Source organism: Canis lupus, chromosome 25, assembly GCF_048164855.1.
Source record: "Canis lupus baileyi chromosome 25, mCanLup2.hap1, whole genome shotgun sequence".
NCBI classification, from domain to species: Eukaryota; Metazoa; Chordata; class Mammalia; order Carnivora; family Canidae; genus Canis; species Canis lupus.
Window position 1 is genome coordinate 5,824,687 of NC_132862.1, and position 70,928 is coordinate 5,895,614.

Below are 70,928 nucleotides of genomic sequence, written 5' to 3' on the forward strand. Positions count from 1 at the left end.
TTCTGTGTTGTGCTAGGTAATTGGTAGATGTGTGATGTGTTTACTAAATCTAGGCTTTCTATTTGTTTAGATTTTGTTTGGTGGAGTCTACTTTCCTTCCTGACCTTCCCAAAAGTTTATTTAGTTTGGATCTGTATCTTTGTGGAATCAATCACTGATATGATTATGAAAATGTCTTTTCCAGCATTCAGTTTTTCTCATCAAGTGTCACATTTTTTCTAATCATATGCACTCCTTCACCACAGAGGCAGACATACCCACTTGGCCTCAAGCAATTCTCCGTGGCATCTGTAGTTAGTTCCTTAGACCTCCTGTCTGTAGTGAACTAGACAGTGCTTACTAGAGCCTAAGAGCTGCTTTATGCTCTGCAGTCTGGCCTTTGCACTAGTAGTTCATTGCTGATGTAGGTCAATTTAAAGACTTCTATATTATTGCCTCCTGATACTGTTTTAAGATATTTACAGTGTCTCTTTTTAGATCTCTGTGTATGTCATGAACGTCCTGTGTGCTCTGCATGAAGCTGCTGCATTTGGGTTAGCAGATGTGCCTGTCAGCTAGCATGCCTATTGTTCAAATTACATAAACTTAGGCTTCAAAGGATTGTGTGGTTTCTAAACTCTGTGTTTTCTCTAAGCTCACACCTTCAAAGGGTGAGAAATGGGATTTATACATCCGAAGTTAGTCTAGTTAAACATGGCTTTTTTTCTCCTTTTAACCTAGACTATTAAGGATAAGTGGTGGTAAGCAGGCCTGGAGCCTCAAGTTCTGTAAATCTCATTACTAAAACCTTGCTTGACTCTTACGTTGGCAAAAACAAACACCTGTGGAATGTCCTGAAGGCTTTTAATCAGATACCTGTGTTGCTGTTGGCTGAACTCTAGTGAAGCATTAATTTAAAGCTAAATTGGTCTTCTGGAATATCAGTTATGCTTTTTGGGTTTAGAAAATATGTAGGAATTAGTCTAAGCTTCTCACTCATGAATCAATGTGTTTCCGAGACTCTCAGCTTCCTCTTTTTTTTTTCTTTAAATGATTTTTTTTGTGTTTTGATTCAATGTATCCTTTTTCATAGTTCTGTATTATTGGCTTCACCAGTGTTGATAGAAAAAGAAATCAAATCTTGAGTTGGAAACAGCAATGGATTAGGATATAGAAATAAAATCATGGTAACATCAGTGCTGGATTTCCTTAAGCTTCTGCTACCTAATTCCCCATGTTGAAAGTGCATACTCCTCATGTTTTGCTTCTGGACAAAGGCAATTAGAGGAGTCTTAGCCCAGTATGATAGGATTTTAAAGATCTTTCCCAACAGAAACACAGGAATTGCGGGAACATGGGGACAGATGAGTTTTTTTAAAGGATTGTTCTTTTGTCAATAAGTTATTTTGATACTAATGCTAGTAAAAGGGATATTCTAGAACATCTTGAAGTTGGAATACAAATGATATTCTCTTGGGTTTAGGAGAATTTAAGCAGTCTATGCAACCCTTCACATTGTGAGAAATAAGCCCTTCGCAGTCCCACTAAGCTTTCGGTGACTTCAATGCCTCCCCAGATTCCCTGTGTTGCTGCTTGTTGACACCCAGCTTTTAACTGAGTGTTTGCTCCTGATGGTTTAAGAGATGTTCATGTTGTATCACACTATCAAGTTTTATTTTGTCTTTTTATCCCTCTGTGGGTGTGTGTTTGAAACAAGCATGGTACTGTAATCCTACCTGATAGAGTGTTCTGGAATGAGAATTCTTTCCTAAGCGGGAGACCCTTCCATTTTAATGTTTCTAAAGTTTTTAATATGGACTTGGCATTGGAAAAGGGAGGGAAAGAAAATGTTTACTAAAAAGCAGTGTCTGATCTTCCCCTTTATGAGTGCATATTTATGGTCGAATGAAAAGAAGAGAAAGACTCTTGGGTTTTCCGTTGCCATGTTAAGTATGGAGAGGGATGCTTGACAGCATGCTAATTGAAGCCAGAACAAGTATGTCTCCATCAGGTTATCAGGAACTCTTCAGTTGAATGCTGAGGACCTAACTGGTTAGTGGTAGATCATATTGGAATTGGTTACAAGATAGAAGTGCTGTCTGGGTTAAGCACCCTAAGAAAAGAATGCAGCAGCCTAACATAGTGTTAAACTAGGTTTCTGGATTTGAAACTGATCCTTCCCTCGCCCCATTCCACACACCTGAAACTGTCCGTTTTCTTATCAGACCAAAGAGCAAAGAAGAAAAAAAAAGTAAAATACTTTACCAATCTATGTCACTCAGGTACAATTTTGTGGTAATATTTTTGTCTGTTTTCTTTGTATTGCTCTTAAGAGTCCTTTCTCAGCACACTCTTCTGCTGTTGCCTCTGTCCTCCTCGGGGCACCTCAGTTCTGGATGCTACCCCTGGGATCTCTACCGCTGTTATGTGACTGATAGGATGTAAGTGACCATTACAGTAAGGGCTCTTTGTAAAAAATTCAAAAAAACATTTTTAAAAAATTTAAAAAAGGATGTTGTATACATTTTATAGTCTGGCTATCAGTTTGATATCTTGCTGTCAAGTATGTTTCTCAATCTGTATTTATCCATCCCATCAATAAATGTTAATGATAAAACACTCATCTGATTGTTGTTTATGTGTCCTAAGTCTTTAAATTAGGCTTTAACTGCCGTTTACTCTTATGATTATAGTTTTTAGTTTTGGTAGTATATACTTTCTGACTACACAAGATCCTGGAGAATTCGAGTCCAGGAAAGACCTAAGATTTGGTTGTCACAGTGAACCTGGTAGTAGTATAAAGTATGATGTAGTCAGAGGGGGAAAAAAACCCACACTCAATATAGCATTCTTGGTGGTGCCTGGAAAAACTGATAGTGAATGCTCACTCTTTTCCTGATACATATAAAACCACACACACACGCACACACACACGGTAAATCTTATAAATTACACATTTAAAGGGAAAGAATACTTGTGCCAAAATATTTCAAAATTATAACAAAGCAGAAACTATGGCTTAAAAACTAAAAGGAAAAAAAGGTCAATTTGACAGAATGATGTACGCATCTGAAAAAAAAATCACTTGAGTTCTCGTCAACCTTCTATTTTCTAAAATAAGACAACTTAAGATTTTTGATTGCTGTATCTCTCCTGAAACTTTTGTGGAAGTTGCTGACATTTTAGACATTCTGGTCTGGTTTGAATGGAAGAAAAGCAAATGAAGAATGTAGGAATGGATGATATTACAAAATCCTAAGTTTTAGTGACTTGCCTTTGTTAAGAGAGTTAATATCAACTGTGTCATCCTTGGCAATAGATGAGGTACATAAATCACAGTATAAAGGTGGATCCCCATGAATAGGGCTTGTTAAACTAATTCATACAGTTAGGCTTCATCTTATGATCAATGCTTGCATGATCCTGGTCTCTATCATTCAATGTTCTGAGGAAAATTTGAAACCCTTTCTGTGTCTTCTGTGGATTTTATTGGCTTGATAGGATGCATGTATTTATTGCAGTCTGGCTCTGGGGCTTATTTCTGAACTGATTTCGTTTATGTCACATGTCTTAACTTGTGCTACCTTTTTTTGTACTGTGGCATATCCGCCCTTTTATTTCATAAACACTCAGGCAAAAACAAGTTAAAATTGAATATTAGGTAGACCTTTTCTGAAGAATAGTTTCAGGTACTTTCCTGCCTTAAATTTATTCATTCATTAGAAAATAGTACCTATCAAGTGCTGTGTACTGTTTACTGATGGAATATGGCAGTAAACGTAACAGACATCCTGCCCTCAAAGAACTTAACACATTTTAGTTGTAGTGGAGATAAGTAAAAGTTAGTATGTTAGATAATAAGTACTTTGGAGAATGTTAAGCGGAGAAAGAATAGAGATTTTTTGTGTGTCTGTGTTTAAGCTAAGTAGGGCTCTTGAAATTGGAAATAAGATGGCTAGGAAGGAAGAAGGCCCCATAAAATTACAATTCAGCAAAGATCTGAACGAGATGAGAGCAAGCCATAACAGTAGCTGGGGTAAGAACATTACAGGCTCTTTTAGGAAACAAGTACAAGGTTCTGAGGTGAGAATATGCTGGTATGTTTGAAAATTGCAGGGAGGCCAGTCTAGCTGGTATGGACACAAGATGAAGAGAGAGTAGTAGGATGTGTGATTAGAGAGGAAATGGAATGCTAGGTACTGTAGGGCCTTGTAAGCCACCATGTAAGATCGTGAAATGCATCAATGGAAAGCTTGGAGCAGAAAAGGGACGTGGTCTAGCTGAGGTTTTTTTTTTTTTGTAGCTGAGGTTTTAAAGTGTTCTTTTAGCCATCTGTATTTGAAATGGCTTTCGTAATAAGGTAAGAGATGAGAGTGGTTTGGGTCAGGTAATGAGAAGTTATATCTTGAATTTGGAGGCAGTAGGATCTGCTGTAAGTTTGGAAGAGAATAGTCATGGGTGATTCCCAGTGTTTGGCCTGACCAACTGGAAAGGTGGAGTTGTCATACTGAGACGGGGGTAACTACAAAAAGAGCAGGAGTTTGGCATCCATTCATATTCATTCTCTGTGTCATGTGCACACACACCCCTTTCTCTAGGATTGGCACTGAGAACTACAAATTCTCAAAAATTCTCTTTCCTTCGAAACTTCATCTTTGCCAATCTATTTACAAGCAGCCTCAGGTCCACTTGAACCTATTCATTAGCTAGCAGAGTGTTCAGTGGATTAAAGACAGATATCTTAAAAAAAAAAAAAAAAAACAAAGAAAACCCAGCCATCTTCTTTGTTAAACAGCACAAAGAATTTGCCAACATGTTGATCCTTTAATAATATCTTCCCTCTTTCCCACTTAAAGGTAGTGGTTGTAAATAGCAATTTTTTGCTTGTTTTAGCAGGTGGATTTTTTTTTTTTCCTGCCTGTGTGGCTCAGCGGTTGAGCGCCTGCTTTCTGCCCAGGGCATGATCCTGGAGTCCTAGGATCGAGTCCCACATCAGGCTTCCTGCACGCAGCCTGCTTCTCCCTCTGCCTATGTCTCTGCCTCTCTCTCTCTCTGTGTCTCATGAATAAATAAATGAAATCTTTAAAGAAAAAAATATTTTTTTCCCAACTAAGACCTATAGTTGACACTAAACAATGAAGGTCTGTTGCATCCCTAGCTAGTTCCTAATGCCTCTTTTCATTGTTCACTGTAGTAGAGTTTTGATATTACCACATCTGGTTTCAGATTCCTATTTTTTAATAAGATTTTATTTATTTATTTACAGAGACAGAGCACAAACGCGGGAGTGGGAGGGAGAGGGAGAAGCAGGCTCCCCGCATAACATCTCTGCTCCATTCTAGCACCCTGGGATCATGACCTGAGACAAAAACAGACAGTTAACCAACTGTACCATCCAGGCACCCCTCCTTTTTTTTTTTTTTAAGGTTTTATTTTTAAGTAATCTCTGCACTCAATATGGGGCTCCAGTTCACGCCACCAAGATCAAGAGTTGCATGCTCTAGCAATTGAGCCAGCCAGGCACCCCTGGTTGCAGATTCTGATTCCCATATTTTCCAGCTAGTTTTGAGTTGTAGAGAGTTTATAACAAATGTCTTCTTTGTATCCCTTCTGAGGGTTGGAGCGTTTGCTTATGTGTATATATCATCTTTTCTGTGGATACTATGTTTGTATTTGCATCCACAATCTGAAACTGCTCTAGAATGTTTACTCAAAAGAACAGGGTCATCTCTCTTGTTCTCTCTGTATCCCTAGTGCCTAGCACTTAGGTTCTCAAGTATTTGTTGAATGAATGAATGAATGTTCAGAAAAGGGCCTTCTGGGGACACCCTAATCTGGAAATGACATCTCTTCTACCTCCCCCTCTACCCCCCTCCTTTGTTTTAATCACTTCGTGTGCCTAAAGTGTAGTTGTCCAGCATTGTAGATTCTCTATGCACACTTGCAGTGTGAATCATACTCATCAGCTCATTGCTGCTGGAGAAACCTCTTAAATGAAACTGACACTAGATAAACGTTGTAAGGCTGGGATGCAGAAAAAAGGTCCAGAAGGGTTACAGGGAGAAATTGTTGGTTCCTTTCTACAACAGGTGGGGTGGAGATGAAAAAAAAGATACTTTTGCTGAAAAATCGTTAAAGTATGATAAGATTGGGATTGTCTGCTGTTTCTCTATACCTGCATTAGTTAGCATGAAATTGTAGAGAATTTTAGAGAAGTAGGGTCAAAACCAGAACTCCTATTTCCTTATTCTCAATCCAATGCTCTATGCTACATGAGAGGCAATTAAGGGATAAGGAATGAGAGCTGGGTTCAAATTCACCTCCCTTTTCCATTTACTAGATAGATAGAGAGGCCCATTCTGTTCCTCGGTTATCTTATCCGTAAGATGGAGATAACAACCTCGGCCTCTCAGGGTTTGCTCTGAAAATCAAGTGTTTAAATATGAAACTTCCCAGACTCCGTAAATACTCGTTTCAATAAATGACCTGCTCACTAAAGAAAATTACAGCCTTTTCCTGTATAAACAGTAGGAATCAACTGTACAGTGACCTTCCGGCCTCTGTATGTCTGAGTTTTTGCAGCCGCGGGGCCGGGGTGGTCGGGGGAGTAGCCGCCTCGGACCACGCAGCGGCCAAGCGCAGCCCGAAAACCAGCAACGCCGCGCTGGCGAGTCCCGCGGTGCGCGCGTGCGCGCACCGGGGGGGCGGAGTCACTGGCTGACGGACAGTTCGTTTTAGCCACCCCGGCCGCGCTGTCTCTAGCGCCCCGCCCCCTCAGGCGTGATAGGTAGCGGGCCTCGACCAATGGTGACGCACAGCCGTGGGCACCGTAACCAATCAGGGGTTGGGAGCCTGGAAAGGAGCGGGGCCGAGTTAGAAGCGGCTGGCGCGGCCAGAGGGCTGAGCGGCGCGGCGCGGCGCGGCGGCAGAGGTAAGATGGCGGCGGGGCTTCCTCTCGCTTCTGCAGTTAGGCAGCCGCTTCGCCCCTCGTGCTGTCTCCGAGCTGCTGCTTTGTTTCAGCCAGCGTCGAGGTTGCTCTCTTCCTATAGGCTCCCAGAAGCCAGATTCTCCCGTGCCTGGAGCCAGAGGACAAAATGGCGCTTGCACGGGCGGCCGGGGACGGGCAGGGCCCAGCCGTGAGCTCTGAGGCGGCCGGGACAAAGGCGGCGTGCGGGGAGGCGGAGGCCGGGCGCGGTGCTGCGGCGTGGCCGGCGCTCCCTCCTCGTGCGGCGGCCGTGCGAGACTGGGAGGCGCGCGACGCGCGGGTGGTCCGGGTGGGGGAGAAGTTGCCGTGAGACTAATGGCTGCGAGGAGGGGGCCGGGGGGCGGGGACCTACGGAGGGAGACTTGGGCCAGCCCTTTGGAAACTACCCGCGCGGGCAGCCCGGATGTTGTGCAGCAGGAATTTTCGGGAGGGCTAAGGGCTTTCTGATCTTTTGTGTGACCCTGCAGGTTTTGGTATGAATAGGATTCGGATCCACGTCTTGCCGACCAATCGGGGGAGGATCACCCCAGTGCCCAGGTCTCAGGAGCCCCTGTCTTGTTCATTCACTCATCGCCCATGCTCGCAGCCTCGTCTGGAAGGGCAGGAGTTTTGCATTAAGCATATCCTAGAAGACAAGAATGCACCCTTCAAGCAGTGCAGTTATATATCGACGAAGAATGGAAAAAGATGTCCCAGTGCTGCTCCAAAGCCCGAGAAGAAAGATGGGTATATATTTATATATATATATATATGTACAGATCATTTATGTCGTGTGTACTTTGAGTTTTAAAGGGAGGAGGGGGGTGGGTGGGATGAGGTATATCGTGAGGTTGTGAATAGCTGGAGTTTTATTTTTTTTTTATTTTTTATTTTTTAATTTTTTTTTAATTTTATTTATTTATGATAGTCACAGAGAGAGAGAGAGAGAGAGGCAGAGACATAGGCAGAGGGAGAAGCAGACTCCATGCACCGGGAGCCCGACGTGGGATTCGATCCCGGGTCTCCAGGATCGCGCCCTGGGCCAAAGGCAGGCGCTAAACCGCTGCACCACCCAGGGATCCCCATAGCTGGAGTTTTAATGTTGAAAACTGGAAAGAGGGCCACTGACTTCATACCTTTTAGACCTTTTCTTTTGTCTGTAAAATAAGGGGATATTCTAGATTATTCTTACCCACCCACCCCCCCCTCCCCCGGGGTCCCCTGGCTCTTTGGGTCATGACCCTGAGCCTCCTTAAGCTGTGTATACGTGTATTCTTCTGGGAGAGGCTTTGTGGCTTTCATCATAGAAGCAAAAGTATTCACGCAGAAACAGAATTTGGCTAGTTAACTCTGCATGTGTAGTTTGGTTTTGAAATTGTGCCCCACGTCTTATTACCCACAGTGGATTGATAGCTGAAGTAAAATACAGAGTTGCCAGAACCAGTTTTGAGAGATGAAAGTGGATCTCTTTGATTTGTTCTAAGATGATGTCAGCATTTTTTATAGTTGAAATGTTTGGTTTGATGAATGAAGCACCAGGTTATGCTGCCTGCATTTCTGCTTGGTAATATATAATGAGCTGACCTTGGGCCGGTTAAATTGCTCTGCCTCACTGGCCTTTTTAATTTATAAATGAAGGTAATGCTCATTTTAATTTTTTTTTAAAGATTTTCTTTATTCATGAGAGAGAGAGAGAGAGAGAGGCAGAGACACTGGCAGAGGGAGAAGCAGGCCCCATGGAGGGAGCCTGATGTGGGACTCAATCCTGGGACTTCAGGATCAGGCCCTGGGCTGAAGGCAGGCGCTAAACCACTGAGCCACCTGGGCTGCCCTCATTTTAATTTCCTAAGAATGATCTAAAGATTAGTGACTAAGAAAATGGTTGAACTCTTTGAAGAAGAAGGGACTGGAGTATAAATGTTAATATTTTTGTCTCCTTAGGGTGTCTTTCTGTGCTGAACATGCCCGTAGGAATGCCCTGGCACTTCATGCTCAAATGAAGAAGACCAATTCAGGGCCTATGGGTGAAACACTCTTGTGCCAGCTGAGTTCTTACGCTAAGACAGAGCTGGGGTCTCAGACTCCAGAAAGTAGCCGCAGTGAAGCCAGCCGAATTCTGGGTAAGGATCTTCTCCTAGAATGAAAAAGGAAAAAGTAAGTTAAAGAACTTGTTTTGGGTAGCACAGTGCCTTGTGAATATACATGGCATGTGATAATAATGTAATTCATTGACAGTTTGGTGAGAATTCCAGGATTGCTGTGTTCACCAGTTCTTTTCAGTTTGAAGTAGTGTGTGCTTGGGTTTATTTTTCTGAGTTTTTGATGATTTCCTTCATTGTTGTTTATGCTTGTCTTTGTGAGGCAAGGTAATTTCAGGAAGCAAGAATAATTTTGAGTTGACCTTTCTGCCCTTTTTGAGGGCAAGGTTACCTTATTTATGTTTTAAGTAATCTTACCTGGGTTGTATTTTTTCAAGCCAATTTTATTTGTCAGTGCCTTTGTACTAAGTTGTTGGGGCTTTTTTTGTTTGTTTTCTTAAACGTTAAGGTTTGGGTTGATGTGTTAAGTAATCTAGTTTTGTGTGGTGGAGTTACGGAGGTGGGAAGTCTTAATGGCTGCTCTCCCTTCCTTGCCTCAGATGAAGACAGCTGGAGTGATGGGGAGCAGGAACCCATTACTGTGGATCAGACATGGAGAGGTGACCCTGACAGTGAAGCTGATAGCATAGACAGTGATCAAGAAGATCCCCTAAAGTAAGTTGTAACTCCACATAAGGCTTTAAAATTTTTTTGTAGTTAGAATGTGGACTGTAGTAATGCATGCAATTAATAGATTAATAACCTAGGAGGGGTGAAGAGAGTTTAGCTATTTTGTGAGCAGTAATAGCTTCTGTATTTTAAAGTGTCCTGTCCTGGTTCACCACCATCTTGCTGCAGGGCAAGATTTTATTCTGTTTTGGAAGTCTTGTAATTTGGAAAAAATTTTGGATATCAAATTCTACACATGAAAAAGCCTAGGGGAGAAAATAGGAACTGTCTTGGACATAATGGGAGGTTGGTTGAGAAATGCTTAAATCAGTTGGAGAAGAGGAAATTGATATAAATGGATTCCTGGCTTAAGCCTCAGGAACAATAATGTGATTGTATTTGAATAACTACTTTTTTTTTTTTTTTTTTTGCAAAGTTACATTTTATGAGGGTTTTTTTTTTTCTAGTAGGAAAAAAAAAAGATGTTCAAGAGTTTCCTTGGTTTCATGCCTAAGAAAGAGAAACTGATTTAGAAACCCAGAAGTGACTAATCAGTCTAATTATATCTTAACTAAGATTCTGCTCTTCACTTAGTTCATGATCACCTTAAGAGTTGTAGAAAAAAAAAAAAAACCGTTGCTACTCACTGCCTTCTATTTCTGTCTCATGGTTTGGGTTTAGTTTAGTTTTTTCTTTTTTTGTTTTCTTCATTCTTTTTGACTACTGTCTTTTGAGAAACATTTCGCATTGACAGCATACAAGTATAGTAAATAGGTAATGAATTTCTAGTCTTTTTACAAAATCATTTAGGTTTACATTTGCTAAGTAGAATAATTTCATCTGTTTTTCTTGAGTAATGTCAGTTACTCAGTTCAAACAATGAATGTCAGTTCAAACAATCTTGTTTGGAAAGTTTCATCTAAGTAGTTTGAAAGTTCATTAACTGGCAGGATTCTTTCTCAGCAGTAATTTTATACCAGACATTCTTTTTTTTTTCCTCTCCCATTGTGGTTCTGAAAGAAAAAAAAAAGCCAGACTTGCTGCTTTGAAGAGGTGTATGCTCTTCAGTCACAAAGTGACTGTCCTTTGGTGTGGTAAATACTCAGCTTTGAAGGTCCAGAAACTTGATTTTTGTCAGTAGTAATCTACAGTGGATCAGTCTCTGGGGGACACATTTATGCTAGTGTAACTTAAAAATACCAGTTAATTTTATGAGATGTATAAATGTTAAAAGGACTAGATACTTGATGTCAGTGTCTCCTAAAAGGAACATTCAAAGGGGAAAATAAAATAGGCAACTAAATATAAGGCTTTCCTTAATTCCCCTATGAGATTATCCAAAAAAAATTTTGGCCTTCTAAAATATTTGCATTTTTAGGGATGTCAGTAGAGTTGTTAAATACCTTATAATACTAAAGTTTTTTTTTTTTTTTTTTTTTTTTTTAAGATTTTATTTATTCATGAGAGAGAGAGAGAGAGGCAGACATAGGCAGAGGGAAAAGCAGGCTCCATGCAGGGAGCCCGATGTGGGACTTGATCCCAGGACTCTGGGATCATGCCCTGAGCCAAAGGCAGATGCTCAACCGCTGAACCACCCAGGCGTCCCTGATACTAAATTTGTTAATATGTTTCCATATTGCTGATGTCTTAAATTTAATAAAAGTTTCTTTATTTAATGAAATTCTTTTAATTTCATTTCTGGTGCCAGTGTTTTGTCACTAGGACCATTTTTTTTGAATCATTAACAATTTAACAGCGTATGTTTTCTTTACTTGCTTGTTTCAGAAGGGTGCTTTTTGTATTATTTATGATGATGTCATTAGATTTTATCCTAACTAGAATTAGTATTAGTGTAGTTTCTTTCCCCTCTTGTAGGTATGTATATGTGATTTTCCTCAAAGTAACCATTTACTTAATTGTTTTTATTTGTTAAAGATTTTATTCATTCATTCATTCATTCATTCATTTATTCATGAGAGATACAGAGAAAGAGGCAGACACACAGGCAGAGGGAGAAGCAGGCTCCCTGCAGAGAGTCTGATGTGGGACTTGATCCTATGATCCCAGGATCATGACCTGAGCCACTCAAGCGTCCCAGAATGTATTTTAAATTAGAAACTGAAATCACTGTCTTTTGTACTTCAACTAAAATAGGTTAAGGTATAAATGCTACTAAGTTGAATACTTTTAAGCTGTTCTGATAGCTTTAATTTCTTCACAATTAAATTATGAAACTGGGATAAGATTGTAGATTAATAAAAACTTTGAGTGTTCCATGTCTTCACTTCTTAAACATAATGCAGGTAACTGGGGAAAATAATGAAACCTCTTGCCTTCATCATGTTGTGAGATCACAAATTAGTATCCATACTTGGGGATTTTATTATTTTGTTTTTTAATAACTTTGTTTTTTAATAACTTGAATGCTGTATGTAAAAACATTCCTATTTAATAAGGTGATGGTCTCTGTGCTGACTTACTGTTAAATAAGAAACTTAAGTCTCTTCTCTACCCTTTTCTGCGTTTAAGCTGGGGTTTTATTTTTGTGTTTTCTTATTTTTTTGCTTAACTCTGTTTTATTCCAGACATGCTGGTGTCTACACAGCAGAAGAAGTTGCCCTGATTATGCGTGAAAAGCTAATTCGTTTGCAGTCTTTGTACATTGATCAGTTTAAACGACTTCAGCATCTGCTCAAAGAGAAGAAGCGACGTTACTTACATAATCGCAAAGTGGAACATGAAGCTCTAGGCAAGTGTTCTTTTTTTAAAAAGATTTTATTTATTTATTCATGAGAGACACACAGAGAGAGAGAGAGAGGCAGAAACACAGGCAGAGGGAGAAGCAGGCTCCGTGCAGGGAGTCTGATGTGGGACTCGATTCTGGAACTCCAGGATCACGCCCTAGGCCGAAGGTAGGCACTAAACCACTGAGCCACCCAGGGATCCCATCTAGGCAAGTTTTAATGTTAGTCCCAACAAGCTGTTGTGGCTTCAAAATGTGTATTTGGTAGTAGTTAGATTTATTTCTGTCTTGGTACCTGGAGTGAAGGAGAATTTGCTTTTGAAAGTGGCTGTCTTATGGCCAGAGTTTCCTCTGTTTATTTCTTGTTAATTGGGGAAGCCATCCTTTATTGGTTGCTTGGCACGTAAATCTTGACTGTTGTGACTCACCAGGTAGTAGTCTCCTGACTGGCCCAGAGGGACTTTTGGCCAAAGAACGAGAGAACTTAAAGCGTCTAAAATGTCTTCGGCGGTATCGTCAGCGCTATGGAGTGGAAGCCTTATTACATAGGCAGCTGAAGGAGCGCAGAATGCTGGCTACAGATGGTGCTGCCCAACAGGTAATTTGTGTTTATATCTGTAAGGGGTATATATTTGCTTTGTTTACAAGTTAGAGTAATAGTCAAAACATTGTACAGTCTTGGATCGGAAATCTGACTTAATTGCACGTGGGGTAAATTGAAAAGAACACTTACGTGGAAGTCCAGAGACGTGAATTGTAGTCTTAGTTCTCTCTCTTTTTTTTTTTTTTAGTTCTCTTTTGACCAGTTCTGTGTCTGCACTGTTAACTTCTTTGGGCCTCTGTTCTCTGTAAATTTACAGGTTGCCATAGATTTCTAAGTTCTTTGGTTCAGAAATTCTTCAGTTCAGAAATAGGGACTGGTTAAAGCGTAAGTTGCTTGGGAAACCTGTTTTAGAAGATGAGAGGATAGGTAGAATAATAGGAGCAAAGAATGTCAGGAGCTAAGTTGATAGGAAGCAGAGGTGTTTTTGGTTGTTTTTTTTTTTAAGATTTTATTTATTTACTCATGAGAGAGAGAGTGAGGCAGAAACATAGGCAGAGGGTTCAGAAGCAGGCTCCCCATAGGGAGCCTGATACAGGACTCAATCCTGGGACTCCAGGATCATGCCCTGAGCTGAAGGCAGAAGCTCAACCACTGTGCCACCTAGGCTTCCCAGAAGCAGAGTTAAGTGATCATTCTTAAATTTGTTTTTTTAAGCCCTTGGTCTCTGCTTAATTTTTAAAAATTATTTATCTATCTATCTATCTATCTATCTATCTATCTATCTATCTATCTATCTATTTATTTTAGAGAGTGAGCAGGAGGGTCGGGGAGGGGCAGCAGGAGAGGGAGAGAGAATCTTAAGTAGACTCTGCACCTAGCATAGATCCTGATGCAGGGTTTGATCTCATGGCCCTGAGATCACAACCTGAGCCAAAACCAAGAGTTGGATTCCTAACTAGCTGTACCACCGAGGCACCTGGAATAATTCCATTTTTATCTGTTTTGTTTGTTAGGACTCCACTTAAAATTGCAATTTACAAAAGGGTTTTGCTAGGGGCACCTGGCTGGTTCAGTCTATAGATCATGCAACTCTTGATCTTGAGGTTTTGAGTTCAAGCCCTAAAAAATTGTCACTAAAAGACAAAATAGTTTGGAAATCATTAGGCTTATCACCCACTTATATGGAGAGGTGTTTTGTATTAGGGTTGACACATTATTTGGACATGAGGTTTTAATTTTTTTCCTTTTGTGTAGTATTGGTGAGTGAACTTGTCAAATGTTGAGTTTTTTAGCCTTTAAGGACATACATTTCTTATTAGTAAATATCACAGGTATTTGGTTGTGTTTTCTTTAAGATTTATTTATTTTAGGGAGCTTGTGTGTAAGTGGGGGAGGGGCAAAGGGAACCTTCAAGCAGACTTCCGCGGAGCAGGGTGCCCAACACATCTGGATCTCACATCCATGAGATTGTGACCTGAGCTGAAACCAAGAGTTGAATGCTTTAATCATCTGAGCCACTTAGGAGTCCCAGTTGGTTGTATTTTCTTTTGAGGGTTTGTTTGATTTATCTATTTTCTCCATTTTAGGCTCATACAACTCGTTCCAGTCAGAGGTGCTTGGCCTTTGTGGATGATGTTCGTTGTTCCAATCAATCTCTTCCAATGACCAGACACTGCCTTACCCGTATCTTTTTTATTCAGTTCAGTTTGCTAGCTAGATTAAAGGCTGGTGGGAATCTCTGCTAGTTTGCTTAATTGAAGGTCTTTGTTTTCCTTTGGCCCTGAATCAAGGCCAGCAGTTTGCTGAAGCTGTTGGTTTCAAGCAGGAGCCAAAAGAAATGTCTTTCTATGGTCTGTTGGCCATTTCAGAACTTTGGAAATGTAATGGTCAATTCGTTAGAAAGAAACATCTGTGTCATTGGAGATAGGAGTGGGCTAATATTTACTCGTAGTAGATGAATACTGAGATTCCCAAATGTAGAGCTCTCTGATAGAACTTGTTCATTGGAAATACAATACTGTTGAATCCAGTTATCACACACAAAAAATTACTTTGGGTTTCCCGCTAAAATACTATAGGTTCTGAACTGACTTTTCTGTGAGAATTATCCTTCTGTATGGTCAGGGCCCTAATTTGTATATTTAGACTTTATTCAAATTGGAAACTTACTATTTCCAAAAACAATGATTCCACTCTCCCAGTTAGTTTGCCTTTAAACCATCATAGCATCTCTTGATTCTGCTATGAGACCACATTTACTACCAGGTTATAAGACTTCTGAGTTGTTTATTGGATTGTGAAAGTACATCTTTATTATGAATATGAAGAAAGTCACTTTGACAGTAAAAGCACTTGTTGAGTATGAAGATCTTTATTATCTGAAAGGCCTAAATCTTGCTGGATATCATTTGCCTGGCAAGAGATAAGAAATATTTGGAAATGAAGTGTATCTTCTTTAATAGGAAAAGAAGGAGAACCTTCTCTTGGTCTTCTGAGAGGAAAAAATTTTTTTCTGTTCTGTTTGTTGAATATTTTACCATTTTACTACTTTTTGTAATAAATGGTAAAAGATTGCTGTCCCTAATATACAAAATACTTGTGTGAGGTAATTAAAAATTAAAAATAAATGCTGAAAATATATAATTGGGCATTGGTAGACAGATTTAAAAGTAGAAGTGGTAATTAAAAGTATTTATCTTTACTTTACATATGTGAAATAGGAAATAAGGAAATTTTTAGTCTATGAGTTTGATACTTGTATATATATATTTAATGAATGAGTAAATTTCAGGTTGGTGAAATTGTAGTGAAATGGTCCTTCCAGCTACTGCCAGTGGGAAGACCAAGTGGTGCAAGCTTTTTAGAAAGCAGGTTGACAGTATTTATATTGTTTGATAATGATCATGTTACCTTGGAATTTAAGAAGATAGTCAAATGTAGACCAATATTTTTATATGAAATTCTTTTAAACGGAGACAGCCTTAAAATTTTCAGAAATGGGGTGGGTATAGAGAAGAAAATTATGATACAATATGGAATATGTTTAGGCAGTAAACATTAGATTTAACAAAATTTATGAATGACAGAAAAATGTATGATAATGACAAAAATAAGGTATGGAATTACATAAAATCAGATACTGAGAGGGAAAGTAAAAGAGGTGGACTACTTTTGGATGGTGGGGTTATTAATGCCCTTTATTCCTCTGCCCTGTACTTTTCAGGTTTTCTTCAGTGAGCTTGATTTACTTTATAAGTCAAAAAAAATCTCAATTTACAAATTTTTTTTTTTCAATTTACAAATATTAAGGAGTATTTTAGATTTATAGTATTATATTCAAATAGTTTATTAGAATATTAATATTTTTAAAAGCAAAGTTGAAATGTATTTGAAAAGAGAAGGGAAGTATGATTTTTTTGTTTTATGTTTTTTTTCCTTTCCACTCCATAGTTGCTTAAGTCACTTACCCTTCCTTAAGTCCTTATCCCAGAGAAACATGCGACTGCCATTGGTGACCTGTTAACTCTTTACTCTGGTCTAATGGAGACAGCACTGGACTGAAAGTGAAGGACCCAGACTCTAGTTGTAGGTCAACCATTCCCTTCTCTTTGTCTCTCTTGTTCCCATTGTAAAGGAAAGGGGGTGGAGGAGGATGGGGGGGAGGGTTTTTCCAGAATATTGTATTAAATAAGAGACTTGTTAAAGTCCTTTGAATTCTATGAAAAAAGTTCTAATTAAAACAATTTAATGGATTGATTTTTAAGTATTCATATTGAGTAAGATTGGGCATTGGAGACTTTAGATTTTTTTAAGCACACAGAATGCACATCTGGTTATTCCCGTAGGATTCATGTGTTCATTTGTTCATTTTCATTCAGTAAATACTGTTTAATTTGTACTATTCACTGTTCCTTTAGAGTAGTAGTTCTCAACTGGGGAACCATTTATATCCCCATTTGGCAACGTGAGGAGACAGTTTTGCTTGTTTATAACTTGGGTGAGAGTGCTACTGACATCTAGTGGGTAGAGGCCAGGAATGCCACTAACCATCCTATAATGCACAGGACAGTCAGTAATATCAGTAGTATCATGGTTGTGAAACTCTGCCTTAAGAGTTTAGCAGTTTCCAAGAATTGATTGAGACAAATGGCTTTATTCAAGAAGTTTTATTTGTTTTAAAAATAAGGGCAGCCCGAGTGGTTCAGCGGTTGAGCGCCTGCCTTCAGCCTAGGTCCTGATCCTGGAGACCCGGGATCGAGTCCCACGTCAGGCTCCCTGCGTGGAGCCTGCCTCTGTGTGTGTGTGTGTGTGTGTGTGTGTGTCTCTAATGAATAAATAAATAAAATCTTTGGGATCCCTGGGTGGCTCAGCAGTTTAGCGCCTGACTTTGGCCCAGGGCGTGGTCCTGGAGTCCCGGGATCGGGTCCCACGTCGGGCTCCCTGCATGGAGCCTGCTTCTCCCTCTGTCTGTGTCTCTGTCTCTCATAAATAAATAAAATCTCTTAAAAAAAAAAATAAAATGTATGCTTGACTTTTCAATTTTTAGAAATTACCTTAAAATTTGGGAGAAAATTACCCATAATTCTATAATCCTGGGTACAGTTTATAGAAAATTGTTGCTTTCTGGTTTAAAAGTAAGCTGACATTTGGGATGCCTGGGTGGGTCAGCAGTTGTGGGTGTCTGCCTTCGGCTCAGGGCATGATCCTGGAGTCCCGGGATCTTTTTTTTTTTTTTTTTTTTTTTATTTATGATGGGCACACAGTGAGAGAGAGAGAGGCAGAGACACAGGCAGAGGGAGAAGCAGGCTCCATGCACCAGGAGCCCGACGTGGGATTCGATCCCGGGTTTCCAGGATCGCGCCCTGGGCCAAAGGCAGGCGCCAAACCGCTGCGCCACCCAGGGATCCCATCTTTTTGTTCTTTTTTTTTTTTTTATTTTTTTTTTATTTAGGAGTCCCGGGATCGAGTCCCATATCCGGCTCCCTGCGTGGAGCCTGCTTCTTCCTCTGCCTATGTCTCTGCCTCTCTCTCTGTGTCTATCATGAATAAATAAGTAAAATCTTTAAGAAGAAAAAAATAAATGTAAGCTGATATTTGAAATAATAGTTGTCTGTTAATCTAGGGGGAAAAACAGTTTAGATTACATGGTATCACTTGAATAAAACCCATTTAATGGAGTAACTTGAACCAAATTTTGTGGTTTTATCTAATCATTCTAATTATGATTCATCCTACAGAGAGCTTTTTTGCCATCTTGGAAATTAGCCTTTAACTGTTTTACCCTTAATAGAAGTTGTTACTGCTCTTGGAGTGTTCCTGGAGTACTTCCTTTCCAGGGACCTCATAAGCAAAATTATCTTCATCTCTTTCTGTTTGGGGCCAGGACAAATTCCCTGCACTGGTAGTCCTACCCCCCCAAAAAGTAAAGGGACATAGAAATTTATTTATTTATTGTCTGTCTATTACTGGAGCTTTTATTTTCCTGAGTTCTCTGCTGCTTTAAACGTAAATATTTTGGGAACAAGATTCAAAAAGTTTTTGCAGTCTTTTTGCCAATCTACTTACCAGAGTTCTTGGAAGGGTTTGGTAGCACTTCTTTGCCATAGCAGTTTTCTTCTGAGTAGGTATAGTTTCCTAGGATTGTTATTGCTATTTGCTTAGCAGTGTTCTCAAACTCCTAAGTGAGAACAAGATTGGTGTCTCTAGTTTAAATGACTGGGATCCTGAAGCGTAGGTTAGGGACTTGATTTAAATTACTGGTAGAGCTAGAATTAGATGCTAGTGAATGATACTTATTTTGAGAAGAACTTTAAAAATTGCTAACTGTGCTTGCTTGGTTCTGTTTCAAATGTAACCCATTGTCTACTGTAGTGCAGACCTTGAGTTTTACATGGCCGACAGCCCTTCTATTTTGTGCCTCCAATAGATCCATTTTATTTCCCTTGACCATTTTTCTACAGATATTTGTCAGGACACGAATCAGGTTCTCTTCAAATGCTGCCAGGGGTCTGAAGAGGTACCCTGCAACAAACCAGTTCCTGTAAGCCTCTCTGAGGATCCCTGCTGCCCACTGCATTTCCAGTTGCCTCCTCAGATGTATAAGCCCGAGCAGGTACTGTCTGTGCCAGACGATCTGGAAGCCGGCCCCATGGATCTGTACTTGAGTGCTGCTGAGCTTCAGCCCACTGAGAGTTTACCTCTGGAGTTCAGTGATGTAAGTTAGAGAAGCTCTGCTCTGGTTGGCCCTTCAGGCAAGGCCTTATTTATTAATGGTGAGACTAGGTTAGTCTTTTGTGGCTGGGAGACTTGATACCAAGTTTTTGAAATGATACATGTATGGTTGTATTTGACGTTAGCATATTGATTTAGAGAGTTAAAATGGCAGGAGTTTATCTGAGGGAATAAAAAGGGAATTAAATTGTAAACTATGGGAAGTTAGAAAATCAAGATTATGGTTGGACTTGGTGTGGCCAGGAAGTCTGGTACCATCCACAAGGTAAGTGATTCACTAGAATCTTAATAATACAAGTGAATTCTGATACCTACTCTTGACAGTTGTAAGCTTATGTTTTTGCTCTGTAGTAGTAAAGATTTCATTTTCAGGGTAAGGTGCCCACAGGAAATGACTCTAAACTTAACTCTGGCTATTGACTTTTATTTTTGATACATTATTACAGATTCTGTTGTGAATGGACTAGAACAACAGTGATCTCTTTTTAAGTATTTACAGTCTTCTAAGTATGTACACTACTTTTTTAAGCTTGTTCCTCAATTGGTCCCAGCCCATGAACCCATCTCTGATTTTATTGTTCCCCTAATTAGCACTACCCCTACTATGTGACTCAGGGATCAGTTGACTGACTTACCATCTCTATCTTAGCAAGTTACTTAATATTTAGTGTTCTGGATAAAGGTTTTCATTATTTGTTCTGAAGATAAGTCTTCTGAATTTCATAATAAAGGTGTGTTGTATATAACCATGACATGTGTAATGGGACAAATCTAAATGGAAAATTGAATATAGGTTGCAAGATTGTTTGCTAAGGGTAGAAGCAAAGTTTGGGTGACTTCAAAGATATTGCTTGCTAAGAAGGATATATCCGGACAGAGTAATATCTGAAAAAGAAAGGTAGTATTAAGAATAAACTGATTCCATTTTTTTTCATAATCCCCATCCCCTTCTTTGCTTAATGTATGATTTACAGGCTATTTTTGGTTTTTATTACTTCATGTATAATAAAATTATAATTTTTATTATAATCCTGATTTTAATTGCTTTTTTAAAAATTTCTTTCACACAGATTTTATAGAATGTGAAAACTAGAAAGGGACCTCCTTATATACTTTAGTGCTTCCCAAGTTTTTGCAGTGAGATTTTGTTGAAGAGCGTAAATGAATAGATAGCTCTGGATTGATAAGGACCGAGTTTTGTCCACTTCCCTTCATTTAAAATGTGAAGAATATACAGAGAAGTGCTATCTTCTTTTTTTTTTTTTTTGAACTTTTAATAACATGAGCAACTTTATAAGGTCTAAAAATTAACCTAATAAGCATTACATCACCAGATTCCTTTTGCATATTAATATACATATATGGAAATAGCACGTGTTTATGTAGGCATATTAGGTTAGTAACTTTTATTTCATCTGATAATTTCTTAGAGCCATTTCATTTTTGCTTTTCCCCTTTCACCTGTTTTTTGCCATATTGCTCTTTGGAGAATTTTTACACAAAATTATAGAGATTGTAAGATTCATGATGATAGGTGAAACTGACAGTTAAGGAATCTTAATTTTAAAAATATTTAGGGGGCACCCCGGGTGGCTCAGCGGTTTAGCGCCGCCTTCAGCCCAGGGTGTGATCCTGGAGACCCAGGATCCAGTCCCACATTGGGCTCCCTACATGGAGCCTGCTTCTCCCTCTGCCTGTGTCTCTGTATCCCCCCCCCCATCTCCCATGAATAAATAAGTAAAGTCTTTAAAAATAAATAAATAAATAGATATTTAGGAGCTTCTGGATGGCTCAAGTCAGTTAAGGGTCTGACTCTTGATTTTGGCTGAGGTCATGGTCTCAGTCCTGGGATTCCTCTCCCCATTGGGGCTCCATGCTCAGCCTGTAGCCTGTGTAGCCCTCCCTCACTGCCCATCCTCCCACTCATTCTCTCTCTCTCAAATAAAATCTTTAAGAATATTTAAAAACATTGTCAAATCTGTTCATTCTTGTTGCTTAGATTTGATTTTTTTTTTTTTTTTTTTTAGGGATATGAGAAGTAGCCTTATTTTGGGGATTCCAGTGGGTTTTTAAGATGGACCTTTGATGTTAGAGGTTTAAAAACTATAAATGATCAATTATTTGTACTTGATCATCTATGTTTATATTAATGTACTTTTGATAAATCACATTGGTTATTATAAGTATAGTTTTTAATCTTTGGAGGTAAAATTTCTCTAGAAGATGTTGAAACAAAATCCAGTTTTTGAAAAGAAATTTTGTCCTATAAATTCTGTGTATATTTATTAGTATAAAATTTTGCTGAAAAAAATGATTTCTTAATTGTATGAATTTCACCAGGCAATCTTAGCTTATAACCTACATTCTGCCTTAGATATATTTTTATAGCTTAATAACTTCTGGTAATTTTATCTATGGGAGGACCAGGTATTAGGTATTAATATAGGTTAAAATTCAGTCTCATTCTGGGTATTATACTTGGCTGTTTTCTGTGCTTTGATCCAGGATGTTTGGCAAGTAACAACCTAATACATTAATCCTATTACTTTTTTTGTGTGATTTTTGAAATCAGAACAAAATGTGGATTCTTTATGTCCTGATGGACTTATGTTTCTAAGTATTCTTGTTGTAATAGGCATTTCTGCTGGTTCTTCCTTCCTCTCTTGTTTTAGTTTTAGGTTCCTTTCCCCAATTTTAATTCTTGTAACATACAACATGAGTATGTGAGAAAAGCCTTTTCAATATCTATTTTCTTTATTTTTTTATTATTATTATTTTTTTTAATATCTATTTTCTTTAGAAAGCATTTCCATACCATTGTTATCTTGAGATTTGGAAACTTTATGCCTTACCACTTAAATGAGTTCTTTTGAATTCCAATATAATTATTTGTATAATTGTGTAAAGTAAAAAAATTGGAGAAAACAGTTCACAGGCTTAACCATGTGAAAATACTGGTTTCTGTTTCTTTTTTTTTTTTTTTTCTTTTCTGGTTTCTGTTTCTAATATAGAAGTTTCTAGGAGTACCTAGGTGACTCAGTCATTTGAGTGTTGGACTCTTGGTTTGGCTCAGGTCACAATCTCATGGGTTATGAGATAAAGCCCTAAGTCCAGCTCTGTGCTTAGTGGGGAGTCTGCTTAAAGATTTTCTCCCGCTGCCCCTCTCTCACTCGCGCTCTCCCTAAAGTAAATAAAACATCTAAAAAAATAATTTCTAACAGATCTGAAATCGATGTTACATAGATGATCATATCCTTTTTCTGAATTTCTGCTTAAATTGCGCAGCTTTTAAGTGTAGTACATTCTTAAATCTTTCTTTTTTTTTAAGATTATTTATTTATTTATTCATGAGAATGGGGCCGGGGCGGGGGGGGGGGGGGGCGGGGCAGAGTCACAGAGGGAGAAGCAGGCTTCATGCAGAGAGCCAGACGTGGGACTCGATCCAGCGATCCAGCATCTCTGCGATCACGCCCTGGGCCGATCCAGTGATCCAGCGTCTCTGCGATCATGCCCTCGGCTGAAGGCAGCACTAAACCGCTGAGCCACCCAGGCTGCCCAGTACATTCTTTTTTTTTTTTTTTTTTTTTAATTTTTTTAACTTTTATTTATTTATGATAGTCACAGAGAGAGAGAGAGAGAGAGAGAGAGAGAGAGAGAGAGGCAGAGACATAGGCAGAGGGAGAAGCAGGCTCCATGCACCGGGAGCCTGACGTGGGATTCGATCCCAGGTCTCCAGGATCGCGCCCTGGGCCAAAGGCAGGCGCCAAACCGCTGCGCCACCCAGGGATCCCTACATTCTTTAATTAATCTCTATCTTAATTATTGTGAAATGTGATTCTTAATGTGGTGATTAGCACACCAAAGAAGGGGAGAGGGTTTCAAACTCTTAGACTTAATTTGGAAGCACTAAGCCTATGGTGAAGCTAGATTACTGGAAACAGCTTCTATAAAGTTAATTGGGCATGGGGGAGTAGAAACCCGTTGTAATTTTCACTCTTGGGAAGGGAGTTTTGCAGTAGACTCTTGGTAGCATGAAAGTCAGTTTGACACACAGAGGCTTTGCAATGCTTTAGGCCCTGAATCAAGACCAGTGGTTTGCTGTAGCTGTTGGTTTCAAACAGGAGCCAAGAGTAATATGTTTCTGTGGTCTGTTAGCCATTCAGCACCCCAATGGGAATGGCTCTTTCAATTAGAAGAACATAGTCTATGGAATATGATGTCCTTTCTTTCCTTTCTCCCTCCCCTCCCCTCCCTTCCCTCTTTCTTTTTAAAAGAGCAATTGAAGTATGTTTTGTTTAAGAATTAGGAATTTGCTGGGTGGGGATAGGGACTTAAAATAGTATTTCCTTAGCCCACTGTGACTGTTAAGACATTAATCAAGCAATCTCATATTGTCCAATCTTTTTTCAATTTTTTTTTTAGTAAGTTCTGCTCATCGTGGTGCTTGAACTCACAACCCTGAGATCAAGAGTTGCATGCTCTACTGACTGAGCCAGCCAGGCACCCCACATATTGTCCAGTCTTTTAAAGCAGTATTTTATTTTAGCTTGCGATTATGCTGATTGTCCATATTAGATTCACAACTGGCAAACTTAGGTGGTGACTACAGTTAGTTTTAAAAGAAATATACTAGGGACACCTGGGTGGCTCAGCGGTTAAAACGTCTGCCTTCGGTTCAGGGCGTGATCCTAGAGTCCCAGGATCGAGTCCCACATCGGGCTCCCTGCATGGAACCTGCTTCTCCCTCTGCCTGTGTCTCTGCCTCTCTCTCTGTGTTTCTCATGAATAAATAAACAAAATCTTTAAAAAAAAAAAAAAAAAAGAAATATACTTTTTTTAATAACATTTTTTCGTAAAATATTTGTAACATGAAATTTGCTGTTTGAACTGTTTTTAAGTGTACAATTTAGTGGTATTAAGTACATTAACAGTATCGCACAACTGTTACTATTGTCCATCTCTGAAACTTTTGTATCAGCCCTGAGACTCTGCCCATTGAACTATAACTCCGGTTTCCTCTCTCCCTCCAGTCCCTGCTACTATTTTACTTTATGTCTCTGAATTTTTCTATTTGAAAATGCTTTTTCTTTTTTTAAGCTACTATAGTGGTCTGTGTTTTACACTCAGCAGCAAGAAAAAGTTCTTAGTGCTTTTGGATCTTACCTGATTTGTTGGACATTGTGGGGAAATCTTTTTTTTGATTGAAAGTAAGCAAGGGGGTAAAGGAAATAAGGGAAAATTGCTTTGAGATTTGTTGAAAAATATGCTAGCTTCAGCTTATTGGTTCCCTTGGTATTGCTGATAGGCTTTTTCTCTTTCTTTTCCTAGGACTTGGATGTCGTGGGTGATGGTATGCAGTGCCCTCCTTCACCCTTACTTTTTGATCCTTCTCTAACCCTTGAAGATCATTCAGTCAAAGAAATTGCTGAAGGCCCAGTGGATATTCTGGCAAGTGAAGGACAGCCCCATCCAGGCACAGGTCTCCCTGCTGGCTATGGCTAGCATGTACTCCCAGTGAGTGGGGTTGTCATCACAAGTAGACTATACAGGTGCCCCAGATGGCAGTTCTTCAGATGGGCTCCTAAAGAGAACACCACTAGTCCCAGACTCTCTGAGTAGGACACGTGATTTTTTAGTTAACTAGAAGAGGTTAAGATAAAGAATCTACATAAATGGTTCTTTTTAAAGGGAGAGTTTGACACTGGGATTGTTTTCATCATAGAGTAGGGACAAGTAATGTGATTTGGCTTCTTTGAGCCTTGGGTGGGGTACCAGTGGCCCTGACTGAAGACTAGCAGTTGTACTATAGCTGTTGGTTTCAAACAGAGGCCCAAAGGACTATCTTCCTCTGATCTGCTGGCTGTTTTGGAACCTCAGCAGTGAATGGCTGTTTCATTGGAAGAAACAATGCACAGCTCTCCCTCCCACTGGGAGGGCCTCAGGAATGCTACAAATAATGACTGCTGACTCCAAGGGTCAGAGATAGTTAAGTATGGGGAAGAGTGACGTCTCAGAGTTTTTAAAATTTCTGCCTTCTTGAGGTTGATTAAGTTAGATTCATGTTTCAGACCATAATGAATGGATTTGTAACCAAAGTGACTTTCTTTTAACAGGGCCAGATGCAGATGGCTGGAGATGGGTGCAGATCACAGGGGTCTCGAAATACTGAGAAAGCCTCTGCACCATTGCCTCACAGTGGAGTGGCTACTGCAAATGGGAAGCCAGAACCCTCTTCTATCAGTTGATAGTTTGTTTTCGGAACCATTTGACTTTGGCGGATTTGAATTTTCCATTCTTTAAACAAGTATTTATGATTGTCTCTCACTGAAGGACAACTGACTACGATGGTTGTTTTTCCTCTGGGTTATTGAGTGCTATAGGTAAACAAACCAAATTTGTAGGGGGAGGGACCAATGGTGTCTACAGATTGTGGATGTCTTCCCACTCTGTGCAAGGAAGAGAGAGATAGGTGATTCCTGTTAGAGCTGCTGGGATTGAGTGTTTGGGATTGTGCCTGAGGGGAGAGACATCTTTGTAATGGGAATACCCAAGTCTTGGAACAAATCCACATAGGTGTTTAGGTAGGAGATGTGTACCCTTGGGATATTAATGGAACCCAGTGTCTGGTTATCTCTATCTAATGGCCTGTGTTTTAGCTTTTCTTTACCTCTCATCTGATTGGTAATCGGAACCTCCCTTCCCCCAGTGAACTCTAACCTATAACCTCTGAGAATAGCCCACACGACTGGACCCTCCTTAACCATCCATCTTGCTTCTAACCTGTGTAAATTTCTGTAGTGGCTCTCTTATGTAAGATACAATAAAAAAATTATTGTATATAATTTCTATTAAATGTTAAAATGTTATGAAAATATAAAGCAATCACTTGAATGCATGTTTTCTTTGTATTTGAATGCGTATATATGTTTTTGGGTTTCTTCTGATGGGAAAGGGAAAAACACAACAGGTAAATTTCCATCCCAAGAAGTAAATACATTTTCAGTAACTTGGTTTGATTAGGAGGATAAGATAAAAACCTGAAAGAAGTAAGAGAAAGGGGTGGAACTACCTTATGAAAGCCTATCGGTTCCAAAAATCCTTTTCATCCTACTTTCTGCCACCTACTCCCACTTCCATTTCTTTCCCCAATTAAATCCGTCTGATTATATCTCAAAATTCTCTAGATCTTGGAACGTATATATGTAAAACTTCCTGAAGTTGGGCCTGATGTTAGATCACAGAGAGAAGCATAAACTGTCAAGATCATTTTGATGGTGAATCTAAAGATAAGGTTAAAATAGAAGTTCACTTACGATTGAGTTACCTATGTTAGAAGTTGTCTCTAATAGGCATAACTTGGAGATATTGTAGATTAGGTTCCAGACCACTGTAGTAAAAACAAATACCTTGATAAAGCGAGTCAGGTGAATTTTCTGCTTTCCCAGTGCATGTAAAAGTTACATTTTTACTATACTATAGTCTATTAAGTATGGGATAGCGTTATGTTTTTAAAAAGTGCATACATTGTTTAAAATACTTATTCAGAAATGCCCATCATCTGAGCTTTTAGCAAGTCAATCACTGATCATAGGTAACTATAACATATATAATAATGAAATATTGCAAGAATTACAGATGTGACACAGACACAAAGTGAGCAAATGCTTTTGGGAAAATGGTGGCAGTACATTTCCTCAATGCACGGTTCCCACAGACTTTCAATTTGTGAGAAATGCGGTATCTGCAAAGTGTAATAAAGTGAAGCACAGTAAAATGAGGTATGCTTATAATTGTCCCTTGACCTTTGTCAGTTAAAGTGCTGCCCACTTTTCTTATTTATTAGCCCCATGATCTGTGGCTATTACAAGCTCAATCCTGGCCTGTAGAGAAGGCTCATTGAACTTAGTGGAACTGGTGTCCTTATCTGATGCCTTTGGTGAATAGGAATGTCCTCTGGGCCTCAGCATAATGGACCCATTTTGGCATATTTTTCCCCTGCACCTTTTGATTCCTTCATCTGCCTTTTTCGAGGGCAACTCCAGCATTTTCACTTTGCTGAGTGTTCACCTTTTTTTTCCAGATTTCTGAAAGGCACCTTGGAAGCTAAATTACCCCCATTCCCTGGGCTCCTGGCCAAGGTCTTAAATCCTGAGAACTGAGCACGTGCTCCCAAGTCAGTGACTTATCCAATTTTACGTTCCTTTCCCCTTTATTAAGCACCCTCAAAAATCCAGTTTCAGGGATATTCTGCTACCTTCTACCAGTGTCTGCTGGCTAGTTCTTATGGTTCCTTTGAGGTAAATTTTTTTTTTTTTTTTAAGTATTTTATTTATTCCTGAGACAGAGGCAGAGACACAGGCAGAGGGAGAAGCAGGCTCCATGCAGGGAGCCTGACGTGGGACTCGATCCTGGGTCTCCGGGAGCAGGCCCTGGGCTGAAGGCGGCACTAAACCATTGAGCCAGCAGGACTGCCCGTAAAATTTCTTTACTTCCTTATCAGGCTTGATGCATTTCTAGTTGGGGTATGCTGCGATTTAACCCTAGTACAGGCCTACCAGGAAAGAAATGAGGTGGAGGCAGCTTTGTGGGAGGAAGAGGACACGTTTTGTGAGGATGGCATCTTTAAGGGAGTCTTCCTGCCTCCATGGGGGAAATGCTAGCTCTTCCTAGGGAGTGATGGGTCACCTCTGCAAACACGGGTCATGGAAGTCTGCAGAGCTGATATTCTTGAGCTTCCACATAGATGTCTTAATACCATACTTAATACCGTACTTATTTTTTTTTTTTAATTTTTTTTTAATTTATTTATGATAGAGAGAGAAAGGCAGAGACACAGAGGGAGAAGCAGACTCCATGCACCGGGAGCCCGACGTGGGATTCGATCCCGGGTCTCCAGGATCGCACCCTGGGCCAAAGGCAGGCACCAAACCGCTGCGCCACCCAGGGATCCCTAATACCATACTTATACATTAATACAATCCAGGTTGTTGCGGTCACGCTCCTGACCTTGGCATCACAGTACCACTTTGAGCATTTAAGCTTCTCTGGAATTCAACTCATTAAATCCTCAGGCTGCTACTTAGCTGTGAGTGCTTGCTGAGTGTTCAGGTGAAAGAGACCTTTTTAAGAAACCCCACTGGCTCTCCTATTTCCACTTTAGCTTTCTAATTTTTTTTTCAGCCTGTAATTACTTCTCCAGAAAGTATTCATCATGTAACGAAGTTTTTCCTTTGACCACCATAACCCATTTCCTCCACCCCCACCCCCAGTCTGTGGCAATCCCCAATCTGCTCTCTGTTTCTGTGAATCTGGTTTTTTAAGATTCCATGTGTAGGTGAGATTATACAGTACTTTTTTAAGATTTTAAATTTTTATTTATTAGAGCAAGCATGGGCTTGTGGTAACGAGAGGAGAGGGAGAGGCACTTCCCACTAAGCAGGGAATCTGATGTGAGGCTTGATCCCAGGACCCAAAGATCTTGACCTGAGGCGAAGGCAGACGCTTAACCGACTTAGCCACCCAGGTGACCTTACTGTATTTGTCTTTGGCTTATTTTACTTACCATAATACTTTCTAGGCACATCCATATTGTCCCAAATGGCAGAATTTCCTTTTTCCAGGAAGCCTTGTGACCAGTACATGGTTGGGATAAAGATAGGTTAATGCCTTCAGACTCCAGCAGCCAGATATGGTATGTACTGGGCAAGAGGTCATAGTCTCAATCTTTGAAATCTAGCTTCCTCTAAGTGGAGAGAATATTTTCTGGATTCCCTGTTCTTTATATTCCTGACACTTTGATGGTCCCTAACTGGCTCAGCTGCCCAGATTTCACAGCCTGCAATGATTGGCCACTTTGGTTGTAACCATGTCACCAGGACTGTCCCCATCCTGGCATCATCAGATAATACCACCTGGCCTCACTGTTAGCACCCATGGATGGTTCCATTTGATGGATGTATGTCCAAATTTTTTGACTTGCCCAGGTATCACTTATGCAGCTAAGCTGAAGATGTGGTGATGGGAGTGGTGGTGGATAGAGAACCGAGTCCTACAGCTTGAAAATGACTTGTCTTCCCGGTTTTATGTACCTTCTGCTGATGAGCTATAGCTGTCGGCTGTCTGAATGTTCCTTAAACCTCTTCTACTTGTATTTCATGGCATACCATCCACCCAGTGACCAAAGTGAAAATCTGGAAGTGATCTATCGTTACCTCTTTCTTATGCCCACACCCAATTGATCACTACCATAATTCTTCCTTCCTAATATCCTTTGAGTTTGTTTCCTTTCTTCATCTCTACTGACATTTTGAGCCACAAGTTGCAAACTGATGACTTTTGTACCAGATTTGGCCCATAATTGGTTGTTTTTTTGTTTTGGCACAATTTTGAAAATGAGAAAATTATTTTAAAATTCTCTTGACAATTTGGAAAACCTAGTGATGCTGGGCAATATTCTTGCATGAAAACAATTGACTGGAGCTAAATAGTGGTGGGTATTTTTAGTGACGTGCTTTTTATTTTCTATAGTTCTTGCCTCTGTTATTTTAGAACTGGCTTACTTCACTCATATTGGGTCTGGCTCCTCCAGGCACTGGAAATTGCAACCTCTTGTTCTCTCTTGAGAACTGATCTCCCAGCTTGAAGTCTTACCTCTTTTAAGTCTACACTGCAGCCAAACAAGCTTTATTTGGTCATTCTACTGCTTATGCCAAACTAATTTCAGTGGCACCTCACTGTTTTCAGGAAAACAAGCAACCTCTTTAGCATGGCATTTAAGACCATTTTATGCTCTGACCTTAATTATCTAATGACTTTTGTCTCAAAGAAATGTTCTTTCTCTTAATGTGCTACTTTCCAGCCACATGCAACTTCCTGGGTTTATTTGAAAAGGAAGCATTAAAACGTGGCCAAGAGATGCCTGGGTGGCTCAGCGGTTGAGCGTCTGCCTTTGGCTGAGGGCGTAATCCTGCGACCCGGGGTCGAGTCCCACATCGGGCTCCTCCTGAGGAGCCTGCTTCTCCCTCTGTCTGTGTCTCTGTCTCTCTCTCTGTGCCTTTCATGAATAAATAAAATCTTTAAAAAATTATGCATCTATTGAGATGATTATGATTTTTTAATTTCTAATATGTTGAAACAGTTCTAACTTTAAACACATTATATTCCTTGTATAAACCCAACTGATCATAATTTATTACTTTTTACGTTTGTCTAGGTTCCTAGATTTATTTTTATTTTTTATTTTTTTAAAAAAGACTGTTTATTCATGAGACACATAGAGGGAGAGGCAGACAGGCAGAGGGAGAAGCAGGCTCCATACAGGGAGCCCGATGTTGGACTCAACCTCTGGACCTGTGATCACCCTCTGAACTGAAGGCAGAGGCTCAACCACTGAGCTACCTGGGTGTCCCTAGGTTCCTAGATTTAGTTTTCATATGTATTGGGATTTTTGCATCTGGATTTATAAATGAAATCGGCCAGTAATTTTCCTTTCTTGTTTTGCTGTCATGGTTTTCTTACCCTCATAAAATGAGTTGGGCTTTTATCCCCTCTTTACATTCTTTGCAATAATTTGTGTAAGTTTAGAATTATTTCTTCATTGAATATTTAACAGATCTTGCCCATGGAGACGTGATTGCAGGGTTTTTGTTGTTTCTATTGCTTTTTGTGGGAAGATACTTATTTTCTGCAATTTATTTAATGGGACATGAATGTTAAATTTACTGTTTCTTCTTGTGTCAGTTTTGGTAAGTTACACTTTTTTTTTAAGGTTGTATTTATTCATGAGAGACACACACACACACACAGAGAGAGAGAGAGAGAGAGAGAGGCAGAGACATAGGCAGAGAGAAGTAGGCTCCCTTCAGGGAGCCCAATATGGGACTCGACCCGGGTCTCCAGGATCACGCCCTGGGCGTGAAGGCAGGCACTCAACCGCTGAGCCATCCAGGCATCCCAGTTACACTTTTTCTAAGAATTTGTCCTCTCTCTCTTTCTGTGTCTCTCATGAGTAAATAAATAAAGTCTTCTTAAAAAAATTTTCCTTTGTCTTTCCTAAGAACCAACTTTGGGTTAAGTTCTTTTCTATTGGATTTTTTCTATTTTATTGATCTGCTTTTATCTTCTATATTATTTCTTCCGACTTTGTTTCTGCCTCAAATTTACTGTTTTATATCTAGTAATGCTTTTCCTTAAAATATATTTTGCCTGATATTAATATATATAGTGACTTCTTTCAATTAGTGTTTGTATGTATTCTTTTTATTTTATTTTTATTTTATTATTTCAAAAAATATTTTATTTATTCATTCATGAGAGACACAGAGAGAGGCAGAGACACAGGCAGAGGGAGAAGCAGGCTCTATGCAGGGAGCCCAATGTGGGCCTCAATCCCGGGTCTCTTGGGACCACGCCCTGGACTGAAGGCAGACGCTCAACCACTGAGCCACCCAGCCATCCCATTTTATTTTTAATTGCAGTATAATTGACATACCATATCCTATTTCAGATGTACATCATAGTGATTTGATATTTTTTTTTTAGATTTTATTTATATGAAAGCGAGCGAGAGAGAGAGACAGCATAAGCAGGAGAGTAACAGAAGGAGAGAGAGAAGCGACTGCCTGCTGAGCAGGGAGCCCAATACAGGACTTGGTTTCAGGACCCTGGAGTTATAACCTGAGCCAAAGGCAGATACTTAACTGACTGAGTCACCCAGGCACCTGTGATTTGATATTTTTATATATTATGAAATGATCCCCATGGTAAGCCTAGGATCCATACCATCATTTTAGATTAAACTTTTCTGTATTTTCATTTTCAGTGTTAGTCTTATAAACAGCATATAGTTGGGATTTACTTTTTTAACTAGTCTTTTTTTTTTTTTTAGGATTTTATTTATTCATGAGAGACTCAGAGAGAGAGGTAGAGACATAGCTAGAGGGAGAAGCAGGCTCCCTGCAGGGAGATCATGACCTGAGTCCAAGGCAGATGCTCAACCACTGAGCCACCTAGGTTCCCGTTTTTAACTAGTCTTAATAATTGTCTTTTTTTTTTTTTTTTTTAAATAGCTGTCTTTTAGCTGAAACATATAGACAGTTTCATTTTGGGGTGATTTTTTCCTTTATTTTGACTTTATTCTTACAAGAAATTTTGCTGGGTATAGGATTCTAGGCTTGGCAATTGTTTTGTTTCAGGACTGCCTTCTGGCTTCTATTGCTGTTATTCCTTCAGAGGTTATCAGTTTATCTCCACCTATCCCCACTGGGGCTGCATACAAGGTATAAGATGCCTATCTGTCCTTTGTGAGATCCATTGGGCTCTTTGTGTGTGTGCGTGCACGTGCGTGTGTATATGTATATTTATAGGGTGATTGTTTAAATTAGAATCCATATAAAGTGTACATGTTATGATGAGTTGATATGTCCTATAAGCTGCTTTTACTCCATAGGTTACTCCTTTTTTTCTTTCAATTTTGTTGTGAAAGAAAGCATTGTTTCTCTTGTAGAGATTTCACAGTCTGGATTTAGTTGATTACATTGTTTAACATGTTATTCTGTCATTTGTATTTATTTCCTGCAAATTGGCAGTTGAGTCCAGAGGCTTAATCAGATTTTAGTTCATGATTTTGGGAAATCTGCTTTGGAGATTACGCTGTGTTCTTCCATAAGGAGGCACATAATGTCTGGGTGTCTTTCTTTTTGTGATGGTAGCAGCCATTTGATGCCCAGTGCCTAGATCTATTGATTCATTGGGAGTCATAAAATTATGATATTCTATCTTCATTTCTTCTTCATTTCTTATCTGGGAAACCTCTATGAAGAGAGAAATTTCTTCTTATCTACTATTTGTTTATCCAGTGGTACAGTTTGCATAGGGAAGGAAGAATAAATGTTTACTTCTTTTTCTCCATTTACTATTTTTAAAAATGAGTTGGTTCATTAGCAGCCTCTAAAAGAAATCAGAATTTTAAAAATTATTATTATAAACTTAAGTATTTAAGCATTTTTGATGTGTTTTAGTCCATTACAATTAAAATGTTTATTAATAATACTAAAATTGTCCTATCTTTGCCCAGAAAGATATTCTTTAAATTGACTTCTGAGTCCTTTTGATGTGACCTCAGTAGTCTTTGATAGTTTCTTTGCTATTTATACGCCAAGATGTTTTATAGGCTTTTTTTTAAAGAGTTTTAAAAATTTTATTCACGAGAGACACAGAGGGAGAGGCAGAGACATAGGCAGAGGCAGAAAGAAGCAGGCGCCATGGAGGGAGACTGATGTGGGACTCAATCTCGGGTCTCCAGGATCACACCCTGGGCCGAAGGCGGTGCTAAACCACTGAGCCACTGGGGCTGCACTATAGGCTTATCTTATTAATTTCCAGCTCCAAAACTAGAATCACCCATTTCTACAAGGAGCCCTGGTTCTTTTTAATAGGACAGGGTGTTTCTCAATCTGAGTGCCAGGGATGCCTGTTGCTACTAGACTGGTCATTGTTTCTAGACAGAATTAAGAAATATTATTTTTCTCTGTTTTCAAAAAGATACAATGCCTCAGGATTTCATAATGACACTTCTAATTCAAATTCAGGATTAAACAGTTTTAACTTAATCTCTTCTGTTTTACATTTGTACATCTTTTCCCCTCATGTTGACCATCTTGGTTCTCAAGGATATCAAGGATGATAGAGCTAGAATACGACCTAATTGGACATTTGGTTTATTGTACCCTGTAAACATAAACATTTCAGAATAACAATATTAACACTATCACCAGAATATGATTAGTGAAAACAGTGAAGACATTTTTGCAGATCTTTTGCCTTTAGGGTAGATCCCACTGGGGATATTCAGTAAAATTTTTAGTATTTTAAGGTCATTTTGGAATAATTCCTTCTTGTGGATAAACACTTAGGTGCCTTTATATTTTTAGTGCTTGCTTAAAAATTAGTTATTTTATAATTATATAAAATGTTATAGGATTCTGTGGTCAAAATTATAAAACAAAGTGTATTTTTTAAAAAGCATATACCTTGCCTATTTCATTTATCTCCTCTTCACCATATAGGTATTTACTCATATAAATTTTATACTTTATTATTCCATTTAAAAAATGTAAGTGTATATATTTGCATTATCTCTTAAAGATTGGACTTAGTGACTACTTGTATTTCCTTCCTTTGAACCCTCACCCCCCCACCTTTCCCTCATTCATGGCTCAGCTTTATGGTTCTCTTTTGATTTGTTGATGATGGATGTGGAGGGAATTTTAAGATGCTGAGACACTGAGTGGACTGTCTTCAGATGCCCAGAGATTACAAGAAATAAGGAAGAACTTTGTCAAGAGACTGTGAATGAGGTGTGAAGGTTGTAATGTCAGGCTTTCTTCCCTGAATGTCATAGTAATAGGACAAGGGTTGAAATGATGTAATAGGAATGGAATTTCATGCAACTGATATGTGTTAAAAATGGGCACTTTGGACCATGTACTATTTTCCATGGTGTCAAGCAGCAATATGATGTCCTAATATTTTGCATGGGAGATGGTCTGTCTCCTATCTGCATTACTCTTAGACTTGAAAAGGCCATGCTAAGGCTGTCAAAAACAAACACAAAATATTAATATCTTCAATAAATATCTATCAAGCTTGGCCTGGACCATTCAGTATTTTTAAAGTAATTTTACATGTGTCTTCTCTAGTCTGTTATAGATCTGTGTTTTTGGTTAAATTCTTTAAGGCTGTCATACCCCCATATACAGGTCTTGGTGGGAGTACCTCATTTTACTTCCAATATTACCTAAAGCCTATATAAATCGTTTTCATGACTTTATTTTCTGTCCTTCACACTTTTACCCTACCATCTGCTTCTCACTTGCTTTATGAGTACTGATTGATAAGTAAATGAACCTAGACCCTAGAACCTTCACTGAGCACCTACTAATGTTCTGGGTGTTGGGCGAGGCTCTTGAGACACTCAGATAGCTAGATTGCTCCTGCCCTTTTTGTGCTCATCTGTAGTGTGAGGGAATTGGTTCCCATCTCTTCTCACACCAGCATTCCAGAGCACTGAGTCTTAAAGCTCCAAGCAATACTTCTTTTTTCCATCACTTCTACTTGATGGCAGCTTCTCTTCCTAACCTGATATCTGCTGCTTGGTGTCAGCGATCCCCTTGAAGGCAAGTGCTAAAATGATCAGCACAAATTCTGTAGTTTAGTGCTCTCTGCTACACCTTTCTCCTCCCTGCCACAACACCATGTTTCACACCAAGCTGTGATTCCTGCAGCTTGCTCCAGCCAGAGGTACTGAGGCAGGCCTATTTCTGAGGCTCCAGCTCCTCTAATGAATGACTGGCTCATGGACTCCCTACTGACTTTGCCAAATGTGTAGAATTGCATTATGCTTTCGGTTGCCTCCACCCTACCTTCTTTCCTTCCTTCTCTCCTTTACAAGGGTCAGGCATGCTTTTGTAGTTTGATGGCACCCAATTTATTAGCAGTTTGTTACAGCAGCCTTAGGAACCTAATACAGTTGGTGTTACTGGGTAAGTCAATATTTCTGAGTCTTGGTTTCTTCACCTTTTACAAAGGAGGATTATACTAAATTATATACAAAATTCTTTGGGTGATGGGGATCCCTGGGTGGCTCAGTGGTTTAGAGCCTGCCTTTGGCCCGGGGCGTGATCCTGGAGACCTGGGATCGAGTCCCACATCGGGCTCCCTGTATGGAGCCTGCTTCTCCCTCTGCCTGTGTCTCTGCCTCTCTCTCTCTCCCTCTCTCTCTCTGTCTCTTGTGAATAAATAAATAAAATCTCAAACAAAATTCTTTGAGTGAATTAATCTCTTTAAAAAAAAAAGATTCTATTTATTCATGAGAGACACAGAAAGAGAAATAGACATAGGCAGAGGGAGAAGCTGGCTCCCCACAGGGAGCCCAGTGTGGGACTAGATCCCAGGACCTTGGAATCACCACCTGAATCAAAGGGAGATGTTCAACCGCTGAGCTGTCCAGGTGCCCCAAATTAGTTAATTTCTTAAGCTTTAGCTTCCCTTTCTGTGAAGGGAAGATGAATATATAACGATGCCTGGCACATAGAAGTACTAATTAAGTGTAAGCCAGTAAAGCTGGTACTAATAATAGCAGTAGTAATTCTTCTAGTTCTGGCAATCTGTAGTGTATAGCCAGTCCCCCAAAAAATGCTGAGGAAGAGAGCTTAACAGGAGGAGAAATATCCTGTAATTTAGGGGTGAAGACAGAGTAAGGAGTGGAACACACAGAAAGACTTCCTAAATAGCTCAGACCAAGGGTCGGATGCAGGCAGAAGGGCGTTCTTAAAGCAATAGGTTCTCTCCCCTCCCCCAGTAATGCAAGGGCAGAAATTTATTCTCTCATAGTTCTAGAAGCCAGAAGTCTGAAATCAAGATGTTGGCAGGACCACGCTCCCTCTGAAACCTGTAGGGAAAACTCTTTCCTTGCCTTTTCCTAGCTTCTGGTGTTTTGCAATCAATTTTTGGCATTCTTCAGCTTGCAGCTTCGTAATGCCAATCTCTGTTTTCTTCACACGTCGTTTCCCCTGTATTTCTCAGTCTTCACGTGGCTGTCGTCTTAATAAGGACACCAGTCATATTGGATTAGGGGCCTGCCCTACTAATTACATCTGCTATGACCCAAATAAGTTCACATTCCAAGGTACTGGCAGTTAGGACTTTTACATGTCTTTCTTGGGGGTCACAATGTAACCCATAACACCAAGTAATTAGTGTCAGAGCTGGTGTAAGAATCCAAATAGACTCATGAGTAAGATTGTTTCACATGGTGCCCTGTACAAGTCCATATTCTTGTAATGAATTTATCCCAGTTGAGTAGGATATTAACTCTGAAGTTTAATTAATTATTTTTTTAAAAAAGATTTTGTTTATTTATTCATGAGAGACTCCAGCTGAGACAGAGACAGGCTGAGACATAGGCAGAGGGAGAAGCAGGCTCCATGCAGGGAGCCCGATGTGGGACTCGATTTCAGGTTTCCAGGATCACACCCTGGGCTGAAGGCAGCGCTAAACCGCTGAGCCACCTGGGCTGCCCAAGTTCCCCTACTTCTGTCCATACTTGTCAGATAGGGGTTTGTAACCCTGATGTCCACAAACTTTTCTTTCCCTACCTTTGACTGTAGGGTCAATATTACTCAAACAAGGATTTCTAAAAATGTGAACAACAAACCCAATCTCCTTTTTCTAGAGAAAATGAAGCTTATTGGTGTTGAATAAAATGATACAGTTCAAGATCAAAACATTAATTGTGTGTGGCATGAGTTTTTCCCATCCAGAGAATAACTCTGCTGACTCTGCAGCTGGCTGTTCTCTACCCTGGAATCTCCTCTGCTGTGGGGTGAAATAATTGCTTGCCTTTCTTTCTAGTGCAGCTTCCTTTGGTGTAGCAAAGAAAAAAGAATTAGCTTTTAGGACAGATGTTTTGTTTGATTCTGCAATTCTGAGGCAAACTACTTCAAAGTCCAGTTTGTATCTGGATTTTGGGATGATGAAAAAAGTCTACTATTACCTCTTCTGTTGCTTTCCATTAAATATTTATTAAATGAGCAGAATAGTTCACAGCTGGTTAGAATCAGAGATGTGTATCTGTTCCTGTTCTAGTATTACAGAGATCTCTGAGATGAGTAAAAGATAACAAGACCAGACATATGGATAGCCGGTTGATTGGGCACCATTTATTGGAAATGTAATCCTTTCTCCACTGCAATACAGTGCTACTTTGTCTTATCAGTTGGTCGGTTTGTGAGAGTCACTCTTCTGTTCCACTCACCTATTTGCCTATCTTTGCCCCAATACCAAGCTATCATAATTACTATCGTTTTGTAATAGTTCTTGATACCTGGTAGCATGAGTTTTCTGGTTTTGTTTTTCTTTCTTTCTTTCTTTCTTTCTTTCTTTCTTTCTTTCTTTCTTTCTTTTTTTTAAGATTGTATTTATTTATTTGAGAGAGCATGAGCAGGGGGAGGGGCAGAGAGAGAGGGACACGCAGACTCCCCACTGAGCAGGGAGCCTGACAGAACTGGCCCTGGGGGCTTGATCCCAGGACCCCAAAATCGCAACCTGATGCTTAACCAGCTGAGCCACCCAGGTGCCCCTCTGGTTTTGTTTTTCTCTACATTGCCTTTAGTTCTTTAGTTGATGTTTATAGAATTAAAAAGAACAATATTGCTTTTTCAGGGGTGAATAAAAATATCCTGCACCAAAACTTTGTTTAAAGAAGTGACCCCCCCCCCAAAAAAAAAAACCTTTTGTTTCATAAATGCCTAACCAACATTTATAAAAACTATGTATACATTCCCTTCATTGGTTTATGTCGGGAGAGGAAAGAAGCTCTTTCGATTTTGATTAAGGGCCCATTTATACTGGTTGGTTACTGGTAGGATTATTTGGGGATTTTAGATTCTCTCCCTAGGTTTACAGTATAATAAAAGGCAAGGCCCTCTTGTAAATCCCTTTTCAAGGCAATTAACCACAAAGTAAAGGCTCAGTAAACATATTTAAACTAAACGTAAAAATAAAAAAATAAACTAAACGTAATGCAAATCCATCAAGGAAGGTACAGAATCTGCATCCTCACAGTGAAGAGTCCTGCTGGTAATCCAACTGGGGACAGGATTTGTGATGGTCAAGTAAAGAGGATGACGCTGAGAAGACACAGGGCTGAGGAAGAGTAAGAGTCAGTTTTTTTTTTCTTTTTCTTAAACCACCCCAAAACTCAATGGCTTATAACAGCATTTTTTTTCCTACTCTTGGGTCTGGTGTGGTATAGTGGGGAAGGAGCTCTACTTTAGGAGCCAGGATTTGGACTGGGTTCAAGTCTATTCCACATGTTTCAGTCTGGGGCCCCGGTTGGGGAGAGCGGGTTGGGGACAGTGAGTACCTGGGGCATGCTCTTGCCTGGCAGTCACAGGAGCACAGGAGGCCGAACAAAACCATGCAATCACATTTTTAGTTTCTATTTGTGTCATATCTGCTAACATTCTGTTGGCAAAGCAAACCGCATCATCCATGCGTAGGGGACTCTGTCCTTGTAGTGCTCTGGAAGATCACATGATGGAGGGAGGGGGTAGGGAATAGAGAATAATAATGTACTCTAGCACAGGAAGGGACAGGGTTCTTGGATGGTTGTGAGAACCCACCTTGCTGCCTCCTGGAATATTGAGGTGCAGAGAAATTCCTTCAGAAAAACGGGGAGAGAATTAGCCCTGCTAAAGAGCTGTGTGATATTGGTGCCAGAATATAGACTGGCCTCTATTTCCTTGTCACTTTACCTGCCTGTCCTTCCACTGCTTTCTTTTCCTACCTGGGAACCTTCAGAAGGGGCTAAGCCAAGGTGATGGCAACCAGACAAGGGAGGAGTCTAGCCAGCTACTGTAGCAGCAGCAGCAGGAAAGATGGTGCCCAGAGAGCTAGCTACCCAGAAGTTTCCAGCAGCAGGAACAGCAAGGCAGTGTCGTGGCCATCAGAGAGTGAGCATCAGAGTCTTTCTATAACACATACAGTGTGCTCAATCAGATCTGGTCTCTGAAAGTACTCCATCAACTGTTCAGAGTTATTGTATCAGGAGGTTAAATGGGAAATGTGTCCGGTTTAGGTTCGGCTGTGGCTTCAAGACACTAGAGAGCACATTTCAAAGTGAAATGTAAGACCAAAAATATTTAAAAAGGAGATTGTGGAGGTACCTGTGTGGCTCAGGTACAGGGCTGCCTTGGGCTCAGGTCATGATCCCGGAGTCCTGGGATCAATCCCCCATAACATGTCAGTCTCCCTGCTGGATGGGGAGTCTGCTTCTCCCTCTGCCCCTGCCCCTGCTCATTCACTGTCTCTTTCTCAAATAAATAAAATCTTTAAAAAAATAAAAAGGAGACTGTGGGGAATATGTTTTGCATCTTTAGTTGATCTTCCACTGGTCAGTCTATAAAAGATGTTGGAGATGCCAAGAAAAGAGCTGGAGAGAGGAGAGGAGACTCCCTTGGACAGAGTTGGTGTGCTCTCATTACCCGAGGGTGACCAGAAAAGTCATGGTACCTGCCTGAGTTTTTATACCAGAGGCAAGAGAAGAACCTACCCCACAGAATAATATTTAAAGGGATAGTGGGGCACAAAATACTATTATATGGAAACATTTACACCATGGGAATGTGATTATGACTTACTTTATTGAATGATTTATTAATTACTGTAGCAGAAACTACTAGTTGTCCACCCAAATCCATTTGCCCATTTTCCCATAATACTAGCACTGTTATCAGGACCTGGGCTGCCCTGCTGATACCAGGTCTCCCAGGCTCCTTTGCTGCCGGGGATGGCTTGTGATTAAATTCTGTCTCTGGAGTGTACATGGAAGTGACATGTGCCTCTTCCAGGCCTGGACCTTAAAACATTGTCTGTGTGTTTCTCCAGACCAACTCCCCTTCCTGCAATTTATTTATTTATGCACTTTTAAAAGATTTTATTTATTTATTAGAGAGAGCAAGCGAGCATGAGCAGAGCAGGGAACAGAAGGAGAGGGAGAAGCAGACTCTCCAGTGAGCAGCGGGAGCCCAACTTGGGGCCGGATCCCAGGAACCCAAGATCATGACCTTAGCTGAAGGCAGATGCCTAACCGACTGAGTCACCCACATGTTCCCCCAACCCCCTTTTCTGCAAAATCTAGCTTGGAGGACAACACCCTAGGGCAGTGCTTCTCTGTGTGTTTTTTAAAGCATAAGAATCACCTGGAGAGCTCATTAAAACAGATTAAAACGAGGATTCAGTAGGTCTGCCAGTGGGCCCAATAATTTGCATTTCTAACAAGCTTCCCATTGATGCTGGTGCTGCTGATCTGTGGACCACACTTTGAGTAGCACTGCTTTTAGAGGATGGTGGAGATGCAAAATGGAAAGAATCTGAGTTTCTGAATGTCTGCGTGGGACAGAGGAGCCTGTCCACCCATCTCGGACTGCTTTGCGAGAACACTATATTTTGGGGACTCTGTTATGGCAGCTGAGTCATTACCCTAGCTGACTATCCTTCTGATATTCTGCTGGTCCTTCTCTACATCTAAACCAAATCTCTCTCATAATTTTTTTCCTGTTTCATCTTGAACTCTCCTTCCTGGTGATGGAGAATAATATTAGCCATCTTTACTAAATGAATTTCATAAGAGCTCGCATCTAGGATTCTGTATCAACCTCCAGCAGGGCCCAGGAAAGGATTGTCCTTAACCATCTTTCCCGAGGAGATAGAAGGAACTCCAGTGATGGGCTTGGAGAGAAGAGGACCTCCAGGTGTCTACATCTGGTAGCAAGCCTCTGTTGTAACCCAGCCCTTAAGCATCATACTGGAGACAGCTGAACTTGAGTAACTTTTATTTTGGAGGCAGGGGAAATTCAGAGCTTCCCAGAACCTTGAGGAATGAGCCTGCCTTCTGGGCCACGTTCTCCAGGAGCCGTATCCGATGACCATCTCACAGGTTACAGCTGGCCAGGTATTTGGACAAATCTTTGCCTTTGCAGTGTTTAACCCAGGCCACCCTAAGAATAGAGAAATAGGGCATAGATCAGAGGCAGGGCCAGGAGTCTAGAGGGGCTTAGCTGAGGTAGGGTCTTCAGGCTGGAGTCAGTTTATGCTGTGGGAGAGTCTCAGACGGGGAGGGTTTGCCGGCGTGAGAAGGCTTGAGTCGGTGTTGCAGGGAGGCCTCGGGTGAGCATGGCACAGTATTGCTCTGCCTCACTTCCGTCAGGAGAACGGTCTCAGCTCCCTACAAAGCCCAGGGAGAGGCCTACAGCAGAGATGCTGCGATTCTATGAGCGTCCCTCATACTGTCTGGGTCTGGGCCCATGCCTGTCAGAGTGGCTGCTCTCTGCCCCTCATGTTCTGCTTACCAGGCAGACATCCCATTAGGATCTTTCACAACCCTCTTGGCACAGGCGATATCATCATCGATGTTGTCATCCAGGAACTCTGAAAGGAAAAGTGGTTGAATGGAGAGGGGAAAAAAAATCCTCTTTTTCTGTTTCATTAATCAATACTTTTTTGATGGGGGAAGTTCCAGAGGAAATTGAGCCTGGGTCAGAGACCCTCTATCTCTGGAGCCCTTTTGTGGATTTGCCTTCCATTTGCCTGGGTTTTCTTGCCTTGCTTTGAATCTGCCTCTGAGCGTCGTTCCCTCCGGAGGGCAGCCAGGACCTGATGGACCAGGGAGAGCCTTTGTGTTCAGGAAACTGCTTAGTGTGTCCAGAGTTCTGTGTGGGGGTATGTGGACTGGTGATGCAGCCATGCGTGTGCCAGGAACGGGATAAAACGGCTTGAGGGATGGGAACCCATGAAGGTGAGGCTTAGTCAGAGGTCAGTGTATCTTCCTTCTTCCTTTTAGGCAGGAGGAATTCTGTGGAATCCTCTTTTAGTGTGAGGACTCTCTGGGGCCCCTTTATTCCCTGTCCTGGGCTTCTCCAGCACAGGCGAGGGGCAGGTGTTAGGGAGTAGGGTGTTCAATCTTGCACCTGTTTTACCTGCCCCACTTCACCCAGCCCTTGGAGGGGATCGAGTCCTTACTGCTGCACATTATGTTGCAGGCATTTGCCGAGGAGTGAGAGTTGCTTTTGCACCACCACTTGCTGTTCAGCTGGAAGATTCCATAGTCACTACTGCCATTGGAATTTCTCCCATTAAAGGCCTGGGTGTTGAAGTTACTCTCATACTCAGCCATGCAGACCCCTGTGTCGAGGGAGCAAAAGTGTGAGTAGAAAAGGGGGATTGTTTCATGATGAGCACACCTCATGCTATACTAGAATGGCCAGAAAGTCCCTTGAGACTGAAATGAAAAGACTATAAAATCCTCAGTGTTAGATTTATGTTTATCATCCATTGTATATTCCTAGTCCCAAGGAATAATTAGCCCATGGGAAGAATGTAATAACAATTTGTTTAATAAATGCATTTGTAATGCCCAATAATCAAGCAAGCACTATCTCCCAGTCTATCTTTCCAGCCTCATCTCCCAGCCAAATAGCCGACTCTTGCCTTGGATACTCACATTGCCTTTTATCCCAAAGTATATGGAAGAGAAGAGATGGAGAAGTAATGGAGGAGGATCCTAGAAAGGAAGCCCCAAAAGCTGTCCTTGGGGAGTGATAGGAAAGAGTATGTTTGACATGAAGAAAAATGAAGATATTTAAGGGAAATTGGAATAGCTTCATGTGTTCTTACTGATGAGATGAGTGACCTTGTCTCTGCCTCACCTTCTGTTCTCACAGTCCTTATCCTACTCCCTTGTGACTTGGATAGAACAGACTTTGGACAAACACAGCAGTTGTAGGGTTTTTTTTGATGGACAGAAGGGCAGGGAAGACAGTGGGAATCAGTGCCAACCATGCTGCAGGGACCAGTATCCAAAAGGATGCAGGTGAAAGCAAAGGTCATGGGAGCAAAACGAAGAGGTTAGGTGAGTCTCTGGGTATTTTTGAGGAAGTATTCTAGGCCACTGGGAGGGAAGGTGATTTTGGGGAACAGCAGAAGAAATTTTACTTGGATAAGATAATCCCTGGTGGAAGAGAGAAAGGAGATCCTGATAGGAATATAAGCAGTGGAGGCAGAGACAAGAAGAGCTGTCAGGGAGTGGAAGAGAGCCCTGATAAATGTGTAAATCAGGAAGTGAAAAGGGAGAAATTGGCTGGGGAAGAAGGTCTTTTCTGGGCAGAGACAGAAAGAAGTTCATACTCACAGTTTGCCAGGCTGTAGCCATGGAAGCCATCCATTCCCATGCTCTTCAGCTTGCGGGCCAGCTCACACTTGGAGAAGATTTTGGCCTCATCTGCTACAAAGAAGTAGCTGAGGATGGTGATGACCAGAATAGACCTCATTTCTGTAGCTGGTGAAACACAAGTCTGCTATGTCCAGGATGTTGTTGTCTCTTATAACCCTCTGGGCACAAAGATATCTCTGATTGGGTAATAGTGCTGGCATCTATGCCAGGAAGGACACGGCTGCCCAAAGATAGTTCCCCCAAACTGGTCCAGCCAGTATAAACTTCAGGGAAGGGGATGTAACCAAGAATAATACCAGGAATAAAGTCTCATTTTGGTGGGGGTGGGTCCTGGATTTGGGCAAATGTGTGGAGGAGGGAAATGGGGAGAGAAGGGAATTGGTAAGAGAAAGAAGTATCATTTTCAACCCTTGTGCTTTTGTTGGAATATCTCCAGAGGGGATTGTCCCTGTGTGTTTTGCTGAACTTTGGCTCATAATCTGTGCTTGGCAGAAGGTATTTTCCTACTCAGTCTAGTAGGAGACCCATGATGAGCATCACTGAGTTTGGAGAAATTGAGGATCTTCTTGCATCTGCAATCAGTAAACCATTGATTGAATAGGAGACCACTAGAGTATAAGTTCATAATATCTCTGTGTCTGCAAGAAGTCATCATATTAAAAACCGCAACTATATTGAATTCTAATATCTGTGTGATCAATGATCATCAAACATCCTATATTAGGGTTCTCCAGAGAAACAGAACTAATAGAGGATGTGTGTGTGTGTGTGTGTGTGTGTGTGTGTGTGTGTGTATAGTTAGTTAGACAAAGTTGATAATTATTAGAGCACAAGGTCTTATTTTTAATTTGGTGGATAGACATTATGGAAGAAGAGTTATCACTAGACCAATACTTTCTTTTTTATTTTTTTTAAATATTTTATTTATTTATTCATGAGAGACACAGAGAAAGAGGCAGAGACATAGGCAGAGGGAAAAGCAGGCCTCCCATGGGGAGCCCAATGCAGAACTCGATCCCAAGACCCGGGGATCAAAACATGAGCTGAAGGCAGATGCTCAACCACTGAGCCACCCAGGCATCCCTAGATCAATACTTTCTAAGAAGACACACAAGAGTAATAATAGTGGTAGTGCTGGAAGGCGGCTTCTGTAGGTCTTCTTGAAGTAACTGGCAAGACTTTGCTGTTAAAGGGCACTGTATGATGTTGACTTGGAAACATACAGGAATGGATACTAGGCATAACTTATTTATAATATTCACTCAGGGTAGCTAATTGGTCTGGCTATCCATCTGCTTATGCTTTCATTGATTAGATTAATTCCATGTCTATGTCCAGAGACATTCAGGAGCTTAAGGAGGTTGATCTTTACTCTAAAGGCACCTATGAAAATATGCATTTGGGTTAGGTTTTTTTTCTCCAGGCAAGTGGAAGGAAAGACAATAAGGAAAGATTATGAAAGATATTGGCAAAGGTGGTGTAGATTTTGGACCATGGAGTCTTATCTGGATGAGGAAGGAAGGGGAGAGAGAAGGAGATTATTACATAGAGGAACAGTAGAAGTCTATCAGTGGACTGGATGTTTCAATGGAATCCAAACAGGAGTAGTGGGAATGAGTGAACAAGTGACCGGAAAGAATAAGAGGTTGGTGAGAAAAGTGCATACCTGAGTTTATGGTATTGGTGGTGAAGCAGTACTGAGTGATGGTGGCAAGATTCAGGATGGGACCAGGAGGATGCGTGACTGAAGTGGATCAAAGGAGATGCTTCTTGGGTTGGAGAGGCTAGGTGTTGGACAGGACATTCATATGGATGTTTGAATCACAGAGTAGGAGGATTTTGAGATGGAGGGAAATTCTGTGAAAGGTCAGTGTTCTCAAGGAATGGGGGAGAACAACCAAAGGGAGGTGATAGGTGTAGGGCCAGAATACATAAACCTCAAAGAAATAGGAGACTTTAAAGCAGATGGGGTTGGTGATGATCTCAAAGTGTCAGGAGTGAGATTGATTACTTCTAGATTCAGCTATACCCAGGTTGGGGAGAATAAATAGTCTCTAATTGAGGAGGTGATTATTACAGACGTAGTGAGGATTCTGAATTTGTGTGTATTCTTTCTTTCTTTCTTTTTTAAGATTTTATTTATTTATTCATGAGAGACACACAGAGAGAGGCAGAGACAGGGGCAGAGGGAGAAGCAGGCTCCCTCCAGGGAGCTTGATGCGGGATTTGATTCCAGAACCCTGGGAACACACTGTGAGCTGAAGGCAGATGCTCAACCACTGAGCCACCCTGGCATCCTTGTGTGTGTTATTTTTATTTGGTTTTCATTTATGTAGGTTTTCATGTCTTCATTACACATGTATGCACCTACAAACAATATATGCATTGTTTTGTGTGGTTTTAAATTTCAAACAAATGGCGTAATACTGTGCGTATTTTTCTGGACTTTGCATTAAAAAAATTTTTTTAAATTTAAATTCAGTTAGTCAACATAAAGTACATTCTTAGTTTCAGATGTAGTGTGCAATGATTCATCAGTTGCATCTAACACCCAGTGCTCTTCACATCACATGCCCTCCTTAATGCTCACTACCAAATTACCCCACCCCCCACCCACCTTTCCTCCAGCAATTTTCAGTTTGTTTCCTAGAGTTGAGTCTCTCATGGTTTTTCTCCCTTTCTGATGGCACCTTGCATTTTTCATTCAACTTGTTTTCGAGGTTTATTCATGCTGTTACTTGCTGTCATATTAACTACTCTACAATATTTCATTGTATTGCCACTATTTTGTAGTCATTCTACTGATGAATATTTAGACTGTTTCCAATTTTTGTTATTCAGAAAATGCTGAACATAATTGTATGTACCTTCTTCTTTACCCATAATATTCTGCAGTTTCACTTTGGTGTGTCCAAGTGCAGATTTGTATTTTATTTTGTTTCGTATTTTAAATATATTCTTTAAAAAAAACTTATTTATTTTTTATTTTAAAAACTTTTTATTTATTCAGAGAGAGAGAGAGAGAGAGAGAGGCAGAGTCACAGGCAGAGGGAGAAGAAGGCTCCATGCAGGAAGCCTGAAGTGGGACTAGAACCCAGGCCTTTCAGGATCACACCCCGGGCTGCAGGCGGCGCTAAACCGCTGCACCACCGGGGCTGCCCCATATTTTAAATATATTCTAATGAGAATTTATATCTCTTTTTAAGTCTGGGAAATTTTCAGTATCTGTTCAAGTTACTCTTCTTTCTGTTTCTCCTTTCTGTTTTTCCTGGAACCCTGTATCAGCAAATGTTGGAGCTTCTCCGTTTAAACTCTAGACCTTTGTACTATATTTGGTATTTTATCTCTTTGCCTCTCTGTACTATACTCTGGGTGAAGTATTTAACATTATCTTGTAATTCGCTAATTCTGTCTTCACCTCTCTTAAGTCTAGAGTTTATTCCACCTATTGAGTCTTGAAATATTTCAATGAAATATATATTTTTCATTTCTAATTTTCAAATTTGTTCTTGTGCATATCTATCTGTGCTTGTTTTTTTTTTAAACCATCCAAGACCTAATGGCCACGTTATTTTTTTTTTAAGATTTTATTTATGAGAGACACAGAGAGGAAGAGAGAGGCAGAGACACAGGCAGAGGAAGAAGCAGGCTCCTGATGTGGGAGGAGGGAGCCTGATGTGGGACTCAACCCCGGGTCTCCAGGATCACACCCTGGGCTGAAGGCAGGTGCTCAACTGCTGAGCCACCCAGGGATCCCTCTGTGCTTGTTTTTAAAAAATATTTTATTTATTTGCGAAAGAGAGAGAGAGAATATGAGCAAAAGTGGCAGGCGCTAGGGGAGGAGCAGAGGGATAAACAGACTTCCCACTGAGCAGGGAGCCCGATGTGAGGCTCCATCTGAGGACCCCGAGATCATGACCTGAATAAAAGGCAGTTACTTGACTGATTGAACCACCCAGGTGCCCCTATCTGTACTTATTATTATTATTTTTTATTTATGATAGTCACACACAGAGAGAGAGAGAGGCAGAGACATAGGCAGAGGGAGAAGCAGGCTCCATGCACCGGGAGCCCGACGTGGGATTTGATCCCAGGTCTCCAGGATTGCGCCCTGGACCAAAGGCAGGCCCTAAACCGCTGCGCCATCCAGGGATCCCCTCTGTACTTGTTTTAATTCTGTCTAGATGTTTCATGATTTTCTCTCTAGTACTATATGTAAATTATTCATATACTATCTTCTTAAGGATCCAAATACTTTAAGGCATTTCCAGACTTTTATTTTTTAATTTTTCATTTTTTTTTCATTTCCAGACTTTTAATGTATTATTTAAAACTTGAAGTATAGCTGACACACACTGTTACATTAGTTTCAGATGTACAACTAGTGATTCCACAAGTTCATACATTAAGCCATGCTCACCACAAATATAGCTACCATCTGTCACCATGCAACACTGTTAGAATACCTGCATTCACTCATATGTGGAATTTACAAAACAAAGCAGATGGATATAGGGGGAACAAAAAGAGAGGCAGACTAGAAAAAGGACTCTTTTTTTTTTTTTTTTTTTAAGATTTTATTTATTTCAGAGAGAGAGAGAGAGAGCACGCGAGCAAGCACAAGCAGGAGGTGGGGCAGAAGGAGAGGGAGTAGCAGGCTCCCCTGGAGCAGGGAGCCCAGGGGGCCCAGGGAGCTGCAGGTAGGCCTTGATCCTGAACCCTGGGATCATGATCTGAGCTGAAGGCAGACACTTACCTGACTGAGCCACTCAGGTGTCTCCAGAAAACAGACTAAACTGTAGAAAATAAACGGAGGGTTGCTGGAGGGGAGATGAGTGGGGGGTGGGTGGGTGTTGGGTTCAATGGATGATGGGGATTAAGGAGAGCCCTTGTGATGAGCACCAGTTGTTGTATGTAAGTGACAAATCACTAAATTCTAGTCCTGAAATCAATATTACATTGTATGTTAACTAACTGGAATTTAAATAAAAACTTGGAGAAAACACAAGAACAAAAGCAACAACAAAAACCCCACACCCTTGACTATATTCCCTATGCTGTGATTTTTATCCCCATGACATATTCATTCCGAACTGGAAACCTGTGTCTTCCCCTCCCCTTCATCCACTTTGCCCATCAACCTACTCCTCTCCGGTCACCATCGGTTTGTTTTCTGTATTTATGGGTCTGTTTCTACTCTTTTTGTTCCCTTATTTGTTTTGTTTTTTTAGATTCCACATATAAGTGAAATCATATGGTGTTTGTCTTTCTCTCAGACTCTTAATGTTTTAGTATTCTCTAGCGTAAATTTATCTCCCAATTGTTGATTTTTTGGCTATCTTTTGTAGAGTTAGGTGTTTTCCAAGTGTTTTATAATGTTGGACCTCTGACTCATCTTGAGTGGGAGACCACACGTATGCACTCTCCATGGCTGGTCATGAAGCTCTGTGCTCTCTTGCCTCCTTAGATGTGCTCTGGATAAGCTTTGGCCTCAGACAGTAGCAGGCAGCAGGTTTTTCTCATTTCTCTTTAATGAAAAGACATCCTGTTCCCAGCTCCTCCTTTCTAGAATGACTTTGGCTCTAGTTCCTGCTGTAGGTGGAGAACTTGGAGCCTCCTTTAACCTGCAGGAGCTGAACTCAGAGCTGCCTCTTCTTCCTTAAACCTGGAATCTGGCAGGACTTTAGCTTCAGCCCTACTCACAGCTTTTATTATTAGTTTCCTTACATTTGTGGCCCATGGGGATATTTATTTTGTTTTTGAGCTATTATATGCCTTTCACATTTTTCTTTTCTTTCTTTTTTTTTTTTTTTTTAAGATTTTATTTATTCATGAGAGACAGAGAGAGAGAGAGAGAGAGAGAGAGGCAGAGACACAGGCAGGCAGAGGGAGAAGCAGGTTCCATGCAGGGAGCCCGATGTGGGACTCGATCCCGGGTCTCCAGGATCACGCCCTGGGCTGAAGGCAGGCTCCAAACCACTGAGCCACCCAGGGATCCCCCTTTCACATTTTTTCAATTACTGCTGTGTGCTTGCTGTAGGTAGGGTATCTCAAAGCATGGACTTACCATGCCATATTGAACTGAAGTCCCATTAATAACTGAAACATTTTTTAAAAAGATTTTATTTGAGAGAGAGAGAGAGAAAGTATGAGCAGAGGGAGGAGCAGAGGGGGAGGGAGAGGGAGAAAAATCTCCAGCAGACTCCCCACTGAGCACAGAGGCACCCCCACCCCATCCTTCCCGCTGGATCCCACAACCCTGAGATCATGGCCTGAGCTAAAACCAAGAGGTGGACGCTCAACCAACTGAGCCACCCAGGTGCCCCTAGCTGAAACATTTTAAAAAACCCAATCTGCTTCCTTTTCATTAGGAACGTAACCATGTGTTTCCCAGGGGAGGAATCTGGGAGAAGTTTCTGGAACTCTTCCTTTTTCCTTTGCTTCTCCTACTTATTTCCTTTTTTTAAATTTTATTTTATTTTTATTTTTTTTTACAGATTTTATTTATTCATTTGAGAGAGAGAGAGAGAGAGAGAGTGCCCAAGAGAGCACGACCTTGGGGGAGGGACAAGCAGACTCCCTGCTGACCCGGGATCCTGACTCATGATCTCGACCTGAGCCCAAGGCAGATGCTTAATGCCAGAGCCACCCAGGTGCCCCTTTCTTTCCTTTCTTACCTCTCCTGCCTGCAGCTTTTACTTTCCCTTCCATGATCTCTCTCCTTCCCCTGTCCTGTCATTTCCCTGTTCCCTGTCCCCCTGCCTCTCCCTCCCCTCCCTTCTCTATTTTTCTTCTCAGACTCTCTCCCCTGGGGTCTCTCCTCTGTTTATGTCCGGTTGTCTTGTGACCCGGCATCCTCCCAGTGTCGTCTCAGTCCTTTAACGCCAGGGGACGAGAAGGAGCAGCTGTGGCTCCTGTTTGTATGTGACCTGGTTCCACTGGGGGAAGGGCTGGCCCCTGCCATGGAGGAGGGACTGGAGGGGTGGTGGCCTCCTGACTTACTGAGAGGAAGGGAGGGTGAGGGAGGTCCCTAATGTGTGTTCAGACGTGCCATGGGCCAATCAGGCACAGAGACAGAGAATATGTATTTTGTTTAATTTCCACAAGGCTCCTGTGAAGTATGTATGTATGTCTTGTGATTCTTCCTTTCATGTCACACAGCAGGAATCTGAGACTCCAGGGGGTTAAGTAATTCCCTTGGGCTAGGCCCTGGGCGGCAGGACGCAGATGCGCTGGCTGGGCCTGGGCTCTCCCCACCACGCGACTGTGGGCATTGGACTACCGATTAAAACATGCACTTTTTATTTATTATTATTATTATTATTATTATTATTATTATTATTTTAAGTGGTGACACTTTATTTTTTAATTTTTAAATTTTAAAAAATATTTTATTTATTTATTCCTAAGAGTCAGAGAGAGAGGTTAGAGACACAGGCAGAGGGAGAAGCAGGTTCCCTGCAGGGAGCCCAATGCAGGTCCCCAGGATCACGCCCTGGGCCAAAGGTAGATGCTCAATGGCTGAGCCACCCGGGTGCCCCATACAATGGTGACACTTTAGATAAGGACTTCTGGCTTCAGGAGTAGGCATGGGACTGCTTATGGTGGGCTGTCATGTGGTGGTGGTGGTGAGGGGGGTGAGGAGAGGGGCTTGGAACTTTCTCAAAACCCTGGAAATAGTATCATAAAGGCAGCCACCTGCTTTGTGCAGTCCTTGGGACCCGCACCTCCCTGCGTGAGCACGACAATTGTCCCTGACCTGTCTGTAGACTGTTCCCAGTGCTTCTCACACAGACAGTAGGCAAACCCCGCTGGGCACGCTGTGAGGTAAGCCTGGGGGGAGGGGGGAAGACGCTGCTGGGGTCTGCGTTTGGGGGCCCTGATGTGCATCCTGTTCATTCGGTCCTGGCCTTCCCTCCAAGACACTATTACAACACAGGATTTCACTTTTGACTTTAATGCAAAGAGTAACCATCACAGAGACATTGCTAATACTCGTATACAGCCGAGGTTCTGTCCACTTCCTGAGCAACTTTCCAGACAGGGGAAATTTCTTTTTAAAGATTTATTTATTTATTCGAGCAAGAGAGTGGGCAGGGGGAGGGGCAGAGAGAGAGGGAGAGAGAATCCCAAGCAGCAGACTTCCCACTGAGCTTGGAGTCCTCACAAGGGATGGGTGGGGAGTGGAGAGTGGGGTGTGTTTCGATCTCACCACCCTGAGATCATGATTTGAGTTGCAACCAAGAGTTGGATGCTAAACTGGCTGAGCCCCTGAGGGGCTTCCAGACAGGGAAATTTTCTATTTGTTTTTTCTTGCTCTGTATTCCCACCCCACCTAGACAGGGTCAGCTATCCCAGGTTTTCTACAATTATTATTTTTTTAAAGATTTTATTTATTTATTCATGAGAGACACAGAGAAAGAGAGAGAGAGAGAGAGAGAGAGAGAGAGGCAGAGACACAAGCAGAGGGAGAAGCAGGCTCCATGCAGGGAGCCCGACATGGGACTCAATCCCAGGTCTCCAGGATCACGCCCTGGGCTGAAGGTGGCACAAAACCGCTGAGCTACCTGGGCTGCCCTATCCCAGGTTTCCTACTTTCCTCCAGATCCTCTCTCGGGCCCTTTCTGTATTTCTGCCTATCTGTCTGATTCCCATCATTCAGGGTTAAATCTTTACATCCATGAGGCACTGTATACACCCCCCCCCCCATTTTGGTCAGTTTTCCTATTATCCTTGTAACTCCTAGTAGCCATGCCCTCTCCCTACACTGAGAAGCAACTGTAGCATTTGTTATGTGTTGATCCCTGGGCCCCATTTCTAGAGGTTCTGATTTTGTAGGTCTGGTGAAGAGCCTAGAAATCATTTGTAAACAGCTACTCTAGATCATTCTGGTATAGCTAATCTATATACCATATCTTGAGAAACATGTAGATAGATTTCAAATAAAAAAATTAGAAATGTTTTTGTGTCTTTTTAAAAAAGAATTTTATTTATTTATTTTTAAAGATTTTGGTTTATTTATTCATGAGAGATACAGAGAGAGAGAGAGAGAGAGAGAGAGAGAGAGGCAGAGACATAGGCAGAGGAAGAAGCAGGCTCTCTATGGGGAGCCTGATGAGAGATTCAATCCCAGGACCCTGGGATCACGATCTGAGCCAAAGGCAGACCCTCAACCACTGAGCCATCCAGATGCCCCTCCTTGTGTCATTTTTAAAAGACTTTAGGGGTGCCTGAGTGGCTCAGTTCGTTGGGCATCTGACTCTTCGTTTCAGCTCAAGTCATGGTCTCATGGTTGTGAGATCAAGATCCTGGTAGGGCTCCAATACTCAACAGGATGTCTGCTTGGGATTCTCTCCCTCCACCTCTGCCCATCGTCCTTCTCCTCTCTCTCTCAAATGAATAAATAAAATCTAAAAGAAAAAGGCAGGGGGTTTTAAAGATTTCCTGTTAGAGGCAAAATTTCAGAATTCTCTCTTTGGATTTAATTTATTTCCTTATTTTCTCATTTACTCTCCTCCCTTTTCCCTACTTCTTACTTGTCTGACATCAGGAGGACTAATGGGAACTCTCAGGGCAGTGGCCCACTTGGTCTCCTGGGCTACCAGCATGAATGACTGACCCTTTTTCTCTCAAGTAGGGGCCCTGTCTGATAAAGGGGAAGTGGCTCTCATGCCACCACTACCTAAATAACTACTCTACAGATTTTTATGCCCAAGTCTATCTTATTGTTTCTGAGATTTCATTTGAAGCATGTCATAAGATCTTATTTAATTCTGGTCCTTATTGCCATCTCCTTACCCCTCTTTTCTCTATCTGCCAACCTTAATCTTGTCATTTTAGATTAATAATCTGCGAATGGGGATGCCTGGGTGGCTCAGCAGTTAAGCATCTGCCTTCAGCCCAGGGTGTGATCCTGGAGTCCCGGGATCTAGTCCCATGTTGGGCTCCCTGCATGGAGCCTGCTTCTCCCTCTGCCTGTGTCTCTGCCTCTCTCTCTGTGTGTGTCTCTCATGAATGAATAAATAAAATCTTCAATAAAAATCTGCAAATGTTCCCCACTTGAGTTGTGCTCTGCTCCATCTGGCATTCTTTTCCATTTCCATTTCCATTCATTCATTCATTCATTCATTCATTTGTTCCTTTTTTCAACTATTATTTGTGGAGTGTCTATAATATTTAGACTCTGTAGCAGGCATAAGATTTTTTTTTTTTTTTTTAAAGATTTTATTACTTATTTATTTATTTATTCATGAGAGACACACAGAGAGAGAGAGGCAGAGACAGATGGAGGGAGAAGCAGGCTCTATGCAGGGAGCCCGATGTGGGACTCGATCCAGGGTCTCCAGGATCACGCCCTGAGCAGAAGGCAGGCGCCCAACCCCTGAGCCACCCAGGGATCCCCTGGGCATAAGATTTTGATCGCTTCCCCATTCCAAATGGAAAAATTAAGTTACCTCATTTTGTCAGACATCTGTTTTCAATCCCACAGTATTTATCTTTTCATCACAGTAGTCTCTAGTCCTCTAGACTTTGAGGAAGGGGCTAAGCTGGAATCCAGGAAGAAGTCAATAGCTGCCCTACCCCCCACAGAGGAGTATGTCTTAGGATAAGCTGTCCCCAGAGTCTATGAAGGGCCCCCTTTACCTCTTGGTTCTTGAGGCTGTAAATGATGGGGTTGACCATAGGAGTGAATACAGTATAGAGGACAGAGAAGGCCTTTCGGAGCAAGGGGGCCATGTGGTCTGTTGGGGCTACATAGACCACAATGAGGGTGCCATAAAACACCCCGACCACGCTGAGGTGGGAGGAACAGGTGGAGAAGGCTTTCTGCCTACCATGGCCTGAAGGTATTTGCAGCACAGTCCTCAAGATGAAGGCATAGGTGCCACAATCAACAGGAAGGGGGCCAATGTCAGAAAGCCTGAGATGCTCACCCCAGCTCCCCACATGACCCCCACATCCTCACAGAACAGCCCTACAACTGGAGCAAAGTCACAGAAGTAGTGGTCGATCTCCCTGCTGCCAGGGCAGAGGGGAAGAGGGGCTGCCAGGGCCAGAGTGAAGGCAGAGAAAGAAAAGCCACTGACCCAGGCTCCAGCAGCGAGGCAGCCACACAACCAGGTGCTCATCAGGGCAGGGTAGCGAAGAGGGTGGCAGATGGCCAAGTAACGGTCATAGGACATAGCAGATAGCAGGAGGCACTCAACAGCAGCCAGGGAGGCAAACACGTAGAACTGGACCAGACAGCTGACCAGTGAGATGGCTTCCCTCCCTTCCAGAAAGCTCCACAGCAGCTGAGGCATGATGTTGGAGGTATAACCAATCTCCAGCAAGGAGAAGTGGCAGAGGAAGAAATACATGGGTGTGTGGAGTGTCCGACTGGAGGCCACAGCCAGCACGATGAGGGCGTTGCCCCCAACTGTTACCACATAAATGGCCAAAAAGAAGGTGAAGGGGAGGAAGCCTAGGTGTTGCAGATCCCCAAAGCCAACCAGGATCAGCCAGGTGGTCTGGTTTTCACTGTCACCACTGGATTGCTTCCTCATCTAGATCTGGGCCGAGGAGAAGAGAGGAAGGTAACTTTAACCAAGATCCTATAAGGACCACACCCTATGCTTGGTTTATTCATTTATTCATCACAGCAAGCATTAGAGATAGGCCTTATTGTCTCCTGTATATAGAGGAGAAACTGAGACCCAGTAAGATTAAGTCAATTATTCAAGGCAATTATGATGTAGTCAAGATGTGAACCCACATTTGCTTGAGTCCAAAGCTTCTGCAATAGTCTACTATCCTACAATTCTTTCCTAAATCCTTCCTGAGTGATAAAAATATTAGTATCAGAGCAGTATAGGACTCTTCCAATCGTCAGTGAGGTATTTACTGACAATCTTGGCTGAGTATCAACGGCAGAATCACACCTGGTGGGGTCCTCTGGAGGGGTGGGGTGGGAGGACTCCATCACTCAGTTGGCAGGTGGTCCTACTCAGAGGTCATGCACATTCCTGAAGCAGCTAATCATCTCGTACTATTTTCCTCTTCTAAGACAATGAGATGGAAATTTTGATGAGCAATCTATATCATTTATTCTGTAAGAGGTGCAATATAGAAAGATCTGAATTAATTCAGATCCCACTTTGCTGGGTATTCATTCCTTTTCCTTGGACAAGTGACCTGGTGACCACTGGTAAGGCAATTCTTACACTGTGCTCAGTCTCTTATCAGTTTATTGGAAGATGAGAATACTTTCTTTTTCTTGGTTCTCCTGCCCTGTATTCTCTATACAGGTCTCATGGTCATTTTATCTCACCTGATGTGGATTATTTAGACATTTCTATCCTGTGACAGGATTCCTTCTCTTAGTTTTTACACTATTATGCTAATGCCAAACACACAGGAAGACCTTGATAAGTACTTGTGGAATGAATGAATGAATGAATGAATAAATAAATAAATAAAATAAGTGAACTAGTTATAGTAATTTTCCAATGGTAAATTGCCACAGAAAAATTGCAGCATCTGACAGTTAATGCTTAGGCTAAGGAAAGAGGCATTTAAATGATTGCTAACATAGACGAGGCATCTCTGAGTCCTCCCCTAACTGAGGGAATATTGGAATATCGTCACTTAGTTTGAGATGGAACCATGATTAAGGCTGGCGATGGAAGTCAAGTAGGTGTGTGTGTATGTTTGTAGTAGGGGGAAGAAACCAGAAAGTCCAACATGATAGAAAGTTTTCTCATTTTTGAAGTTAAGAAAGGTGACATTCCACATTAGTAAATGGCGGCAAGAACACAGGGTTTTTGTGTTCCTTCCAGGGTCCTACCTTTCCCTCTGGTTTTGGGCTTCCATCATGCAGACACACATTTGGTCACATGGGAGATACTGACAGTGGGAACAGAATACTTTCATATGTATTTGATACATATTTTATCTTTTTATATACTAATGGCTTTTTTTTTTTTTTGAGAGAGAGTAGGGGGAAGGACAGTTGAGGGACAGGGGGAGAGAGAGACAGAGAGAGAGAGAGAGAGAGAGAGAGAGAAAATCTTCAGCAGGCTCCTTGCCCAGTGCAGAGCCTGACGTGGGGTTCAGTCTTAACGACCCTGAGATCATAACCCGAGCTGAAATCAAGAGTCAGATGCTTAACTGACTGAGCCACCCACGTGCTCCTTTTAGTGGCTTCTTAAAGAGCCAGAGAGGGACTTGAATTGAGAATGAAATAGACCCTGGGTGTAGCAGAAAGATGGAACAAGGGAAGAAGCTAGTAAAACTAACCAAACCAACCAACCAACCAACAAACCAACCAACCAACAAACCAACCAACCAGTTAACTGACCCAAAACTTCCTAAGTCTTCTCAAGTCTCTGAGTCAATGCTTATGATAAAAAAGTTACTGTTGCTCTTGTTAACCAGTGAATTTGACTTTGGCCTCTGGTAAAATTCTTGAATATATTCTTTCTAGAAAACATGCAAGTCTCATAAGGAAACATCACCAGGAGCTATATAACAATAGTTATAATGTCAAACCTTACATAATGTTTCTTATTGATAGTATTAATAATTTAGTAGATCAGGAGAACGGAGTAGAAAAAGGACATAATTAATTTTGGTAAAGCTTCATAGAAAAGATGGTAACTGTGAGCTTAAAGATAACATTTTTAGTTTGGCTACCCTACACCAAAATTATTCATTAATGACTCTGAAAATCTGGAGAAACCTGTGTAGTGAAGAGGAGAAGGCTTTATCTTCTTGTCTTCTTCACCTATTTTGGCAGTGACTTCGATAAAAAGTAAATATGCATGGCCCATCAAGCTACAGATGATATGAAACAAAGAGGGGAAGCCCGTATTATAGGTGATAAAATTATAATCCAAAATAATCTTGTGTTTTGGAATGCTAGACTAAAAACAAGATGAAATTTAACAGGGGCACGTGTAAAATCTGCTTGTAGGCTTTACCTGTCAGCTGAAAAATAGCCATTTATGTGAAAATTATTTGCGATTTTTGTTGATTATTATGAATTAGGACTTCGGAACTGTGAAGCATGAGGAACATATGAAGAATGTGGAGATGTTTACTCTGGAAATGACAAAATAATGGGTGACTATGATAGCTATTTTCAAGTATTGGAAGGATTCCTTCTGCCTCCATCCCCAGGGCTTATTTATTTCATAGCTGGAAGTTTGTACCTTTTGACCATCTTCATTCAATTCCTTCCTCTCTCCCCCTACCTTTCCTCTACCCACCCAGAAGGATTCTTATGAAGAGGGACTATAGTTAGCCCATAGATGCTCAGAGGGCAGAACAAGGACAAAGGGGTGGTGTGGTGGAAAGCCCATACTCTCCTACCTGTGCTGATTTCAAAGAGGTGATTCTTATGGGGCAAATAATCGTGTTATTTATAGCATGATTTTTGGGCATTAAAATAAAGATCATTGGACAGGGTCAGAGGTGGAGGAAATGAACTTTCTTCCTAGAGGCTCCAGAAGTTGGCAAATAATGGGTCCTATTCTTTGAAACCTACTGGAACAAACACAAGACATTTAAAAAATATGGCAAGCTCTCTTCCAAATGTGTTTAGATTGGGTCAGAGGTGGTTCTCTCTGTTGGCAGTGAGTAGTGTTGAGCCGGATGAACCTTAGATAGAGTGGAAAGGGAGTCTGATCTGCTTTGGGCTTTGAGTCAACTCCTTTTCTCCTAGTTGTCTTACCTCCAGATTAAATTCTTCTGCCAGCTGACCGCTCTGTGGACTTTCTGCTTTTCTTTTATGGAGGCTCCATGTTATTGGCTTCTCTCTACTTCAGGGTGCTCACAGAAGACTGTGGTCCTTATCCTGTACATGCTGCTATGGACACTACTGCCTTTTCTAGAGCAGGGCAGCCTCCTTCCCTTGTGGGAGTTGAAGAAGAGCCTCCTTGGGGAGAATATGTAGCTTGGAGCCACCTGGAATGGCTGCATCTGTGTTTTGGTTCTAGGGGAATGTTCTGGTCCACCAGGGACCACATCCAGGTGTTTGACTCAAATCTAATGACCTCTTTCTTACAAGATAGGGAAAGACTTGGAAAGGCCTCAGAATAGTCACAATTAAGAACAAAATTTCTCAATATTTATAAAATATATTTTATATATAATTTATATGTTTTATAATTATAATATTTTATAATTATTTTATAATTCTTATCAGCTTATTTAGTGAATATTTGATGCTCAGAATGAACCCTAAGGTGAAATGTGAATATGCTGTGATTTGTTCTTGCAGCATTGGGATGGATTATCTATCTAACAGCTAGATTAGTAGTCTTTCTGTTGTGGCATGAATTAGGACCTGGGGTCCTGCTTTAATCTCTTAGCAGGGAGGAGGCAGGAAGAAACTGCTATACAATTCTGTAGATACATAACATCAGAGATTAATATAAAACCAGGTCAGGCGCCATTGAGATAGTGGAATAGTAGTGGCAGAAACTAAATGCAGCCAAATGACAAATGTGAAGAAGGAAACCTGTTGCAGAAATATAGCACCAAATTCCTTCCACATGAAGCTAGGAAGAGGACAGCACAGGGTCATGGCAGGGGCTGGGTTTTTCCAGTAACAGTCTAGGATGGCCCTTCCTGGAAGAAACTGGACAAGTATTTTACTTGACAGGTGAAAGGCAGAGTGGAAAAACTTGGATGAGGAAAAGGTGACCTGCAATAAATTAATTAGCATATTCTCTTTGAGAAAGTAGTTGAGAATAAAATATGTCTGCCCAGGTCTTGGGTTGTGTAAGGAGCCTTGGGTTGTATAAAGATATGTCAGGTGTGGGCAGCCCTGGTGGCGCAGTGGTTTAGCACTACCTGCAGCCCAGGGTGTGATCCTGGAGACCCGGGATCAAGTCCCACATCAGGCTCCTTGCATGGAGCCTGCTTCTCCCTCTGCCTGTGTCTCTGCCCCTCTCTCTCTGTGTTTCTCATGAATAAATAAATAAATAATTCTTAAAAAAAAAAGATATGTCAGGTGAGAAGAAGAATAAGAGCCTTTCTTTTTAGAAAGGCTCTGTGTTTATGGATTTAGAATTTATGAAAATTGTAATAAAAATATCCAATGTGTACTTAAAATTTATTTTAATTTCAGATTTATTTATTTATTTATATATATATTTATTTATTTATTTGTTATTTTATTGGAGTTCAATTTGCCAACATATAGCCTAACACCCAGTGCTCATCCTGTCAAGTGCTCCCCCTCAGTGCCCGTCACCCAGTTACCCCCACCCCCTGCCCACTTCCCTTTCCACCACCCCTTGTTCGTTTCCCAGAGTTAGGAGTCTCTCATGTTCTGTCTCTCTTTCTGATATTTCCCACTCATTTTTTCTCCTTTCCCTTTTATACCCTTTCACTATTTTTTATATTTCAAAAAAAAAAAATTTCAGCTCTTTTTCTGAAGTGTTACCTGTGAGTTTAAGGTGGAAATAAAGGATCTATTCGCTGTTTTCTAAGTATTAGATTAAGATTTCATTTAAAAATGTATCACAACATTAATTAATTCAAGAAATAATTACTGAGTACTTATGACCAGTCAGGCACCGTTCTAAATTCTAGGTATACAGCAATGAACAAAACAAAAATTGGTTAATAGAGTTATCTATTTACTACTTTCAATGACCCATGCCTTGATGATGAGTTCATGTTACCCGCATCAGACAGCCCCTTCACCCAGACCCAGCCCCCTGGAATGCAGAAATCCTGCCTGAGAAAAAAATTTATCTTCCTAGGGCAAGATTTTTCTTTTGTTTATTGATTTATTTAAGTAATCTCTATACCCAACACGGGGCTTGAACTCATGACCCAGAGATTACGAGTCACATGTTCCACCAACCAAGCCAGCCAGGTGCCTCTAGGACAAGATTCTTGTATCTTTTATTCCAACTCACTGATATAAGCATCAATTTTGAGTGGAGAGGATATAGAGGGGAGGATGTGGTAAACCAGATAGCAAAGTAACTACCAAAAGAGACTATTTGTTGAATAGTCTGTGCTAGGTACTCTGATCATAGTTTTACAAACTTATCTCACTAAAGCCTCATAAGAATCATGGGAGGTAATTATTATTAATTTTTGTGCATAACACATTTTAAAATTTTATTTAAATTCAATTAATTAACATATAATGTATTATTGGTTACAGAGGTAGAGTTCAGTTATTCATCAGTCTTATATAACACCCAGGGCTCCTTGCATCATATGCCCTCCTTAATGCCCATCACCCAGTTACCCAGCCCCCACCCCCCCTCCCCTCTAGCAACCCTTAGTTTGTTTCCTATGATTAAGAATCTCTTATGGTTTGTCTCCCTCTCTGATTTCATCTTGTTTTATTTTTCCCTCTCTTCCCCTATGATCCTGTTTTGTTTCTTAAATTCCGCATATGAGTGAGATCATATAATAATTGTCTTTCTCTGATTGACTTATTTTGCTTAACATATGGGAGGTAATTATTATCATTATCTATAGTTTATATATATCAGGCAACTACAGTACAGAGAGGTCTTTTTAAAATTTAATTAATTAATTAATTAATTTCAGAGAGGTCTTATACATTGTTCAGGATCATATAGTTAGTAAGTGGCAGAACCAGAATTCAATGCTGACATTTTATAGCTGTGCCTTTGGATAACTGAAGAGAGTGTAAATAGAAGATATTAAGAAAAAGAAGAAAACTGTGATGAGTTAGCCTGGAAATATGATTAAGCTAGTCCATAAAAACTATCTTCAGATGCTTGCTATCTCCTGATTAGAAGTATTGATGTACAGACATACGTAAAATGCATCCTAACTTGGTTTCTGGTTCCTTGGTTCCTGTCAATTGCCCAGATTTCATCCTGGAAAAAACGTAAAGCAAATATTATCAAATATTATCAAACAATGGCCTCAGTCATTAAAACAAAGTTTCAATAAAGCATTCTTAAAATACCTCATTGGGAGCAGTGAAGCTTCCTGGTGAACCCTGCAGGGGATAAACTTGCTGTGAAACGTGCTTGCAGATAACTACATGAACTAGTATTCTCAATAAGGCTGTTAGTTAATTCCATAAAATGTTGAAGGATATTTAACAAAGTTCGGCTTTTGAATAACTGATCATCCTGTGTCACTTCCTGAAAGTAAGTAGGTAGCCAGGCCAATGATCTTTCAAGACTGATTTTTTTTGTATATTTTTTTATTGGGAGTTTGATTTGCCAACATATAGTATAACACCCAGTGCTCATCCTGTCAAATGCCCCCCTCAGTGCCCAGTCACCCCATCCCCCCACCCACCTCCCCTTCCACTATCCCTTGTTTGTTTCCCAGAGTTAGGAGTCTTTTATGTTCTGTCAAGACTGATTTTGGATCATGGCATGAAAAACATGAGCACACACACATTAAAATAACTCTATTATTTAAAAATTTATCTCCTTCTGGTTTTTATATGCATTTTTACATAGTTATCATTATTATATATATAACTTTAATCCTAATATTTCACCTAATATTGTTACTTATTGTAAGTATTGAATATATCCCTCCATTTAAAATATTCATATAGAGGCACCTGGGTGGCTCAGTTGGTTGTGTCCAACTCTTGATTTCAGGTCATAATCTTGGGGTTTAGTAGGATTGAGTCCCACACTGGGCTCTGCATTGGGCATGGAGCCTGCCTAGGATTCTCTCTCCCTGTCCTTCTGCCCCCATCCCCTACTCGCTCACTTTCTCTCTTAAAAAAAAAAAAAAGGTAATATTCATTATATAGATGTAGCACAATCTTGCCTAGCCATTTCTTGACTGAAGCTTTGAGTTGCGAGGGACCCTAGACCAAAAATATTCCAACATTTCACTAAGCAGGAGGGTCATTTATCGAAATATTTCCACGGATAAGAAGAAAATATATTTTGGTGTATCTCATTTATTCAACAACTATATATTTTGAACCCCACAACATGTTATACATTTTTGGATGGTCAAGAAGAGGTTCTTTCTTCCTGCAGGGAACTGTGGTGCAATAGGGATGTGATACCTGCCACAGAAGAGCTATGGATTTTTTTGAACTTGCAGAGGAAGGAGTAAGGGAAGTTAATGGAGTGCAGGGAATGTGAAATAGAATTTAAAGGGGAGCAAAGGGCTTAGAAAATTAAAAAGGAGGCAAAGGGTCTTCAGCTTCCACTTATGAAGGAGTAGTTGGGGATGCCTGGGTAGCTCAGTGGTTGGCCATCTGCCTTTGACTCAGGGCATGATCCCAGGGTTCCAGGATGGAGTCCCACATCAGGCTCCCTGCAAGGAGCCTGACGGGCACTGAGGGGGGCACTTGACAGGATGAGCACTGGGTGTTATTCTGTATGTTGGCAAATTGAACACCAATAAAAAATAAATTTATAAAAAAAAAAAGAAGGAACCTGCTTCTCCCTCTGCCTATGACTCTGCCTCTCTGTGTGTCTCTCATGAGTAAATAAATAAAATCTTACAAAAAAGGAGTAATTGGTACCAGACTAGCTATCCTCATGCAAACAATTACATACTGGACAAATCATAGGAAATACCTGTTTTCAGCTATTGGAAAACATGCAGCACAAAACTATACTTTCAGAGAGAAGGGAAACAATTGAAGTGAGCCCTACCATCACCTTAGCTTTTTTTCCTTCCCACACTTTTGAGATCTGAGATCCAGGAAGGCAGAGCATGGTTGTATTGCTGAGTTAAAGAGACAAAAATAGATTATAGGGAGGCAGAGACTGAATTGTGGAGTAGAAGAGGAGGATGGTATGCAGAGAAAAACTTCTAGAAACCTGTATAAGGATCCCCACAGACTTTAGCTGAATATTGCTAGGAGCTGTACATTGAGTAACTACTGGAATTCATTCAGAGTGGCAGACATTTGAATTCTGATCAGCCAAGGTGGAGGAATTTCACTGAAAACTAGGAGCATTCTTAGACACATCAGAAAGGCCACCCTTTAAGAATAGTATTGAACTAGCTCAAGTATAAAAGCTAATCTAGACCTGTTGTAACAAATTTTAAAAGCAGGGTTTGAAAAGATTAAACTGAACCTGAAGTATCTTTCTTTTTAAAAATGGAAATATAATTAACACACGTTACATTAGTTTCATGTGAATAACAGCAATTCAAGGGGCACCTGGCTGGCTCAGTTGGCAGAGCGTATGACTCTTGATCTCAGGGTTGCAAGTTTGAACCCTGTGTTGGGTGTAGAGATAATTTAAATAAATACAAGCTTAAAACCAACAACAACAACAAACCCACAGAGATTCAACAAGTCTATATATTATTTCAAGCTCACAAGTGTAGCTACCATCTGTCACCATACAATGTTCTTACAATACCATTGACTATATTCCTTACGGTGTACCTTTCATCCCCATGACTTATTCATTCCATAACTGGAAGCCTGTACCTTTCCCTCCCTTTCACCCCTTTTGTCCATTCCCCTACTCCTCTGGCAGCCACCAGTTTTTCTCTGTATTTGAATCTGTTTTGCTTTTTGCTTGTTTGTTTTTGAACCTCATGTATTTTAATTGTCTAGTAATATCAAGCCAAAATTCTTTTTAAAAAAGATTTATTTATTTATTTTAGAGAGAGAGAGAAAGAGAAAGAAAGAGAGAGTGTGAGTAGAGGGAGGGACATGGGCAGAGAATCTCAAGCAGACTCCGTCCTGAGTGTGGAGTCAATGCAGGGCATGATCCCACGAGCCTGAGATCATGGCTTGAGCCGAAATCGAGTCAGATATGTCTAGTTGACTGGGCCACCCAGGTGCCCTCGAAGCCAAAACTCTGTAAAGAAAGACAACAAAATTGAGACACTCAACAACAGAACTCCAGAATATCCAGCATCCAGTAAAACAATTAGTAGAAATGCAGAGGAGCAGGGAAATGTGATCATTAGCTAGAAAAAAAAAAAAGAGGTAATAAAGGATACCGGCAATATTGCAGAATAGGAAACCCAGACTCTCCTTTACCCATGGGGGCAAGGGTTTGACAACAATATACGAACCAATTAATTGTATGTGTGAGAAATCCAGAAACCAGGTAAGAGACGCCCAGATGGGCTTCTTCCTGTTAGATTTTGGGAGTTCTGATTCTCTCCTGCTTCAGCTTCTAAATGGCTGACTTCTTCACCATCAACAAAATGACAAATCTGAAACAGCATAAATAGGGAAAGTCTGCTTACTGCGCTAGAACGGGAGACCCCATGGGGTGGGAGACCCTGCTACCTCCAGGTTCAGTGAGTATGTAAAATATCCTGCTCCAACTCTCCTGCTGGTGACTCCATGAGACTAGCTTGCATCCTCCATTCTGGCTGGAGACAGAGCTGGGAGAGAGTTGCCTCGAGTCTGGGCACAACGACACCAACCAACATGCTTTCTAAATGATTAAGAAGAGGGATCCCTGGGTGGTGCAGCGGTTTGGCTCCTGCCTTTGGCCCAGGGCGTGATCCTGGAGACCCGGGATCGGGTCGCACGTCGGGCTCCTGGTGCATGGAGCCTGCTTCTCCCTCTGCCTGTGTCTCTGCCTCTCTCTCTCTCTCTCTCTCTCTGTGACTATAAAAAAAAAAAATGATTAAGAAGAAACATATCTTCTGTTACCCCATTTATTATATTCATTCGAGGAAAAATAGTGGATGTTTGTAGGAAGCAGCATTTGTGCTTTTGTGAAATTTGAAAGCTTATGTTTTTTTTTAAAAAATATTTTATTTACTCATGAGAGAGAGAGAGAGAGAGAGAGAGAGGCGGAGACACGAGCAGAGGGAGAAGCAGGCTCCATGCAGGGAGCCTGATGTGGGACACAATCCTGGGACTCCAGGATCACTCCCTGGGCTGAAGGCAGGTGCTAAACAAACCACTGAGCCACCGAGGGGGCCCCTGAAAGCTTATGTTATTCAAGTGTATTCCTGAAAGTGGACACAAACTGTTAATATCTAATCTTTTGAGACCAGCAACCCCAAACATGGATAAACAAGTAATAGATGTATTTTTGGTTTGAGGGGTGGTGAAGGCTATTTTCTGTAAAAAAAAAAAAAAAAGAAAAAAAAAAGAAAAAAAAAGAGGATTCAGGAGAGAGAATAGACAATATATCCCAGCCAAACACACTGAAGCTCCAGCAGGAAAATTCTTGCCATTCACTCACCAGAACCCTTCTCAGCATCTCATGGCATGGCTGGTCTGATTGGGAGGAAATCCTCAGTTCCCGACTCCTTCCTCCGGAAGCGAAGGAGTGAAATATATGTCCAATGTGCTGATTTTGTGTGTGTGTGTGTGTTGCAAAGGAACTCGTTTCTGTCTTGCCTTCATTTAAGTATTGATAGGAGTAGGATGTCAGGTTGGGGGCCGTTGAAAACAAAGCCTGGGTGGCTCAGCGGTTGAGCATCTGCCTTGGGCTCAGGGCCTGATCCCAGAATCTTAGATCGAGGCCTGCATCGGGCTCTCTGCATGGATCCTGCTTCTCCTTCTGCCCCTGTCTCTGCCTCTCTGTGTGTCTCTCATGAATAAAGAAATAAACCCTAAAAAAAAAAAAAAAAAGAAAGAAAGAAAAAGAAAAAAGAAAACAAAGCCAATCAGGTCAGGCACCAGGGTTTGCAGTACCACAGATGGACACCAGGTGGGACTCCAGTACCGCAACTTTCTACTCCCCGAGAGAGGCTGTCTATTGCAAAGGGACAAGCTGATAGATCTCTCCTTTCCCTTTATTCCCTTTCACTAATTTTTATATTCCCCAAATGAATGAGACCATATACTGTTTGTCCTTTTCCGATGGACTTATTTCACTCAGCATAATACCCTCCAGGTCCCCCCACGTCGAAGCAAATAGTGGGTATTTGTCGTTTCTAATGGGGTAATGGAAGGGGAAGTGGGCGGGTGTGTGTGTGTGTTGGGGTGACTGGGTGATGGGCACTGAGGGAGGCACTTGGCGGAATGAGCACTGGGTGTTATGCTATATGTTGGCAAATTGAACTCCAATAAAAAAATAAAAATAAAAATAAAAAAGTAAATTACTTTCAAAAACCAAAAAAAAAAAAAAAAAAAAAAACTCCAATAGTAACTCAACCGTCTACCAGCAAGTAAATAAATAAATATGTTGTGGTATACTCATATAATAGAAAACTACTAAGTAATAAAACGGAATGAATCATGTAGCATTGATGAATATCAAAAAAACTATACGGGGTGAAGGAAGTCCGGCACAAAACACGATTCCATTAACGTGAATTTCTAGAACAGGCAAAACTCGTTTATAGTTACAGGAAATAAGATCAAAGCTTACCTGGTATCAGGGAGGAGGCACTGACTGCTCAGGGATGTGAGGGAACTTTTTTTTTTGTGTGTGTGCAATATTTATTTATTTATTTATTTATTTATTTATTTATTTATTTATTTATGATAGTCACAGAGAGAGAGAGAGAGGCGCAGAGACACAGGCAGAGGGAGAAGCAGGCTCCATGCACCGGGAGCCCGACGTGGGATTCGATCCCGGGTCTCCAGGATCGCGCCCTGGGCCAAAGGCAGGCGCCAAACCGCTGCGCCACCCAGGGATCCCCCTGTGTGCAATATTTTAAGATATAAAATTACCCATGTTTTTATTTAAAAATTTTTAATTGGAGTTCGATTTGCCAACATATTGCATAACACTCAGTGCTCATCCTGTCAAGTGCCCCCCTCAGTGCCCGTCACCCAGTCACCCCCACCCCCCACCCACCTCCCTTTCCACTACCCCTGTTTATTTCCCAGAGTTAGGAGTCTCTCATGGTCTGTCACTGAGGGAACTTTTTGTAGTGATGGAAATGTTCTAAATCTTGATGGTGGAGGTATAAATTTATCAAAACCTATCAAAATGTACACTTAAAATAGGTGCATTTAATTATATGTGAAATTTCCCTCAACAAAGGTATTTAAAAATCTATGTTAGTTAAAGTCATCTTGAGTAGAGGAAACGTTGAATTGTCAGAGCTCCCACTGCTGTCAACTCAGAAGCGGTAAGAGCCTCTTTTTTTTTTATTATTTTTTTTTTTTAGACAACATAAAAAATAGTTCTGTTTTAATTGGTATTTCTTTTAGTAGCTTGAATATTTATTTCATATTTTATTATTCATTTATATGCCACTTATAATTTTTATATTCATATTATTTGTCCATTTTCAATAAAAGCTTAGGTGTCCTTTTTATGAGTTTGAGTGAGTTTTTAATATATAATTATTTTAATATAGTAATAAATGGGTCATTGTTGATATAAGCATTTTTCTCAGTTTGAATTGTCTTACAATCTTATGGGATTTTGCTCTTTAGTGAGCTTCATATTTTATTTTATTTTATTTTATTTTATTATTATTATTTTTTAAATAAATTAATTTTTTATTGGTGTTCAATTTAAGAGCCTCTTTAAGAGTGAAATAAGTCAATCAGAGAAGGACAAACATTATATGGTCTCATTCATTCATTTGGGGAATATAAAAAATAGTGGAAGGGAATAAAGGGGAAAGGAGAAAAAATGAGTGGGAAATATCAGAAAGGGAGACAGACCATGAGAGACTCCTAATGGGAGTCTGGGAAACGAACAAGGGGTGGTGGAAAGTGAGGTGGGCGGGGGGTGGGGGTGACTGGGTGACGGGCACTGAGGGGGACACTTGATGGGATGAGCACTGGGTGTTATGCTATATGTTGACAAATTGAACTCCAATAATAATAATAAAAAAGGAATAGAAATCCATGTTACTGTTTCCACAGGCTCCCGAATGCAGCCTTGTTGAAAGGTGCACGCCACAGGATTCCTGACCTTTGTATGTCTGCCCTGTTTCCAACTTCCTGAATACTAACCTACTACTACATTCTGTTCAACTTTTGAAATCTCTTTTGGGTTTTGATGTCTCCTTCTTACTCATCGACTTCTCACCCACTTTGAACGTCCTGGTACAGATGTCCCAATGCCTGTCACATACCCTGGAGGTTGTTCTTTTCAGACTGGCCTGGTTTCTCTTCTATCATTCTCATTCTGACAGATATTCAGCGTAGTTTGGTTCTTTGTAACAAAAAACATTTACATGTACACCCCATCCACCCTCAAGGGTTAGATTCTTCTTCTTATTTTTTTAATCTTTTATTTATTTTTAATTTTTTATTTAAATTCAATTTGCCAACATATAGTATAATACCCAGTGCTCATCCCATGAAGTGCCTTCTTTAATGCTGGTCACCCAGTTACCCCATCCCCCAACCCACCTCCCCTTCCACAGCCTTTTGTTAGGAGTTAGGAGTCTCTCATGGTTTGTCTTCTCTAATTTTCCCCCACTCAGTTTAAGGTTTAGTTTCTTCTTGAATAGAGTTGGAAAATGGGAGTTTTATCTTGCATTCCTCTAGAGCTGTATTTTGGGGAATTATTCCTTAGCTGCAGGTACTGATTTCCACTATTTCCATCTTGGTAGATCCTTATCTATCTATCTATCTATCTACCTATCTACCTACCTACCTACCTATTCGTGAGCATATATAGAGAGAGGCAGAGAAGAGGCAGAGGGAGAAGCAGGCTGCTTGCAGGGAGCCTGATGGGGGACTTAATCCCGGGACCCTGAGCAGAAGGCCAATGCTCAACCCCTGAGCCACTCAGGTACCTCCATCCTGTTAGATCCTGGTTGACATCTCTGATGGCCTGGGCCAGGAACTTCCAGGCTACTTCTCTTATTTGGGCTCTACCCTCTTTCCATGGGCATCAGAGTAAAGGCTGATATGGATGAGGAAATTACCTATTACTGCTTGGTTTTTATTCTTCACAACACTGGCCTGTAAGACTGGATGGGTATTTCCAACATTCTTCTCAAAAGACTAGTGTATCAAAGGAATCTTAGGTTATTGATTTGATACTTTTCTTCCTTACTAATACAGATATTTAATGTTAGAATTTCCTTCTAAACACTGCTTTAGCTGCATCCTACTAATTTTAGTTTTTTTTTAAGATTTTATTTATTTATTCATGAGAGACACACACACACACACACACACACACACACACACACACACAGAGGGGCAGAGACACAGGCAGAGAAGCAGGCTCCACGCAGGGAGCCCAACACGGGACTCGATCCCTGGTCCCCAGGATCAGGCCCTAGACTGAAGGCGGCGCTAAACCGCTGAGCCACCTGGGCTGCCCTACAAATTTTAGTTTTAATATGTTATATTTTAATTTTTATTCAGTTCAAAATATTTCTTAATTTCCCTAAAGATTTCCTCTTTGACCAGTTGGTTATTTAGAATTGTGTTTAATTTCAAAATGTTTGGGGAGCCGTCCACATATCTTTCAGTTACTGTTTTTTAATTTAATTCTGTTATGATATTTTAGGTTTTTTTCCCCCATGTATGTTATTTTCCCATTCTATTTTACTCCTGTCTGAGTTAGAATTTTCATATTTCTATTCTTTTACAAGTTGACCTGAAAATTTTACCAATACATTTTCAATAAAGTTAATTAGTACCTTAACCATTATGTTATACAAAACCTTAGAAAACTTTACTCTGAATATTGCCTGACTTATATTATTTTCAATAATTTTAATTATGAATATCTAACCCCACAAATTAGATATTGTTATTATTCTCTTTGTTACGTGTCATGTCTAGGAAACAGATTGTGAGAGGGAGATTGGTGTGCAAGTAGTTTATTGGAGAGTGCTTTTGGAATCAGCACCTGTATATGTGAGTGTGTGGGGCAGTGGGTAGGAAGCTGAAGTGAGTAGGATTGGTCAGAGGGACAACTTGAACGATAGTGCAGTCACAACAAAGTGCTTCAGCATCTATGTCATGGGCGTGGTCCTGGAGTGGATTAAGAACAGTGGTCGTGCAGCAGCCATGGAGAAGCTCAGCTCCATCAAATCACAAATGATTTATGATATTATTGATAATTCTCAAGGATTCTATGTATGTCCAGTGG

The 70,928-nt window shown here is 40.9% G+C and overlaps 3 protein-coding genes and 3 non-coding genes across 16 annotated transcripts; 4 read left to right on the plus strand and 2 right to left on the minus strand.

Annotated features, from left to right (window-relative positions):
- Positions 1-6,755: 6,755 nt before the first annotated feature.
- Positions 6,756-26,103, plus strand: KANSL2 (KAT8 regulatory NSL complex subunit 2). 11 transcript variants are annotated; one of them, XM_072798113.1, is made up of 10 exons: positions 6,756-6,910; positions 7,432-7,690; positions 8,885-9,063; positions 9,582-9,696; positions 12,276-12,443; positions 12,869-13,031; positions 14,564-14,660; positions 18,938-19,191; positions 24,537-24,722; positions 25,322-26,103. In XM_072798113.1, the coding sequence occupies exons 1-9, from the start codon at positions 6,784-6,786 to the stop codon at positions 24,708-24,710; spliced, it is 1,536 nt and encodes a 511-aa protein (XP_072654214.1). In that variant the 5' UTR covers positions 6,756-6,783; the 3' UTR covers positions 24,711-24,722; positions 25,322-26,103. The 11 variants fall into 11 exon arrangements, with proteins under 11 accessions (XP_072654214.1, XP_072654213.1, XP_072654216.1 ...); XM_072798112.1 differs by having other exon boundaries at positions 24,537-24,687; XM_072798115.1 differs by having other exon boundaries at positions 18,938-19,089; positions 24,537-24,656.
- On the plus strand, positions 14,752-14,888 carry LOC140617785 (small nucleolar RNA SNORA2/SNORA34 family). Its single transcript, XR_012017948.1, has one exon. It is a non-coding gene; the product is annotated as a small nucleolar RNA SNORA2/SNORA34 family (small nucleolar RNA).
- Positions 23,279-23,411, plus strand: LOC140617786 (small nucleolar RNA SNORA2/SNORA34 family). Its single transcript, XR_012017949.1, has one exon. It is a non-coding gene; the product is annotated as a small nucleolar RNA SNORA2/SNORA34 family (small nucleolar RNA).
- LOC140617787 (small nucleolar RNA SNORA2/SNORA34 family) lies at positions 24,983-25,118 on the plus strand. Its single transcript, XR_012017950.1, has one exon. It is a non-coding gene; the product is annotated as a small nucleolar RNA SNORA2/SNORA34 family (small nucleolar RNA).
- A 15,482-nt stretch (positions 26,104-41,585) lies between the features above and the next one.
- On the minus strand, positions 41,586-44,265 carry LOC140617163 (lysozyme C, milk isozyme). The gene is made up of 4 exons (XM_072798122.1): positions 43,957-44,265; positions 42,789-42,950; positions 42,119-42,197; positions 41,586-41,767 (listed from the first exon to the last, which is right to left on the minus strand). The coding sequence occupies exons 1-4, from the start codon at positions 44,093-44,095 to the stop codon at positions 41,701-41,703; spliced, it is 447 nt and encodes a 148-aa protein (XP_072654223.1). The 5' UTR covers positions 44,096-44,265; the 3' UTR covers positions 41,586-41,700.
- A 10,275-nt stretch (positions 44,266-54,540) lies between these two features.
- LOC140616936 (olfactory receptor 11A1-like) lies at positions 54,541-55,544 on the minus strand. The gene is given in 2 exon segments (XM_072797589.1): positions 54,541-54,884; positions 54,887-55,544. Coding segments are annotated over 2 exon segments (1,002 nt in total).
- Between the last annotated feature and the right edge of the window lie 15,384 nt (positions 55,545-70,928).

Bases quoted from the DNA above. Each gene is read 5' to 3' on its own strand.
- KANSL2 (XM_072798111.1), top strand. From the start codon at position 6,784: ATGGTGACGCACAGCCGTGGGCACCGTAACCAATCAGGGGTTGGGAGC. The intron at 9,697-12,275 runs GTAAGTTGTAAC...GTTTTATTCCAG, and splicing joins GATCAAGAAGATCCCCTAAA to ACATGCTGGTGTCTACACAG. The intron at 14,661-18,937 runs GTATCTTTTTTA...ATTTTTCTACAG, and splicing joins GACCAGACACTGCCTTACCC to ATATTTGTCAGGACACGAAT.
- LOC140617163 (XM_072798122.1), bottom strand. From the start codon at position 44,095: ATGAGGTCTATTCTGGTCATCACCATCCTCAGCTACTTCTTTGTAGCA. The intron at 42,951-43,956 runs GTGAGTATGAAC...CCCTCGACACAG, and splicing joins TGGCTACAGCCTGGCAAACT to GGGTCTGCATGGCTGAGTAT. The intron at 41,768-42,118 runs GTAAGCAGAACA...CTCTATTCTTAG, and splicing joins CCTAATGGGATGTCTGCCTG to GGTGGCCTGGGTTAAACACT.